The sequence below is a fragment of the Semicossyphus pulcher genome, unplaced genomic scaffold (genome assembly GCF_022749685.1).
Source record: "Semicossyphus pulcher isolate SPU_LCO1_2020_fin unplaced genomic scaffold, fSemPul1.0.p SCAF_1, whole genome shotgun sequence".
NCBI classification, from domain to species: domain Eukaryota; kingdom Metazoa; phylum Chordata; class Actinopteri; order Labriformes; family Labridae; genus Semicossyphus; species Semicossyphus pulcher.
In genome coordinates, this window is record NW_027211603.1 from 22778902 (window position 1) to 22850990 (window position 72089).

The following is a 72089-nucleotide window of genomic DNA, read 5'->3' on the forward strand; positions in this document are numbered from 1 at the left end:
TTTGAAGAAAAATGCTTTGCTTGCACGTCTGCAAAGTGGTGAGTAAAGAGTTTGCAAGTTTGTTTGTTAAATGATATCAATTAGCTTAAAATGTTTTTTTATACAGTTCCAGAAAAAATTAAGATTTGTGCAAAGAGAGGCCTAACGTCACCCAACAGCAATGTGAAAGACTGGTGGAGGTGGAGGGCATGCCAAGATGCATGAAAGCTGTGACTAAAAGTCACCAGATGTTGATCTGTGAACTCTACCTAAGTTAAACTTTAGTATTCTGTTGTTTAACAACGAACATGAACTTGTTTTCTTTGCATTATTCGAGGTCTGAAAACATCTTTTCTGCGTGTTTTTGTTACATTATAACCAGTCGTCATTTTCTGCAAATAAAAGACCTGAATGAGAAGATTTGATTTGGAAGTTTGATCGTGAGAAATGTTGTTTACAATAAAACAAAAGTTCATTTACACAAACACAAACCGATAAATAGAAGAACCAGAGAAGAACTTTTTTTTGTAGTGGCCACTTGCTGGACGAGCAGCGTAAAGAAAAGAAAAGAAAAAACAATAAAAAGAAGAATGAATGAAAAGAGATGTGCAGAGAAGATGAGGAGGAGGGACATTATTTTTCTCCTTCTCTGTCCCTTTCTCCTTGGTGGCACTTTCCAACAGTAAATAAATTAGACTAAGGGAGTGAGTGTGTTTGTGTGTGTGTGCGCAGGAGAGAGACAGAGCGAGGGAGATAGCACCAGATACCTTACAAGGCCCATCTTGTGTGTGTGTGTATGTTAGTACTTGAACAGAGGCCCTCGCTGCTCTCCTCTGTTCCTCCCTCCTGCTCCTCCTGTTTGTGAGTGTGTGAGGAGCAGACAGTATCTGAGGGAGCGTGCGGTGCTAGATTGATGTGTACCGCCGGTGTGGCCGTTTCTGCTGAGAACGGCCACACTCCTCTGCCTAATGATGCCACATCCATCCTGCAGCGCTACACGAGTAGGTGCGTGTGTGTGTGTGTGTGTGTGTCCACGCAGCGTCTATCCTGGGGGCTACAACGCAGCACCTTACACAGCCTCTGATCACTCTTTATTTGGCACTGAGCATGTGTGTGTCCATATGTGTGTGCGAGTGTGAGAGTGAAGGGTCCTATGTGCCCATTAATATTAAATATAGATACCCTTGTCAGTGAATTACATCCTCTGATCCCATATCCTCCTCTCAGGGAGGAGAGGTGAGCAGGGAGGAGACACTGGAGGTGAGAGAAGGGAGAGATGGAGTGAGGAGGGGAGAGGAGGAGGACAGGAGGTGAACTGGGCAGAGAGAGGACGGTATGAAGGAGGTGAAGAATGGTTTAGGCATGGGAGGAGAGGGGGAGAAGGAAGGTAGAGGAGAAGTAGGAAAGAGCTTGATGAGGAGATGAGGAGTTTACAAAGGGAGGAGAGGAGTTAGACAGCAGGGAAAGGAAGGATAGGAAAGGACAGGAAGGAAACCAAAGGAAAGGAAAAGACAGGACAGGAAAGGAAAGAGAGGTAGAGAGGATTATGGGAGTTAAAAGTGGCCCGAAAAAGTTAAAAAAGACCACGAAAGGGAAGGTAAAAGAAGAAGAGATAAGGGAGGAAAAGAAGTATTTTGATGAAGTTTGACGACAGAAGAACAGCACGAAGCTACAGATTAGAAGAGAAGGAAGAGGATGCAAAGGTAAAGATAAGTTAGGGGGGGGGACGGGAGAAAAGAGGGACTACAGAGGGGACTAAGGGGTTTAGGGATGGATGGATGGAGGGAAGAGGGGGCAGCTGATTGATTGTGCAGAGTGTTGGAGACTTGAGGAAAGAGGGATGAGGAGAGGGGGAAAGGGAAAAGAAAACAGAGGAGTGAATTCATCACTCTGAGAGAGGGGAAAACATTGGCATGCAAAGACAGAGAAAGGAGAGGTAGAAAGAGAGAGGTAAAGTGGAGGAACAGAGTGGAAAGTGGAATGAAAGAGAAATAAAGCAGACTGATAGCGATGAAGAAAGACATCAGCAGACAGAGAGATTAGTTGGATGAAGACGTAAGAGAAGGAAGACGTGATTGAGTGATGACGGATGGAGGAAAAACAACGGCGCGAACGGCGGCAGCTTTGACCTGTCATCTGTCTGTAATGAAGGAGAGGAGGGAGGAAGAGAGGAAAGGAGGAGTGACAGTTTGATTTTCCTAGCCGGGGCGTTCATTCCCATATTCCCTGGCAAGCTCTCACCTGATGGAAAGATGGCAGAAAATCAATAGTCCATGTGCGTAATGGAGTAATGACTCTGAGTGTATGTGTGTGTGTGTGTGGATAATGATAAGTGTGTGTGTATCTGCCCGATCCCTAAGCAATCACACACAGCTTAAGCCAGTCCCAAGGGGTGGGGGCCACTTTAACTAACAACTTCATTACTGCAGCCACACACACACACGCACACACACCAAACCATACCCCAACACAAACACTGTTGATCACAGACTAGAGACTTTTTACTTTCTACAAATATAAAGTTTTAAAAGTGACTTATTAACCTTTCTTTTTGAAAGGATCACGCATTTTACACTGAAAATCCACTCCCCTACAACAATTAGGGATTCACAGTTAATGTCGCACCTTTGTTGTTGTTGCTGCCATGGACTGCTTGATACTGATGGAGCCTACAGAGTGATATAGATATACAAAAACTTTATTGATACAAATAAAGGCATTCAAACAATCAGATTTTCTTAAAGGGCCACACACACAGTCCAGGTGTATCAGCAGGGAGTCCCTTTGTGTGTGTGTGTGTTTATCCTAACAGCTCTCAAAGTGTTTCCACTCTCTGCCAAGTTGTTCTGAGGCTGTGAAAACATTCCCAGTTCTGGGAATGCAAGGCCCAGACACACACACAGACACACACGCAGAGATGCACCTCAATCAACCAATTAGGTCATCAAGGGGATCTCTCATCACAAAAACAGGCTCTCTGCCATGTCCAAATGATGTGCTGCTGACGTACAAACACACACACACACATCACAGTGATCCTCGTCTGGCTCCGAACTCCAGAGAACCACAGAACACACACACACACACAGACTTTCACACACAGTTACATACACACACTGTCCCCCCTGGAAACACGAGCACAAACACACACATGGCCCCCTACTCATTATGGGTCCACTGATCAAAAAGAATGATGCTCCCTGTAACTATCTACCAGAGGAGGATGGAGAGAAGAGAGGAATTTGGACAAAAGGCGGCCCGTTGCGGCTCGGCGGCGGCACAGACCGGCAGCTCACGGCGGCAGCCCCCTCTGTTTACTAGCGGCTAATTAATTCGCCACATATGCTGAGAACATCTGTCGCTAGTGACCTGCCGGGAGAGCAGAGGACGCACTGCTGCGACGGCCCGCTCCCCCCCACTCTCATTAGCACACACACATACAGTTTCATACACACACACACACACACACACACAGACAGACATGGATGTATGTTTGCAATTGTGTGTTGGGACACAAATTGCTTCACATACATGTAACTATGTTGAGACACGATCACAAACTTTGATCTGTCGTCACTCAGGACTTTTACCTGCCAGGTATTAGAGATGCAAAGAAGTGAACAATCCAAGATACTCAGACGTACAGTGCGCTCATTTGCTACAGTTTAGGGGCAATTGAACATAATATTTATGTTGACTAAAAATGCGAAAATACTTCCATATATACTGTTTTACTTTAAGAGGAGTAACTTTATAATTACCGCATATTTGATAAGAGGTTTTGGGGGAGAGATCAGCAGCTCAGCAAGCTCAAAAACAGCTTTTTTCCTGATATTTATCTCAACTGCATAAAGTTCCTGAGAAGAATAAACAAACAAGACAAAACTTTTTAATCTAGAAAAAAATTAAAGTTGACTAAACAATGTAATATTAATATTCTGCATAGGTGTTCCTCAAGGTGTAGTCAGTTGAAGGGCAGCCAACTTTCAAAGTTGTCAAAAATCTATCGATGAGGGGCTGACGTTCGTGTAAAGACAGACTCAAGGACTTCCACGATGCTTCTAAATTTCACCAGCTTAATTCACAATGTCGAATAAAAAGTGTTCATAAATACAAATCACTCTGAAATAATTTAATCAAACACAAACAAGCTTAAGCATTTGATAAATGTAAGTGTATGTTTGAGTGTGTATTTGAAGAGTTGTAGCCGCACACACATTGATTACAGAGCACATACAATCATTAAGTATTTGTGTGTGTAATATCTGCTGTATTGCAGTGCACTTTAAGAACACACACACATAAAGCAGATACTAATCAACACCACAGTCGGTGAAATAAAAGACGGACAGCTCTAAACAGGAAATTATAATACAAACTATCATGTGTAAGGCTGTGGTATTCATACCTAATTAATAAAAGTGTCGTATTACTGCAGGTGTCATCACTGCATGTTTCTGTATTTCAGCACCTCTACGGTGTTGAATCAAAGTTCCAGCCTATTCCACACTTTTATCTGCCTCTCTCTGTCCTTCATGCCGCGCTGTGCTGAAGCCAAACTTGGCGAAATAAAAAAAAAGAAAAGAAAAAAAGTGAAGCCCTGCGAGTGTGCAAACCGCAGCACCAGCAGAAAAACTCCCACCAGCCAATCAGATTCATTAACCTCCACTATCCCACAATCCCCCCAGGGGGACATACAGAGACAAAGACAAACTCTCTCTCCCCCCTTGTGTCCTGCTTGTCCCCCTCTTCCCTCCGCCCATACACCATAACACCCACCCAGTCCTCCCCACCCTGCCTCACATGCGAGCAACAACCTGGTTTAAACACAGGAAACTAAAGTACAGGTTAAATTATTGCTACAAAATATAAAAGATTAAGAGTTTGAGAAGTTTCCACACTATTAAAGGACTGGAATCAAATAAATAAGAGTGGAGGTGCAGCGCTTGTGGCATTTAGATTGAAGCTACCAATGTCTGATCTTTATTATTGCTATATAAAAATAATGGAATTTCATGATTTACATTTAAAGTTGGTCTGCAGGTCATTTAGGTTAATCTAGTGAGAAGTATATTAAAGCATCAACATGTTCCCTGTGTTCTCCTCACCTTCAGCTCTACCGAAGGCCTCTAATGCAGCCAGCCACTCAATTAACCATCAAGTCAACTCTTGCCATAACTCAGTCAACCAACCCCTGAACAAGTCAACAAGTCAGCCGCTCGGCGAAGCAGCCGACCGAGCATCCAGTCAGTCACAGAGCCACGCAGCCGGTGAGCCCCCCCACCTGTCCCTGCTAATTTGGTGAGGAATCAATTAAGGGTGTGTTTGCTGAGTTCTCCTTGCCTTCAGCTCATCTGCTCCTCTCTAATGCAATTGTCCTGTGTGCTGCGTGCAGAGCGGCATAATAAAGTGATAAGGCTAATCAGGTTGGCTGCTCCTCTCCTCTCCCCATACGCACACTACACTTATTCTATTAGATGTGTAATGAGATTCTGCACTCCATCAACACGATGCCGCTATGTGTGTGTGTGTGCATGAGGGAAAGTGTGTGTGTTAAAGTATGAAAGTGTGTGTGTGTTTGAGCGAGAGAGCTTCTGTTCTTGCAGAGGAAATTTGCTCCATTTACATTCTATCATTAGCTTGAAACAAATGTGCCCTTGAGCTTAGCGCCCCTGTCTCTCTCGGCTGCAAACACTTTACTTTGGCAGGCGATCATAGTAACACGCGCGTGCACGAGCAGGCGCACGCACACACCAGCTCCTGAGTGAGACACTTCAGCGTATAATCGAATACAGAAATGCACAAACACACACTTAAACGAAACTAACAGCACAAAGTATGACTCAAATGACTGGTAATGCCGCGCGTGTCGGTGTGAGATCATTAGCTCGGGAATCATCTTACTTTTCATTATGTTAACACGCACGCACGCAAACACACACACACACTTCAATCCATCCACTCATCCCTTCATTTATCCATCTATCTAACAGCCACATCTTACCTATCACACACACACACACACACACACACTCACGCCTTCCAGACAAGTAGAGAGAGTGATGGTGGAGTAGATGTAGAGGACACGGGGCTCTATGATGTGTAGAACAGTTCTGGTCAATGGGCCAGATAATGAGTTGCCATAAACAGCAGCAGTCTTCCACTGTCCAGCTCAGCTCATTACCGTAGCTAGCATATGTAATCAGTGTGTTGCTGGGGCGTGTCTTAATGTACTCCACTCTGCTGTTTCTCAAAGACAGGCCCGGGCCCACAGGGTGGGTCACGGGAAGGTAAGAAAGGATCAGTGGATCATCCTCGGGAAACAGCGGTGATTGGTATTCAAAGCTGAGAACACAGGCCGAGAACAAGACTCCCATTTCCTTTGGATGCTATTTAGACTAAATAAGCTACTAAAGAGAGCATTATGTGGGGAAAATACTCCATTTTAGTCGCTCAATATGTGTTATTTCTGTAAGAATGGAAGCAAGTTGAAGTCAATATGGCTGCAATCTCGTGCAATATAAGAACAAGCTTATATATTCCTTCTTTTGTGATTGACTTCATTTACATAAATCAGAGGGAAGACAAAACAACAGAGGGTTTGCAGTATATGGGTATTTGGGAGGCCAGAAAGCTGTCACAGAGACATAATTAGAAAACACACACACACACACTCACACACACCCTCACACACACACACATACAAACACAATATCAAGCTGTGCACATCCTCATTAACTCCTCGAGTATGATAAAACACGATTCCCTCTCATCCCACCCAAGATTCCATAAAGAGGAGATAGTATTTCAAGCCGCCGACACTAAATCTCTAATTATAACTTTATTTGAAGAAAACAAGGGAGCACTTAATAAGCAAATGAGAGTGATAATAACTCGGAATATGGATTGGACCTAACAGACTAGATTATAGGGGTGAACCCCCGCTGAGAGGGAAAGAGAGAGTTGTAAATAATGTGACAGAATGAGTAAATTATGAGGCTAAATACTCAAAGCTGTAATTATGGCTTTCTTTGAAAAGACAGAGATGAGTGGGTGTGAGGATGAGCGGATAAAAGGAAGTTAACTGCCTTCTTCATGCGCCGTCATTCACACACAACAGACAGACACTCGTTCTGCATCTCCGTCTGCCTCTTGTTCTCTCTGGGTCCGAGTTTTGTTCCACCTTATTTTAAAAAGAGAAAGTTTGTTCTAATGTGAAGATGAAGAAGCAGAAGTTTCTCCTGGTTTGTTTAAGCTGTTAATTTTAGTCTGACGGGAGGACTACTCAGCCAGTGAAAACAGTGTTAAAACAGGTGCAGAAGGGTTTAGTTCGGCTCTTTAGGAGCTTTGTTGAGGCTACAGAAACCTGATGGTGTCATCAGGGTTGACTGTGGTTGTGAAGTTAGAAAAACACGAAAGAAAGAGGCTGAAAATATACAATATATATTATAGGATATGTAGGATCCAGTGTTTTTTCCAAACATAGTAGGGATTAAAAGTTAGGACTTCCTTTATTTATCCATCTTATGCAATATTAATAAATACACATTTATAGCTTAAAATAATACAGTATTGATGACAAACTATGTTAAAGTGTTAGAGAATCATTACTTCATCAATACTCTTGCAAACCTGCCTTGGTTAAGTTCATGTAGAGATCAGGGTTTAAAATGACTAAGTTAGTTGACAAAGTTAGGTGACATTCAATGACATGGTTACAATAATAAGCATTTGGTGAGGAAACATGGTTAAAAGACACTAACACTGACTGTTGATGCAAACAGGGGAGGGTCAGAGGCCTATTTTGTTGAAGTCTGATGTTTGGTTCTTTTATATTGTGACTGGACTTCCTCCTTAGCTCGTCATAATACCTGGGGCTTTTAGAAGACTTTGCCATTTCAATGCGCACATATATATTATAAGCTTTTGCTAACTGATTATGCCATTTTTCTTGAGTTACTAAGTTTGAGAGTGTATCTAGATTTCACAGCATAAGATAGGAGATGACACTTTAATAACTTTTGATGCTTGTTTTAATATTCAAAAGAACAGGCAATGGCTGTCCTAAAGGAAAAGGATGACACGCGGAGATTTCCAATTTTTCAACATGCAAAAGTATGAATAAGGTCCTGTGTCCACAAACGTTTTTTCTGAGCCGGCAGCGCCTATTTTCTTCACAAAACCAATGCAGTTCAGTGTTTTCAGCGCTCGGCGTCCTCAGCGCAAAAACGTCCTCGATGCCAGCAGTTTTTTATCGCTGTGCTCACAGCGCTCTCAGGTGAAAATAGTTAAACTTTTGGAACACCACCACGCTCGTCAATGTTACTTCTCCTTCAACGACCAATCAAAATCAAGAAGGGGCGGGACAATTGCAAAGGAGAAGTTTATCTAGCGTTTTTACGAGGGTACAATTTTCAGGTGTAGAGCTGCTTCTAATGTCAGGACACGATTCTTTTACATTGTTTTTACGTTTTCTTTGTTACATATCCATGAATAAAAGCAAATATTAAGCCTACAGAGCAATTTAAAACAGACTTAACAGTCACTACCGAGGGAAGCGGAAGTGCTGCCAGACAAGTTTTGTAAGCGCTGGTGAGAAGCGCTCTGAAATTGAGGTTGTGGGCGCTGCCAACCGAAAAAAAATAAACCTGTTCTCGGACACAGGCCCTAAGTACGAGCATCAAAATGATAGCACAACCTACAATTAGGAAAGTGGTGTGATGTGAAATGGCCCTATAGGTGTGCATTGTACACTGCAGGTCGAAACATTGCACTACTAAAAACTTGTGAGCTTGGAAGTTTTGGAAGGTTCAGTGTGGACGGCCTATTGTTCCCTCTTGTTGCTGTGATTTGTCCTGTATATGCACCCACTTTGGGTTGCATGTGTGCATCATACATCTATTTTTCAGGTTTTTTAACCATTGTTAAAAACGCACGGGGCGTTTAAAGGAAAAGTGTTCTTTGATTTGACAGCCTGACAAAAAGGCAAAAACCTACAACCCACAACATCATTAAATAATGTCATGAGTCCAAACCCACTGAGCTTCAGAAAGAATATCAATTCTGTCTAATCTTGTGGTACAAGTCATTGCTTTGTACAGTATTTATGAATCAGTGGTACTGTTATGACTTCTCAACCCCAATTTAACACGCGATCCCAGCTCTCTGTCTCTTTTTTTTGCTTCCTCTCTGTAACCCATTCTGTTCCTCTCCGTCTTCGTCTGTTTCCACACCGTTCCCAAATCTCTTTAGATTTGTCTGCAGCTACACGATCTGAAATTGACTTGTAAAGAGGAGACAAGTATTCACAGAGGGTTTAGCCATTCAAGGTTGATTTCATTTTATCGCTATCAGGCCTGTCTGTCTGTTTGCATGTTAAAGATATGAGCCGAGCGTGCACACGTGTGGGTGTGTGCGTGAGTGTGTGCTACTCGCCGCTTTGTGTCTCTGCCATTCAGCCAGCTGTACATATGTCACACAATCTCCCTTTCTATACATGGTTATATTTGACATATGCTTAACGGGGGCTGGGGGGATCGCTCGCAGCGCTGTGTGCTCATGTAGGTGTGTGTGTGTGTGTGTCCCTGAGCAGCAGTCTGTGCTCCTGTACCAAACCAATGAAGTTGTCTGAGAGTGACAGCTTCATTATCTTGTATGAAAGTGGGACAAATGGAGGCTTGTCTCTCTATCACTCTGCGTGTAAGTATGGAGAAACAAAAACCCTAACACACACACACACACACGCACACGCACAGGGGGACACGCATCTACTTCTGCAGCCTTATTCTTACTTTTATTTCTTCCCTAAATTCTCTCCTCCTATCGCTCTCTCTCATTCTTTCTCCTGATGAGCATGCGTGTGTGTGTGTGTATGTGTTGGCAGCTGGGACCAGTAAGTGATGACTGTGTCTAAATGTTGATCACTGGGAGATGCTCTGTTGTTCTGAAATGAGGTGGTAGGGGAGATGTGTGTGTGTGCGTGCTTAGGGGGGTCGCTGGCAGATGTCAAACAGTTGAAGCCTCACACAGACGTGCTGACAACTCTCTTAGTAACCGGGCACCTTAGGGGGGCGAGACAGGTGTGTGTGTGAGAGAGACGGGGAAACAGACGTGACCTACCCCCCCCCAACTCCATCCCATCTGCATCCTGACATCTGACAGGGGGCATCACACCAGGCCAATCCACCCATCCATGTGTGTGCGGTGCTTCATATCCAATAGGAAGGTAATAGTATGTAAATGACCTCACATATGTCATCTATGAGATGACTGGGATGGACACACACACTTTTCCCCCTCCCTCTATTAAACACACACACTCTATGCCCTCAGGGTTGGGGGGGTCTCGGCCCCTGTCTGATTTCTTTGGGTCAGTTTCTCACACTTCTGACAGGGTCACACACCTCTCCTCTCATTATTAACCTGCAGAGAAACGCCACAAAGCCAAGCCACTGAGAACGTATAAAGGTGTGTGTGAGTGATTTAGAGAGAGACGAGGTGTGTGTGTGTGTGTGTGTGTGTGTGTGTGTGTGTGTGTGTGTAAAGGAGATTGAGAGAGATGGAGAAGCTGAAGTGTGTGTAGGAGTGTATAGAGAGACAGGTAGAGGGACTCTCTGCGTTATGTGTGTGTGTGTGTGTGTGTCCTCGGGGCATTACCTATCACATTAGCGGAATGACAGACTGCCCGGCCTCCTCTCTCATTTCCTGTCAATCAAGCGCAGAGCATCACATTCAGCCAACAATACCTCACTTTAAAGAGAAAAAACAGCCAATTACAGTTCCAACATGGCGCCTCTTGTGCTTTAGGACAGTTTAATGTACATCTATGAACATTCAGAACCATTTAGTAGCCTTTACCCCCACGTCTCCCATCTGAAACCACATCCCTGCAGCCATTCCCTGTCCCATATAGGCAGCTTCCACTTTAACATGGCTATAATAGTATGCAAAATGGCCACAAGGGAGACGAAGATCATACATATTTTCAGAACAATAATGGATGCAGTGAATATGTAAGTTCTCACCTGTTATCGAGGCATTTTTCATTCAAGCTGCAAACTGACGCTGCAGCAGAGAAAGAACAGATGCAAGGGGATCAAAGGCACATAAAAACATATTGCAGAAAGATAGAAAAGAGAAGTGTGTGTGTGCGTGTGTGTATACAGGCGTGCCCAGAACCTTCCTCTTTTTGCTCCCATGATTCACAGCGTGCTGTAAGATTTATAAAAAATTAAATCCCCTCTAAATTCCATCACAGTAACTGACAGGATTAGAGTGTGTGTGTGAGGTGACAGGTGATGAGAGAGTCCTGCACTGTGGTCACTGCTGATACACAATAGGATTATAACCAACACCTACCTGTGTGTGTGTGTGTGTGTGTGTGTGTGTAAGCAGAGCAGTGACCAACAGAAGAGGCTCCTGAATGATAAACAGACACTACATCCGTCTTTGTTCCTCCCTTCTTTGTCTTTATCTATCACTCCATCTCTCCCACCATCTGGACCCTCTGTCTAACCCCCCCCCACTCATATCCCCTTACACACACACGTATACACACACGTATACACACATGTTGAGTTTTTTGTGTGTGCATGTTATGTGTAATCGTGTCTTTACATTCTGATGGAAATCGGAGGCGTGTCCGGAGTTCGGAGTGCAGGAACCTGACACAGCAGACCGAAAGAAAACGTGTATTTCAAGCTTAAACGCACATTTGACTTTTTTCAGTATTTAAGACAAATCTTAAAGCTCCTGTGAGGAGTTTTTAGCTGGTTATGAAATGGACTGAAATTAATTCTGATGCCTCTATGTGAGCTACAAAATCAAAGCAGAGCATCAGCGACAAGATTGATGATTTCTATATAGTTATTTTTAATGCCTGAAACCACTGTCAGGGGGAAGGTGTCAGACGAAGTGATTAACTGCAGGCTGCCAAATCAGCCTTTTTTCTAAATTCATATTCTCACAGCAAGTGATACATTTGATTGTTAAAGAAAGCAGGATGAGATTTTTTGTTAAAAAACATTTTCAGGACAAGATCAGCAAAGAGATTCAAAGAGGTTCGACTTTGTCCACAGGGGGCGCCAAAATCAGCACAAACCAAATCCTCACAGGAGCTTTAAGGTAATCGAGCAAATAGATATAACCATAAAAACTGATACTTACTACCGATATTTTACTCAATAATATTTCTTCAGTATGTCAGTAAAAAAATAAAATTCAAATGTAATTTTCTATGTCAAATTAGGAAAACAGGAACCTTATTTCTAGGAGATGGGGCTGAGCATTGGCAGTGGCTGCTGAGTGGAAACAATTGAAGTAGCAGCAAGAGTGATTATCACAAGTCAGACAATGTGCAGCTGCACAACGGTGGTGGCATTGTCATAATAACGCATGTGTTTTTATTCAATAAGTTCAGTCTGAGTCTCCTTTTATAGTTATTAAAGACAATGCCTGCACATGTGTAGTAATGCATGTGTGTCTCTGTGTGTGTGTGTGTCTGCCCCCCCAGGCTCACTCCATCAACCTCCCCTCACCACCAGCTGTCTCCCCTCATTTACATACTCTCTCCTCCCACTAATGGAATTAGCCACAAGTTTCCTGAGGTGAGGCAACACACACACACACACACACCCACACACACACACACACACAGACGCAGATCTATAGACACAAGTGTGTGTACAGTATGTGCGTGTGTACAAGATATTTTGGTGCTGATGGGTTTGTGTATTGGGGATGGGCTGGGAAGGTCAATCGGAAGACATACAAAGATCGCAGCTTAGTCCAAAAAGGTGAGAAAAAATGATCAGAATATTCCTCCTCCTCGGAGCTATGACACCTTCAGTTTTGAGGGGTTTTAGATAATTAAAGGTAAAACAGAAGAAAGCCAGTGAGCAACCTCTAAGGAAGCCAATCAAGTTTCAGAAGTAGCCTGAGCTAACAGAAGAATCAAAACGTGCAAGTTACTGTACCTGTAATGTTTAATGCTTGCGCTTTCACTCCAACCGAAGTTTAACTAGACTAAATTTGCTCCTGTTGCAGCTAGTCAGGTCAAGAGGGTGGTGCTCCTGTACCTAAAAGCCATGATCAAACCCGAGTCTCCTTCACAGCATTTCCTCTAGACAAAAAACTAAAGCTGGGAGAGAAAAATGTTTGGGGATACTAGGTAAAGACAGATTGTCTATTCTTCAGCAAGAACTTGAGGAGATATTGAACCTCTTTTTTTTCTGTCAACAGCTGTAAGCTAGCTAACGTCAGCCTCAGGACTATAATATTGCTTGCAGTGGCCCCATCTCCTTCTGTCTCGTTGGCGTTTGTCGTCTGGCTTGTAAAATATTGACGTAAACATCTACATTTTGAATACTAAATTTCAAACATGTTTGATATTATCAGGACAGCTCACTGAGTCTGCCAGTCATTCAGAGGTTCAACGCAGACTCTGTAAAGCCCTCACATTACCAGATAATCTGGGCTGAACACCAACCAAGGGCCCAAACCAGATTTCTCCCTATTTTTGGGAGGAGCATATCGGATATAAGCCTGTAGTCTGAGCTCAGCATAGGTGAATCATGGGTAATAATCATTTTTCATTGCTGACCTTTTAACAAAAATGAACTATCATGATAGAGCTGAAGGTCAACTGTTAGAAACTTTACTTCCCACCCCTCTTCCCTTTTGTCCTTACCATGACCTTGAGAAAGTTTCATATGTCCCACTCAGCGACCTCCTCCAGTCTCTTTGCTGTCTCCTCTGCCCCTTCTCTGCCGATGGTGCTCTGTTTCCTTTTGTTTTGTCCTCCATCACTCTGTCAGCAGGTCCCGTCCATCAATACACAACTGTCAGTCACTGGGGTGACAATTGGCAGCTGTCGATAGAGTGTAGAAGAGCGCCAGTCTGTATATAGGCCTCAACTACCAAAATGCTATCAGCTGCCAATAAACACACAAACACATGAACGGGTGGACTCACACAGAAGCACAACAGACACAGACACAGACACACACACACACACACACTGTTCTCTTTGAATCCTCATCACACCTGATCATCGCTGACACAGGGAAATTTGGTTTGGTAGCAACGAGATGAGATCAGATGAGGAAACAAAGAACCACCTTCTGACTATTCAATCTTTGGCAGCACACACACAAACACACACACACACGCGCACACACAGACACACACACATTGATGAAGGTCTTTGACACAGACTGGAGTCACTGACACATGGCTCCCTCTACTGGAGACCTACAAGACCTTTGACAATGACATTCAGTCCCTGGTTACACTGTAGCACATTAACATTCATTAATTGATTCAATCATCCATCTATTCATTTAATCACTCCTCCCTCTCTCTGCCACCCTTTTCCCATCACTCCATCAAACTCTTCCGTCTTTCCTTCCTGATACCTTCTCTTATTCATTTATGTGCTGAACTTGTTGTTGATCCCTTTTTTGTTTCCTCCCTTTCAACCCGCTGGCCTCTAACTCCTTTTCTTTTTCCTTTGTTGTGTTTTAGCTTTCTTTTTCTCATGTCCTTAATGACCTTTGGAAATTCTTGTGATGCAGGATCAAAGCTTCTTCCTGGTGTAGGAGCTGAAAAATGTACGTGTCTGCTTGTGGCATGGCTGTTAAAACAACCTTAACAGAAAATCAGCTATTGTATGAAGACTGAATGACTTCTACATTTTTTATGGACTTGTGATTGGTCAGTCATGGATACACTTGATTGGAAGTTGTCATAGCATGTGATTGTTAAGTCACTTCAGCACCTGCTTGAACTACCACACGGCTCCTTTCACCATTTTAACGCGGCGGCCATCTTCCTTTGACACCAGTCTCAGGGTGGAAAGCTCAAACATATATATATATATATAACATATTTTATAACACATAGCCACCATCAGACAACAGTGGAAAACAGCATCAGCCACTTCCTAGCAAATATTACCGTTAGGAAGTGGCTGATTGCTAACATTGCCATATTGTTTTGTACAATATGATAGGAACGATGTCATTTGCTAACAGAATGCTAATGTTAGCTGCTGTTTGATGCTAGCTAAATGGTTATCAAATGTGTTGTTTTTACAAAGCTGAGCCTGTGTATGCATTTCCTGTCGTATCTTATAACCTTTTCAAACGAAATGTTGGCATCCAGCCACTTTCTCACTAAGAGATATATAAGCTAGGAAGTGGCTGTATGCTATTATTAGCTGTTTTCTGACAGTAGCTAAAAGGTTATCAAATATGTTTTTCCTAACTTGAAATATGGCTAGATGTCCCGCCACCTATTAACTGTTCATTGTCTTTTTAGGTGCTGATCAGTTTGAGGTGGTGAAATGATAAGAATTTGTCAGATACCAACATCTATAACCTGACTTATAACAGCAGCATTAATTTCTAACAGCATTTAGGCTTCCAACACTTAGCAGGAAGTCAGAGGAAGATGGCTGCTGTTATAATATGGTTAATTTGAAAATCTCATTATGAGGTTTGTTAAAACTGTATGATCCTCAGACTAATTGTGTTTCTTGTGCTTTTGTACTTTCTGTTTTCGTCTTAGACCAATCATAGAAAGAACTGGAAACAGCCAAACCAGATCGAGAAAAACAGCTCAGAGAAAAGGAAGAACCAAGCAGACAAATAGAATATACTGACAGGATTGTGTAGGGGAAATGCCAGCCTGTCTGCTTCTTTTTTTTTTTTACGCACATGGCGTCCATCCGGATGAGAAATGTGATTACAAATGAGAGTGTGAGTGAGAGAGCGGAGTGCCACAGCTGGCATGGCATCTGGCTTGGCATATCGTTGCCCGGCCTCGCCCGCTGCCTGTGCGCTCTAATGTGGCTGTCGACAAGCCCATTAAGAAACCATTACTAAATGCTCTGTCTCTGCTCCTCTTGCACGCCTTATAGCACAGGCCCGGGGGAACGCCAGCATCACGGAGGAGAAGGAGAGGAGAGTGACGAGACAGACAGAGAAGAAAGAAGAAACAGGTTGAGGATTGAATAAAGACAGAGGGAAAGTTTGGGTTAGAGAAAGGGTAGATTTAATGATTAATCTTTGGTGCCCGGTCTGTGACTGAAAGTGATGGAGAGCAGAGACTCTGAACTCTTTTTATACTTCACCATCAAAACAGAAAGGGCTGTGAGGAAGTTCTGCCTCAGGGCCTCGTAGGAGGAGGTGTCATATGAAGACAAAATTCAGACCTGTCTAAATAATTAACACTCTAATTTCAAATAAGCTGCAAAAGTCTTCCAAAGATGATACATTTGTTAAATATATTGTTATGGTACTTTTTAAAGCTGAAACAATATTAGATTGAGAGATAATCAGTTGTTTGCAGACATTTGATAGAACAAACAACATGAAAACAAATGGTAGATTAGTCAATAATGTAGTTATTTTACAATTGGGTGTATGTTAAGCTAAAGATAACAAGGTCCTGAGAAGAATATAAAAAGCCATAAATAAAAAAAAGTCAGAAATAGTGCAATTTAGTTCCCTGTACACAAAGAGCTGATTTTACAACATAAATTATGTTTTCTTTTACATGGATGGCCGGGTGCGTGTGCGTCGCTTGCCTGGGGAAGACATGGCACCAGGATGCATTATGGGAAGAAGGCAAGCAGGCGGAGGCAGTGTCTGTTAAGTCACTGTCTATCGCTGAATGAGGTAACACAATGTTGATTGAGCCTATGGCCCACTGATGAAAGCCTTTGCATTTGCAGTATTACGGATTGGGTGTCTGGTGCGACTTTCGTGGAAAAAAATCACAAGCGGCGCCCAGTTAGTGACGTTTTCCATCACCCAGCAGTGATTGGTCTGCCAGAGAGGGTAGGAGGAGCTAAGCGGCTGCTTTTCCGGTCTCTGCGAGTGTTGCGCGTAAACAGTAATCTACAAACAAATAAAGAAAAGATCGATGACTACAGATACAAGTTCAAAAATAAGTGAGAAGAAACAAATTCGAAGCTCAGATGAAGGCAAACAGTCCAAAAAGGAAAACGAACGTCAGCGAAGAAAATCAAGAGTTACAACCGTTACTACCGGAGCCAACCATGGACGTCACACATGTGACACTGCCTGGATATCTGTGCTCCCACAATAGTTTTGTCGCCATAGGTGCCGCCAAACGAGATTGAAACTGAGATCTTTGAGATTAGCACTTTAAGACGTCTAGTGGAGTCCATGCCTTGATGGATCAGGGCTGTTTTGGCGGCAAAGGGGGACCTACACAATATTAGGCAGGTGGTCATTATGTTATTGCTGATCGGTGTAACTACCAATGCTGCTTCAGTGAAGTCTTTGGCGTTTTATTTCTGGACTATTAAACTTGTACATGTGACATGGGTGTTTCTCTAACAAAACATTGGTTTGGGATACAGAACGAACGCATGGTTGCAACACACATGTGACACAACAACATCATATGTATTTCTATGATAATGTGGATGTTATTATACAGATTATAGTAGCCCAAGTAGCTACTATTTTAACAGTATGGAGCTGTTGGTGAATAGCATGGGAGAACTGTTTCATATATTTCCCATTGCTGGCACTATCACAGCTTAAAGGCACACACGCCGTTTCTGAGAATAACTCAGAGTATAACCAGTTTGGACCTGATCATGTTGCTCATTCCCACTCAGCGATTCTGATTTACACACATTCTGAACAATGGAATGAAACTGACAGACAGACAGCAGAATACTGTGAAATGTGTTTTCTTTGAGAAAAAGGCAACATGAGGTGAACCCAATGGGAGAAAATGGTCACATGAACACATCAGGCACTGAAATACATACATTATTTGTGCAACAAAGTGTCTTTCTTTCTTTATTGGTACTTCTGTTCATTTCCTGATGTCAGGAGGAGATGTGACCCACAACGCTGCCTTCCTTGGAGCATAGACCAGGAGACCTACTGTAGATGTTGTTGGAGGTGAACTCTGTCATGAAGGGCTGTAAAGGAGGAGAGGATAGGGGAGGCAGAGAGGGCACATGGAGGAGGGACGGAGGGAGAATTTAAACTTAAAGAAACGGAGGGACATTCAACCATTTATGTCTTAATTAGGTTACGATATAACCTTTTAAAGATTAATTTAAAAAAAATTGTGTGTGCAAAATAACCATATTTCCAAATAGGGGCTTAAATTACCATGAATATGGCAGAAGAAAGCGGACATTGCCATGACAGTGTTCTGGCTTTCATAAATAGAGATGATGATGTATATCCATCCATTATGATTCACAGATACACTCACCAAGACTGTGTGCAACTTCCTGCTTGTGCTTGTGTGTGTGTGTGTGTGTGTGTGTATGAATGAAGCGGTGAATTGCTCTTTTCATGAGTGACTGTGACAGGTTTCTCATCAGGCCCTGAAGCTTCCTCACAGTTAGAGAACATGTACATCACAGCCCTCCCAAACAACACGCACACGCACACGCACACACACACACACACACACACACACACACACACACACACACACACTAAACCAATTGATGGTGGAAAAGTGAGAGTTTTCTATGAAACTACAGACTACCAGAGACATCGCTGGAACCACACGTGTATGTGTGTGTTTGTGTGTCTGCACCGGCTGCTGGAACTAAGCGGGGCTCTTAATCACGGTTGTAACAGGCAACATTACCGGCAGCGGCAGCAGGCTAATGATGAATGCCCGAGTCTCCGTGCAAACCCTGACCTCCTTTTCTGCTGCGATGCACAAAAACATTCACAAACACATGTGTTTGTGTACACACACACACACACACACACACACACACACACAGCGGCCTAAGTTTGCATCAACACATACATCTTGACAAAAAACACTGCTGAGGCAAAGGAACATGGATAAGATGCTCGCACACGTGTGCACACACACACACACACACACACACACACACACACACACACACACACTTTCCTGTTCCATAGGTAGATCTGAGCCCACTTTTATAACCAACCTGGATGCTCTGGGAATGCACTACGCATGTCACTGTTGGTGTGTGTGCGTTCATGGATGTGAGTGTGTGTGTGTGTGCAGGTGAGAAATGAAACATCCTGTTCAAGCAACACAAGCAGTGTGATGTCCAAAAAGACCCCATAACGTACATATCTTAAGCTTGGAGCCGGAGAAAGACGGACCAGGAAAAATTGCGAGGTAAATCAGAGAAAGAGAGAGAGTGACAGAGAGCAGGGGAGAGAAAGAGGAGTGGAGATATTAGAGTATTAAATGAAATGTAAATGAGAGAGAAAGAGGCGGAGAAGTAGAAATAAAAGAGAGAAAGAGCGATCAGTACATGAGAGAGACAGATGGTAAAAAACGAGAGTAGACGAGAGAGATTTTGCAACAGAGGGAGTGAGTAGTTATGAACGAGTGTAAAGTTTTGATGAAGGACAAACTAATGTCAGGGACTGGGGCTGTGCGGGCTTCCTGCTCCGCGGCTACCACATGTGATCCCGCCTGTCACTCACACTCCATCGCCATGACAATCATCGTAATGCCGACGCCTGGGGGCGGGGACAAGCCTGTCCTTGTAACAAACAGAACCCCTCCGCGCTGTGACGCCAGCAACTGAGAAGATCTCTCACACACACACACACACAAACATCACACGGTGAAGGCTCACAGATAGAAACTCTTGCATGAAAAAGTTGAAGCAAATTCCAGTTTAAATTCAGCTAAATTTTTTTGGCAACATTGATGCGATGTGATGTGTTACTGTCACAGAGTCCTGAACATGCTGCGTGTTTTGTCAGACATGTTAATTACATAAGCACATGGATGACAATGCAGGTGCAATCTAGATGTGTGTGTGTGTTTAGAAATGTATATACGGTGCATACGAGGTTGTGATCGGTGTGTTCACATATCATATGTGTGATTGAGAGAGGAGTGAGAGAGAGACAGTGTTTGTGTGTCTGTGTGCTTGTGTGTGTGTGTGTGTTAGCCATGGGGTAGGGAGCAGGGACTTGTCAAGCTGAGGAAGAGATGGCAAACTGGATGGTGATGCCAGCCCTGTGTGACAGCTCCTTCACACACATATGCACACACTCACACGCACACACGTACACACATGCTGTAACCCCCCCAAACCTGCCCTAGCCCGCACTGCAGAGCTGTGAAAGCTGGGACGCAGAAAGAAAACGAGACTGGTGGAACCTCCTTTTAACTGGAGGCTGATTGGTGTGTGTGTGTGTGTGTGTGTGTGTGTGTGTGTTTGTGGGAGGGAGGTGGCGTGCTTGGGGGGGCGGGTTCAAAGTGTCACATCAATTTGTAGCTGTGCTGTTTCTGAAAGAGGCTAACCCCACTGCCACTTAAGCTTAGCACAACAGTGAACGGCATACTCGCGGACAGGACACATACATACACCACACACACACACACACACACACACACACAAACACAAACACACACACACATGCACACACACACACACTTGCAGACATACACAGAAATGCAGGCACGCACTGTTATACAATTTCTACAGTTGTCAAATTCCAAATCCTTCACAAAGTGTCTGTGTAGTTTGTCATTTTGAACTGCTGCTGCAAAATATTCTTGTTACAGTTGAAACTAATGTGATCATGCAGCACCAGGTGTCATAACACAATATAACAACACATACTATTAGTGGTTATTTTACATAGAGGAGGATCAGTGCAGCAGAGCTCTAAAAAACCCAACACCATGCTAACAATCGCAGGCCTTGAAAGCCTTATTCCAGCATCTACATCTCCACACAGCACACTCACATCGTTGAGTTGAATGTCATTTTATAAAAGTCTATCGCAGCTTTTTGCTAAAATTGTATTTTTGTTGCGGGATGCCCCACTGTGCCTCTGAGCCCACAGCGCAAGCAGCCGACTGGGGTGGAGTTGCCGGTTAAAAACCCCCAGGGGTGACCTGGCCAGGGCCCCAGACCACTTTAACCACTCGTCTCCATTAACAGGCTCCCAGATATCATTATGCTCCCAGGGGAGCAGGCGTGCTCTAACCAACCATTTACCCTCTCTCCTCTATTTCTCTCTCGTCGCTCCCCCTCTCTGCCATCATGTTACTCAATGAAAAAAGACAGCGAGGAGAAAAAATATGAGATTGATTTATTTGCTTCAGTGTTCTTTGGGATGGAGTCCTCTCCCTCTCTTTCTACCCCGTTTTTTCTCTCTCCCTTTCTCTGCAAACTGAAACCAATTAGCGAGCAGAGCACTTGTAGCGGGGAATGTAGGGCAAGCGAGGAGTAATAAAAAAGTATTGACTTTTCTGTGACTGTACGCGGCGTGAAAGGGGTGCCGCGGCCTTGTCCGACATGAAAGGAGCTCCATTAATTTCACTTATTTCACCCAGGCCCCTGTCAGGAGGCCCTAATGCGTCCCAGGCGCACTTCTCACATGCAGGCACTCAGACAGCGCCACGCAGCTCCAGCGTGGTTACCAAATGAGTTTACATTATATATCAGAGCGAGAGAGGGAGAGGGGAGCGCAAGAGAAAGGAGTAATTTCTAATTCCCTGGTTGAGACACAAAGCGAGGCCTTTCATACGTAGCTAATTTTGCCTCAACCTCACCTCCTCATCCTTCTCCCCGTCACTTTCTCTTTTTCGTTCTGCATCATGTAAAGGCCACAGCTCCCGGGCAATGACTTACTGTTCCAAAACAGGACCACAGCACTTCAGAGTCAGATAGTAAGACACTTTTCTACTCAGTTAACCATCAACAAGACCAAAAGATCTGTTGCAAAAACATTGCTTCTGGCCTCTTACTGTGATTCCTGCACTTTAATAGATCATCATAGAATAAAATGAAAAGCATAGAATAGAACAGAATAAAATGTCAGCTGTCTAGATGCACATCAGACTTTGATGATTTGTGTGGAAAAAAGCCTCACACAGCTCGTCTTATCACATTAGCAGCATGCTACTTCCTCCTTTAGCAACAGTTTAAAGTAATAATCTCAAAGATTTTCATTTAAATAAATGTGTGTTAAGTCTCTATCTACCACCAAATGAGGTAACACAATGGTGATATAGCCTATGGCCCACTGATGAAAGCCTTTACATTTGCAGTTTTACAGACTGGCTGTCTGGTGCGAGATTCGCGGCAAAAAATCACAAGCGGCGCCCAGTTAGTGACGTATTTTCCATCACCCAGCAGTGGTTGGTCTGCCAGAGAGGGTAGGCGGAGCTAATCAGCTTCTTTTCCAGTCTCTGCAAGTGTTGCGAGTAAACAGTAATCTACTATGGCTGAACATACAAAGAAGAGATGGATGACAACAGACACAACTTCAACAATAAGTGAAAATCTAAAGAACGAGAAATAAATTCGACGCTCAGATGAAGGCAAACGGGACCATCAGTGAGGAAAATCAGAAGTTACAACCGTAACAATCAGAGCCAACCGTGGACATCACAAATGCAACACTGTCTGGATATCTGGGAAGTGTGCTCCAGCAATTTATCGCCATAGGTGCCGCCAAAGAGAACGAAACTGAGATCTTCGAGATTACCACTTTAACTTTGACATCTTTAAAGGAAAAACGCATCAAAAACTCATCCAGCTGTTTATATAGGCTCTGCTTTCTAGCCACATTACGTGCATATTTTTTCGTGAAAACACGGTCTTCAGTGCATCTCCCTGTGGCGTTATTTTAATTGTCTGCAGGGTTGATCAGAAACGTGTTTAAGTAAAGCCAGTTAGCAAAAATAAAAGCTCTAAGAACTTTTCTCATCCGACTCTTTAGGTTAATTTACCTGGAATTTTAAAAAAGTTGTGTGCGCGTGTATACGTGTGTGTGTGTGTGTGTGTGTGTGTGTGTTAGAGCCTGTTGTATTTACATGCATGCATACAAGTGTATTGCAGAGATAGATGTACCCAACGAGTGTCTGTTTGTGTGTGCGTGAGTGCATGTGTGTGTGTGTGTGTAAAAGAGCGAAGAGTGAGAGGCTATCTGCAGACAGAAACTAATCAGTGTGTGTGAGATAAGAAAGCAGCCTTTATGGTGTATGGTAATCAGCCCCCCCTCGGCCTGCCACCGCCATGCATAATCACCACGACTTATTCACATGATTGATGAAATATGCGTCTCTGAAATCCGAGCTGCTTTTGTTATCATCCTGTTTTCCCCCTCTCCCCCCCCCCTCCTTCCTTTTCTCTCAATCTTTTTTTGTCTTGTTCAATCTATCCGTCCCTCTAAATATCTCTCCCCCGCTCTGCAGTGGCCAAAGATGTTTGGAACCATGTACAAACAAGAAATTACACACACAGCATGGGGTCCCTCTTGAAACTCTACATGCATACACACATACACGATTTACACGTACTTTTCTCTCATAAGGTAGTAATATGATGCATGAAAAAAGAGACATCGTCTGAATAGGAATATGAAGATGGGAAGAAGGAAAAAGAAAAGATAAGGGTAAGAGGAGACATATTAATTGTTCTGTCCTGCAGAGAGAAGTGTTGGCTGGATTAGAGGGATGAGAAGAGAGAGAGATGGAGGGATAGATGGAATTAGATGGATAGATGCTTCGGAGGGCTCTTGTCATTGACACTCAACAGCATTAATCAGGGAACAGATGCAGAATTCACAACTAATGCAAAATGGAGAAACAAAGAAAGAAACTAAGGCAAACACAAAGCAGCAGCAGGTGAGGATACGACTACTGAGGGAATGGGGGGCTACAGTTGACATGAGTCTGTACAGACATAAAAGTACTGACAGTTAAAGCCTTCAGATGTCTCCTCCTGTACTCTTACTGGCAGAGACACTGCACTGCTTTTGCCACACCATAACTGACTTGGGTCTGAATACAGGCCTGTGGTTTACCAAACCCCATTTTCTACAGCTTGCATTTTATCTGCCATCCTCCAATATTGCAGTCATTTTTTGACAAATGATGGAATATATAGCCTCAGCAATTATGGCCTTGCAAGTGCAACAGCAAAAAGATTTGGCTGCAAATCCAGAATCTAAATTGGTCAATCAATTTCCATTACTTATTCTTGTCTATCATACGTTTAATTGCTTTTTCAATCTAGGATTTGTCAACGTTTTTTCTCAGCGTAAACTTTTCTGCATATTCAGCCATGCATTTGAAGGTCAGGTTTAGTTTTAGGTCCCAGAGGGTCTGTCCAAGTCAACAGAGAAGTAGAACTCATGCAGAATGTTCGGCAAGAGGACTGGGCCGAGGAAAGTTTATCAAACCTGATTTAACTTTTCAACTTTCTGTCCAATCAAACAAATGCATGCTCACAAACCCGGTGGATTACTTTGTAATGTGAATCCCACATTTTTACAATTTGCCAAGAAATCAAAACAACAAAAGATTGTGCTTTGATTGTGCTGTGATTACTATCTGAAGTGGTACAATCCTACCTAATAATATTAAAGTTAGTCCTCTGGCTCTGTCTCGAGTAGCAAAAAAAACAGTAGTAGCTACATTAGCCTACAATTAGCTAGCTAGCTAGCTATGCCTTGCAGAACTTCCCGCAAATGCATCTTCACATGGTGCTGGAATTTGCTAAAAGGCTCCGTCACCTTATTTAAATGTCCCAAAAAATGAGGACATGAAGAGGAGGCGGATTCATTTAGTGAAGTGCCACCTTAATGGAGAACTAAGGATCACCATCAAAACCCGTCTCTGCAGTGAACTTTTACACAGGCTAGTTTTGCAAACTTTTATCAGAGACAACTGGGATTAATGGATTCTCCACTAGGCTAAAGTGCTCCCTAATAATATTAAAGTCTTCATTGGAGTATTTTAACATCTAATAAACACAGATATACTTGTACAGGCCTTTGTGGAACTTATTTCATCATCTTATCGATAGCTAAAACAACAGGCCACCACCAACACAGCCCCTAGCGTTTCTTTAACACTAGGCTGCTTTTTGTCTGAACTTCCACTTAGAAGGGCAAAATGGCTTTGGCCCAGGACTTGTAGAGCTTATGCTAACATACAATATCATAAAAGACTAGAAGAGACAAAGCTTGGGAAGGGGACTAGGACTTGGACTGATTTGGGCTGAGAGTACGCACTGGGGGAAGGCGGGGGCTGAGACTCAGGGTAAGATTAAGACTGGGGCTGTGGCTGGTGAATTAAGGCCCCCAGCCTCAGGGTGCTATTACATATCTATAATGAGAAACGGAGACGAGGGGGGCTTGTCTTTGCACCTCGGCACACCTTAGATTAAATATGCACAATTCCCATGCAAAACGGGCCAGGCACAGCCGGGACCAGCGTCGCTGTCTAATCCCCCGTGCTGGAGTTGTTTCAGCCAGGGTTAACAGGCTCATCAGTCAACACAGGCTGCTTAGCACAGGACATCAAGGCCATTTGCAGGTTTAAGTGTTTGTGATTGCTTCCCCTTTCCAGATCCCACCAACCCCAACCCCCCACACATGCTCCCTGTGCTGGCTAGTGAGCATATGAGCATGCAATAAGACACACAGGCATGCATATATATCAACCATCTAATATCATATAGGTAAAGGAGTAGACACATCAACAGACAGACAGTCGGACGGATTTACTGACCAACAAGGACGGATGGACTGACAGGCCAACAGACAGACAGGCTGGATCTTTTAAGAACACTTATAAATGGAGTTAAGAAAACAATGAACAAGGATTCCTCACAGACAAAAAACAACACATACAACGTAAGAGAAAACACACAAGACTAGAAAAACATCTTCTACCTCCAATTAGAAAATGTATTCTTTTGCTTTTTTGATGGCAAAACCCACACGTAAGTCTATGTATGCTGTCTGCTGTATTTTCTGTGTCCGTCTACACCGCAGCTTCATCACAATCTATTTGCATTTCACAGCCAGAGTTGACTTCTATCACCAACACACTGCTGTATGAGAGGGCTGTCATGTTCCTCGAGTATGTCCGTGTGTGTGCGTGTATTGAGAACTCAGCTATTTGATAGCATACACACACACACACACATAGACATGTACACACAACTACAATACATAACGCATTGTGTGCGAGGAAAAGCGGTGGGGGGCAGAAAAAAGTTGCAGCTAGGTACTGCAGATGAAGACGAAGACGAAGACAGAAAAAGAGGACGAGCGTGCGAATAAACAAGACAGAGGGAGAAAGAGAGTGATGGCAGGAGGTAGAGATAGAGATGGGCAGTGATTATACCACACTACATACTGTATGGTTCAGTGGAGCATATCTGCACAGGGACAGGCGGTCCATTAAAAGCACAGACATCCTTATCCTGCTTGTCTGCCTGCTTTCTCTTACATCCATGTATACACAGAGAGGAAACTATCTAAATAAGCCTGAAAGGGATCTGATGTTGACTCAGAATTACCATTAAGGCAATGCTTTTTATACAGTAAGTCTTTTTTATCTTCTGGCTAGATAGTTGTCGTCTGCCTGTTTTTACTCTGGCTGAAACTGGTGATAATTGATAGTGGGTTTTAGTTAAATATAGCTTATTGATCTCACTTAAAATGGGCATTTTGTGTTTCCTGAAATAAAGCCAACCAAAGGTAAACGGCATGTTTGGATGGCAAAGAAATCATGTATTCAGACAGAATAGAGTGGTACATTAACTTGTTTCCTGTTTTAAATATATGCATAGCATAATACCCCCTCTTTAAGACTTTTTGTCTTAAAATTCATGTTTGATCCTTTTATTTGTTTTCTTTGTTCAGGCTTGGGAACTATACGTTTGCTTCAGACTGTGAAAAGGCCTTGATTTTGCCTTAAGGGTGAATTCAGTCCTTAAGAAACCAATCTAAACTAGTTTGAATAATTAATTGCCAACATGATTTTTATTTATTAGTTTTAAACAGGAGCGTGACACAAATTCACACAATTAAGTGAAAAAATTGGCCTGAAGTGACCCGAGTTAATCTGGTCAAGTCGGGTCCAACAGCTTTGAACATAAATATAAAGGTCTGGTGTCATTCATTCTCTTGAGTCCCACCAAAATATGATTGCTAATCATTTAATTGAGACTGTCCATTTAATACCATGCTGTGTGCATTCAGCCCTCATCGTTACTCTGCATGCAGGTCCCGCGGTGCAAAATGCCACCGTAATGGAAGCAAAGTGTTGGGTTAATTGTTAAAGCTGTGGTCTTGAGGAGGAAGGAGTGCGGCAGGGAGAATGTTTTACGGCTGTGCAAATGAAGAGGCTGCAGAGTTTTACACACGCTGTAAAACGGTTATGGAGAATTAGCGTTCTTTCTTTCTCACCGCTGTAATAACCAAGACAGTAATGCAGCCAAGCTGAGAGACGGATGGAGACAAGGGAAATACACATAAAAGGTGACTTCATGCATTTGCTACCTCACCTCATACCATCGTCTCTACGTGTGGCTTATTTCAGTTTAGGTATTAATTGCTAATGAATACAGTTCCCATTAAAAAGATCCATCATACATCACTTGTATACATCATGGTGATACATTATGGCTGAGGCAATTAAGAGTGAGCCAGCATGTGTGTGTGCGTAGATACACTTTTCAAGTCCATGTTGCCTGAAGCTTCGCACCGACAACACAATAATAATAACAAAGCCACACCATAGTGGATGGGAGGAGACAATAGTGTGCGTCTCTGCGGGGGTAGGAAGACGTGTGTGTTGTCGGGAGACGTGTAAACGAGGGAGAAACCAGGCAACATTAAAGTGTACACGGTTTGTGAATTTGATTGTATGGATGCCTATGTGCATGTGTTCAGAAAAGCATGGATGCCTGTGCAAACATGTGTTCTGTTGTGTATCAGTGTGTGTTGGACCTGATCAGACGCTAGCTTTTGAAAGTTGTGACGGGTGTCAGTCTAATGCGAGGGGAAGGAAAAGCTCGGAGCGCAGAGAGACACAGACGTGACCACTCACTGTAGTGAACTTGATTAGCACGTAGCCTCCTAATTAGCTAGCCTCTATGGTTACAGGCAGCACCGCTGGTGACATGGCCTATAACACAACCACAAAATTAGCATGGACAGAGAGGGCTTTCCCATAACTGCATTTGAAATTAGTGGTTGCTGGTGCATTTGGCCGGTGCACAAGATAATGAACCAGTGAGTATTTATGTAACAACAAACAATACTGTGCTGGTTGTGTTGAACTTCTCAACTTTACAATGTCTAATCTTTAGAGGGAAACCTGGGGAGTCAAAGCAAGGCCACATAGAAGCTCAGGAAAGGGCGACCATTCTTTAGTTCCTGGAGAGAATGGGACAGGCATTTATATGACGATGTGTGTGTGTCCTCACAGGCTGGGTCACATTTACATTGATAGATTTCCTTACTGTGACACAGATGGCTTAGGTAAACAAAGGTCCAGGAGTCATGGGCTATTTCTGGATCTTGTTTTGGACTGGGGGATGCTGTGTGCGTTCTGCCAGGAGCTGTGATGGTCAAGCCAGAGAGTCGGCGTCTGGAACTCAGAAAACTGGGCTATGTTAATGATGAGGCTTCAGGCTGTGTAGGGGGCTGAAGCAAGGCTTAGGGTGATGATTACAAACAAGGCTAGGTAATGTGGCAGAGGCTGGGTGAGAGGGCTGGGGCTGGGGTTAGAAAATAATTAGGAGCATGGCTGGATAACATAGCTAGATAATGTGGCTGGGGGGAGGCAGGCTGGGCACGGTATGAAGATGATGAGTACCAGGGTTGAGCTGTCCACTCCATTGGCCCTCTGAGCTGTGACAAGAAGCTCTGCTGGCTGCTGCTGTAGCTGGGGGTGATGCCAACGATAGGACTAATGCACTAATTACCACAGAGCAGGAGAAGAGAGAGAGTAAATAGAGGTAGAGAGAGAAACAGAGAAATAGAGCATCAGGCGGAGATACGAGAGGGGGGCAATCTTAGGTCTGATGAGCTCTGAGTGACAGCAGAATGACACGTCTAGGCTGAGAGCAAGCGCCGCCTTCATCATCATCTTCTTCAACAACATCCTACGCAGCAGCAGCAGCAGCAGCACTGTTAACTCAGAGAAAGGGGAGGTCAAGTCCGGCCATCATTTATGAACATGTGTCTGGGTGGTATGGATGTGTGGGTTTGGCGTCTCAATGCATGTATATGTTGTGTTTATATTTGCAAGTGTGTATGTGTTCAATATTGTTTAGACAAGTGGCAAATAGAAAGTTGTCATTTTGCAGCAAGAATCAGACAGAAAGTTGGTTGATAGGAAATAGCTATCTTTATGCAAACACACACACACGCACACACACACAGTGACTGATAGAGGAATCTTTCGATGAGCAAAAAGCAATGTTTGTATCCCAAATAGGGATAGGCATTTCAAGCAAAAATACTATTCGATATTCACTGGGAGCTATTCCACTATTATTCCAAGAAGGCCACCGCCCCCATCCCGTTCACACATCACATCTTCCCAATATAATACACAGAGCATAATGCGCTGTCTGGCGGTAGTACCGCATTACAACCAGGTGCCGGTAAAAACAATGGGAAAAAAATCTTTTTTAAGATGTGATAATAGTAGCATGAACTTTTCGATTTTTAATAAATGAATGACTATTCGAATATTCAAAATTCATGACCCATCCCTAATCCCAAACACTACCAACAAGCACATGTACACTAGAAACAGGGAAGCACAATGTGATGTCATAAAACAGTATATCGAAAACTGTATACAGGTATTTCATAGACGTTTTTCCTTTCCCATCCAGGAAAGTTTGTGTGTCAACTAATACTGGGTACCTATCTGATACTAGTACAAAATTTAAACAGTTAAAGCTGTATACTAGTAACCTGCATGTATGGGACATGAATACTACGATTTTTTTGTTGCTTGGCTTTGAGAATAAATGATAGATAACTTTCTTTTATCTAGTTTGACAGTCAGAAGTTAGAAAAAAAATGTATATGTGGGCATAAATAACAATTCTGCTGTTTTGGAGCACAATTGAGAACAATTTATTTCCAGTGGAAAACTTTAGTTTTATTCGGGGCTAATAAATGATGGCACAGATTGGTGTACCCGCCGATACCCAATCCCACAGAAGGTATCAGAGGCATTTCATAATACTAATATCGGAACAACTGTAAAAATTTAGCATCGATACTGTTTATAGCGAATACATCATATGCATCAAACTAAACTGATCTTACTCCCCCAGCCCGCTGTCAGCTGCAGGAGACCCCATTCACCCGCCCACACACTCCCCATACTTATTTATCTCCACTTCCTGGGGCCGTGTTAGTTCATTCCCTTGTCGCTTCTCTCTCCTTCTTCCCTTCCTACTCGCTCTCTCTCTTGTTTCACTCCTCGTTTCCGGGCAATTGGGTCTGGGTGCTGGTGGTGGGGGGGTAAGAGGTTGGGGTGGAGCTGCTGGGAACTTTGCGTGTGTGTGTGTGTGTGTGTGAGTGTGTGCTGGGAAGTGAGCTAATAAAGGACGGTGATCCATGAAAGGCCTTGAGCAAAGACACAGTCAATTACCTAATGCCTGGACCAGACCGCAGGGCCCACGCACACACATTCTCCCTCTAACAGACTCTCTCACTCACACACACACACACACAAATGCATGCACCTCATTTACGTATACATGGAGAGGGGGCAGTGGAGGGCATAACTGGGAATTGTGTGTAAGTGTGTGGGTGGGTGTGCATATGCGTGTGATGGAGAGCGGCGATTTATTAAATTGCTGTCACTTTTGACAAATTTGTGCAACTCAAGTTGAAAGGGTTAGCCTGGACTGCTTCTGTGTTTTTCCTATTTTCTTCTAGAAAAGAAGAATACCTTTCAGACAGAAACCCAGGAAACACCAGGAACACTGCCAGTAGTTTGCATGGGACCAACCTTAAGACCTGGGTTTACACGGGTCTGACATTGATCGACTTTGGTGTAAAAGGATGAATATGGGTTTTATGTACTGAACATATTACTGTATGATCAACATAAAATTATTATAGGATAACTTTAAACCTATGGCACGTACTAGACTTTCCCTTTCAGCTTTACATTTTGATATTGTAATTCTCATCAAGTTGAATATAGAGCAAAATAACCTCTTTTGTATTTAAATAAAGTGAAACACAACAAATCAAATATAACCAAAGTTATCTCCAGACACTTTACATAAAAAGTTGGTCTAGACCGTACTCTACTACTATATTATTTAGTCAGAGACCAAACATGAGCAGTACTCATGAATTCTTTGGAAATAGTGGACTTTTGACACAATAAATCTTAAATTTCTTAAGCTGATTTCCCCAATAATTTCTTCTTTTTATTGTACTGTATTTAATTATTATTATTTGTATAATATAATTATTTTGTTTGACTGTTTTTGTTCTTTTGTCTTTAAAAATACAACAAAAAAGCAACAAAAACTGGCCACATACAGTATGAAAGCAGTCAGAAATAAAGGCCAGGCAGAAATGGAGGCATTCATCAGTTAAGCATCTCTGCACAGCGTGATGGCTAGGTGGGTGGGTGGTCTCCATAAATGACTTAATTGGGGTGTATCATACAGTATACCCAATAACTAAATGTCTAATTTTACTACTAACAATAATAATAATAGTAACAAGACTAGGTCAAAACCTAGTATGTGGCTGATTGCATCAGGTCAATGTGCTTTTGTGGGACATGTGTTACAAGGACTGTCCTTATAAGGCTGATGACGATGTGTTTGAAAGCAGGTGCGCGCTGCAGACGTAGGTGAGGACAGTGGAGGAGCGGAGCAGCCCCGCCTACTCCCCGAACAAAGTATCCAGAGCCATATAGAGAGAGAGTCGTGTCAGTGGAGGTCCAATATGCTGCATGATCCGCCATTGCAATGTCGCAACTCTCTCTCTACAGCTGTGAAAGTACCGTCACTCACTCACTCAGTCAGTCATTCAGTCAGTTACTCAGTCAGTCACATACAGACGAGTGTGTAGGGCTGACCCCGGCGGTCAGCCAAAAATAAGAATGAAACTGTTTGTGCGTTTAGTTTTCAACATACCTCCTCTTGAAGTCAGTTTGTAATTTAGGATATGAATTTCTTGGCGTAGGCTGGATGAGTAAAGGAACTGCTGCTGAGGGCCTGATGGTGAGGAAGACTCCCTGTCCCTCTGATCGGAGTATGACAAAAAACAAGATTTTATGTCATTAAGGTTGCATTTCAGCTCAGTTGAATCTGCGCACGCATAGCACACAGGCTGTTAAATATGAATCTCTAAAGCAAAAAATGAACAAACATTAATACACTGTCAAGTTCCTTTGAAAAATCTCTATTTAGTCGTTTGATTGCATTGACAGACAAAGGACAGAAGAAGGTTGGAGTGGTGAGAAAAACTGGGTGGTCTTTTAAACTGTAGTCAGGGAAATTATTGAGCGAGACAGATCAAACAGAGGGTTAATAACACACTTCACACACACTCACACAACTGAGTAGATTAGCCTGTGAGTGGTAATGAGGTTATTGTCAAGTGTTTTAGCAGAGACACACGCACATGCACAATTCCTAATTAAAACTAACACAAGCCTTGAATTAAAGCAGAGAGTGACTGTTTATTATGAACCTGTTCTAAAGCGGTCTTAAAATGATCTCCTCGCATACACCTATTAGTTTCCATTATAAGGATGTGTCCATTTGCTACTTAATGTTGCATGAATTTGTTGAATGTATACAATATGCATGTGTTCACATTTCTACATGTTCACAATCATGTCTGTCATGGTGCACATGAAAAGAGTCTCACATTGTTCTACTGTGGAGTGTTATGGACTCTCGTTGTCGTAGCCGATTCTGGGCCTCCTCCAGGTGTGTGTAAGAGCTCTGCAGACGCAATGTCAGGTCAGGACAATGCACGCGCTGCTCCCACACTTCCCCCGGCTCTCTCAGCAGACCCTAGAATAACCACAACCAGCAGCACACACAGAGACACACACACAAGAATCAGATAATGATCACTGTATCTTTCTGTTTCAGACCCCCGCCTCTTTCTGTCTCTGATCCCTCTCCCACAGGTAGTGATGGCTTACTGCTAAAACCAGAGGCCAATCCTCTTCATCTCTCCTCCTGTGACACAGAGACCCAGTGAGAAAGAGAGAGAGGGAAATTATATCAGGAGAGAGAAGGAGGAAGTGGAGTAAAACCAAGCATGCCAGGGTTAAAGTGAGGGACAGAGAGAGAGGAGACGAGAGCAGCAACAATAAGTGAAGAAGCTGAGGAAACGACAGTAAAAAGATACACACACTCTACTCTTCATTAGCTTCAGAGGCACTTGTGGTTTAGTCACATATTCCCCTACTACCAATGACTTTATACTTCATTCTTATTTTTCCCACACATTTATTTATCTCCTTTCATTCGAGGCAATAACATCAGAGCAATGATTCCTTAGAAAAGGCAGAGAGAAGAATGTGACTGGGGCTGAGGCTGTTTGTGAAACCAAACGATGAGGACATAAGATTATATAATGAAACAAGGACAAAATTTTAAGTCGAAAGTAAATCTTTTTTAAAGACGTAAAGATTTTTTTCATTAAAACGATGAAGGAATATGTCACTCACTACAAGAATAGACCTTCCATTTTTGAATTTTTTAAAGACAAGATTAAATCTACAAACAACGGAGAGGTAAGCTATATCAGATCAATGATTAATCTTCACTAATCTCTATTTACAGATTCTACATAAAAATGTAGGCAGGGACATTGATTTTAGGGATGGCAAGTGTTCTGGTTTCTGTTTGTAATACGCTTGTAGTCCGAGTAATACTGACCAGCAGTATCAGCAGGCTGCAGCGTATGCAGGAAAAACAGTCTGTGCGGAGAGCAAAAGCAGGCGGAACGTAATCCGCCGTAATGACATCAAGCTCCCATCAGCGCCATCTGACAACGATTTAGCTTTTTAATCTCTATAAACAGACATCTGCATGCTAACAGCTAACAATCTGTTCTAGATCTAAAATTCAACTTGAGATAAATTCCCTTGACGCTGTGTCACGAAAGCCGTTCAGTGTTTAGATTTCCCAACTTCCTCAAATGCATCAGAAATGATCGATCCGACCTCTGTTCAACAAACGAGCATTTAAAAAGTTTTCTTCTCCTCCTGAGGACAGACCTGACAAAGCTTCATTTGTACTTTTTACTAATCTGCATCATCATGTTGAAATTTCAGCAAAGGTAAGACCCGTTCATTAAAGTAAATCACAAGAAAAACGGGTTCTTTGTCTGTAAACAATGGAGCACATAGAAAAAAAAGTCTTGACTGGAAGTCGTTTATCGCTAACCGCCAGCTACCCGCCCGGCATGTTCACCGTTGTCTCCAGAGGCTATATCGTCGTCAGACTATAGCCGATGGAATCCAAGATTGAGTCTTCCCAGATGTTGCCTCTAGCAGCTTAAATTGTTTGTTGGTTTCGTGTCTTCCTGAGTTTTGTTTATGTAAAAAAGATAAAAGGGACGGCATCATTATGTTCAATGGCCTCAAAAAAGGGTTTGAAAAAGAGTTGCATGATATATCTAATCTTTTTCTCTATAACTTTATTCATGCCTTCCACACAGGTTTTGAGACCAAATCTTACAAGTCGGTTAAACTTTGAACAGCTGTCTGTCAATTCCAGTCCTTGGAAATCGTCTTGACATTTTGGCTCCTACCCTGGAGTCATCGGGATCTGATGTCTTCTGACATATCAAAGTTGCAAAGACAAAGAAAAGTCGCTTTTAGCAACACGTTTTTTTTTTTGCCGTTCACTGTCTGACCTCAGTTTCCCCATTACACCCCCTTGAGACTTGTTCCTCGTCACACAGTTGCGCTAAGGGAACTGGAAACATTTGGAAGCTATCCAATGCAGTGGTGACTGTCTTTAAAAGGAAATACAAAATATCCCAATAAAAAAAGAATCATAAACTGTATTTCATTTACAAGTCAGCTTTGGTCATCTCTAAAAGCACAAGCTTTTAGCTGGATCATTAAACTGAGATGTTGCTTTACATAATCTTGAAAATATGTGTTAGTGGTGAGCACCACTGTACGTTGGTAGATTTAGTGTGAAATGTTAACAATCCTTCATGCAAAGACATTTTCAGTTCCAAATACTCAACATATATTAAAACCTGTATCTTAAAGAGGTAGACTGATCAACTTCTTAATCTGCACAACTAGTAACTTGTTGAAGTGTACATTCTTCTTCATGACAATAGTGTGTAAACTTTGTGCGGTGCAGATTAACTTTAATGTTGTTGCTTTGTTTGAGGTGACCTTCAGTTGTTGTTTGGTGTTAAAAAGGAGGGAGGATGAGAAGGGGAGAGATAGAGGGAGGGACGGGGACCCTGTCCTTGCTCCTATCGCCACGGGATCGGTGGCCTGGCCTGACCACTTCCACAGCCAGCACCTCAACCTTATCCATCACCACTAGATAGTTATCTCACCAGGGAGGGAGGGGGTGTGGGGTGTAGGGGTGAGAGGAAAAGAAAGAAAGGGGGACTTCCTGCGCTAATCACACACACAAACACACACAGAGACAGTCAAAACAGAGATACACAAGCAGGCAGAGACAGGGATAGACAGGCGTGTGTTAAATATGGATAAATAATGTATTCTTCTCCTCGTCAGCACCGAGACACTTTCCTGACACCATTAATGAACTCATCCGAACTATAGCCAGCTGGAGATAGGTGTGTGTGTGTGTGTGTCTGTGTATGTGTGTGAAGTGCAGCTAATAAAATGAGACAGATCCACGCCTCATTTCTGCTCACTTATGTTTTACATTACTAGAAACTAATAATAGGAAAAGCACTTTGCCATAAAGAGCTACAGAGCGTAAATAACACAAATGGTGAGATGGCTCCTCGTGAAATCATCAACATACACAAACACGCATGCAGACACACAGCCACATACCTATATGAACATGTGCACAAAACATAGTCACAAATTGAAAGCTAGCTCGACTATGATACTTTGAAGATATATAAAATTATCAAAATATAAATTGTTATCAAAAGCAACTGAAGGACTCGTTAATCAGCCCGGGTTCAACTTTTCCGGGTTTCTTCGATTGGTCACGTAAAAGACCAAATAAATACATTCTCCAATGAATTAAATTTACCAATAAATCCTTCTGTGCCTGTCAAAGCAAACAAGTAGTGAGGATGTCATTGTGTCACAACAAAGGGGGTTAATCTATGGAACAGCTGTAGTGAAGAAATGAAAACATGTAAAACATTAGGCAAGTTTAAACAAATCTTCAAAAATAACATTCAACAGATATAAATTAGAAGAACAAAGGGCTAAACTGGACTTATACCACTTGAATGGTGTATCTCTTGACTGTTTTGTTGTTGTATTTTTGTTGATTAGCTAGTTACCTGTATTCTTTGGTGTTATTTTTCATGCTTCAGCCTCGACTGAATTGGTTTAGCTTAAAATAAAATAAGGGGTACAACTTCATCCTACACCCTTTTCGAACAGAGATTAGTTATAAATGGAGTCTTTATAGAAAGTATGCTGTCATTGCTATTTGCTTTGTTTGCATATATGTTTTATGTGGATATTTTTTAAACATGTTCGAAAAAAAACAGATCATAGTGGTTGGTCGAACCACATCTAAATGATCAGGAAGACAAATGAGATGTTTGCATAGGACCCACTTTTAATATACACACTCTGTGGTAAAACCATTTGACAGTAAAGTGCAGCCACACAGTCACCATATAGTGTAGTACTTAAAGAGACATAGAAAACACATATTAATGTACACACATGTGCAAAATAAGTCACATACTTCATGTGTGTGAGTGTGTGTGTGTGTGTGTGTGAGAGAGACATTAAACGGCTCTGCACAGAAGCCCCCAAGAGAGCTGTCTGCCATGTTTTAATGATGTCATTCTTCTTTAAAAGGCGTTTTAAAGGATCTGTGCTTTCATCAAGAACCAACTCCATTGGGACAAGTAAGGGATGATGGGGGGATCTAATAATTGGTATGACACTTTGTAATAACTTATACTCTCTTTCACCTCTTGCATGTGCTCTCATGCTTTCTTTTATCTCATTCTTCCCCTTTATATTCTCTGTCTTTTGTATATCGCTTTTATACTGTCTCTGCTTGTTTATGTCTGTCATGGCACTAGCTTTTACCATCTCACCTGCTGTTTCTTGCCGGCAATGGGGGGCAGTATAGACCTGGAGGAGCAGCAGCGTCTACTGGTTTTGATCCATGGGGATCCGAGAGTCTCAGGGAAACTGGGGGCGGTTGGGCCAGGCATGCCCAAGACACAAGTCCTGCCCCTGGGGGCTAGTCTGGTGGGGGGCTGGTACTTGACCTGCCTCAGCAGTTGTTCCATCTCATGGGGGGCCGGCCTGAAAGGAGGGTTGAAGACCCCTGGGCACTACAGGGAGAGAGAGTATCAGTATGAGCAATGTAATATGATTAGGTGCACATATATTTGTCTTTCTGTATGGCTATGAGAGTATTACTCTTGATTTTTTTTTAAAACAGTGAAGAAAAGAAAGAAAGGGTTGGCATGTGCAAGTTTTGCCTTTTATTGCTCTTTTTATTAACCTTAAACTTTGTGAAATTCACCAATCTACATCCATGCTGATAACAGTTGTTGATAAGTAATGTCTCAAATGCGCCCCTGTGCGTGCACTTCAAACACATAGATGGGAAAAAGGGACACTACAGGGACACTTAGCTGTATCTGTCTCAAATGTGACACAAAAAATAATCTAGAATCTATTGTTCACTCCAACAACACATACAAAATACAGTATTGACACACATACAAAACTTAGCCTCTCCTGTTGTAAAGTGGGGTACAGATTGGCCACAGACGGCCTCAGCAATAATTATTCAAATCACAGTGATCCTTTTTCCTGTGTGTTAATTACCAGACCAAAGCTTTGAGTTGGAGGACTCTGTATCTACTCTATATGCTAATAACACCCTGTGCTATTTAGGCCACTCTAAAAGACTGGGACAACTGAGAGAGAGGAGAGGGAAAGGACATAAGAGGGAAATTGCTCCAACTATATCAACCCAAACCTCACTCTTTTAAAATAACATTTTAACAGACTGGTTAATTAGTAAGTGTGTCATTATTAGACTATGGGTGCTTATGATGTAAATGTCAAGTGTTTCAGAACAAGTAGAGGGGAATTAATTAAACTTCACTGACCCTGATTTCTGGAACCACGGGTTGCAGAAGCAAATGGATAACAGCAGATTTTTACCTGATGGGTCTCTAACATTTGGGTCAAAATGGGTGGACCACCACTTAAAACTTCAATGACTCCAGTAAGAAGTCGCACACAAACATCAAAATATAATACAAATGAGATTAAGCAAGAGTCACAACAGGTTTGGATTAATGCAGGTTTCTTTCCAATGATGGATTCTGCAGGTACTTGCAGTAAGTAGAAGGTCCTACCTTTTCAGGTTAGAAAGAGAAGGACCTTTGGCATCATTCCCCGGCTACAATTGAATAAAAGAGGGAAGTTCCCAGTTTCTGTCATCATGTAAGTGTGCCTGAGATTTGCTGCTAAACATTTGCAGCTGAAGCATTATTGTGCACATATATACCCAAGTATGACTTATGCTATGCAGCCAAGCTGCAAGCTATAGTGTTGAAAAATGAAACCAATGCAGAGGTGCAAAAAACTGCAGTTCCTCGAGTGGCCACTTGAGGCCGGCTCCAGAAAACAAGAAATAACATTACAGCAGATGGGAAAATGCCCATTTTCACAGCACAAATAAACATGTTTAGAGCCTGGTACAAAAAACGTTTTTGATCTAAATCGCTAATTTTGCCATTTAAGATAACTGTAGGGGGTTGAATATTTTTGTAACACACCTGTTTTAATTATATTAAGCCTTAAATCCACAGCGATTCGAGTACCTGTATCTATCTCTGTTACATCTTAAAATGCCGTACCGTGTATCGGTGTGTACGTGAGTCAATGCACTGATCCAATACCAGAGCCAATAAGGCCCCCCTAAAACTGGTTTCAGGTACATTATGTGATAAACAACAACACTGTGGTGCCAGCAGAATATGTAATGCTCGCAAGCAAAATGACAGCAATCTCTGTTTATACACTCGTATTATGTAATATTATTGTTATGGTATTAGATCATCATCATTCTTTAAAATGTATAGTGTATACACCTAATTCAAACTGTAAGGGACAGAAGGCTGAGAACACACACACAACAAACAACCACATACTCAAACATAATCCTCACCACACGTACGCACACACAAACAGGAACATGCAAGCCCAAAAGTACCAACCTAGCTACGGGAAGAGCAATGATGTTGACCCCAGGAACACACCATCTCTGTCTCTGTCATAGGGACTTGGGGCCTTTTGGTAAGCCGTGTGTGAGTGTATGTGAGTGTATGTGTGTGTGTGTGTGTGTGGGCTGGGGTCCGAGAAGTGAGGAAGGATGAACTGTGTGGGAGAGCCATCTATTCACTGCTGACAAGGTCAGAGCTTCGAAGGGAAAGAGTCCCTTGCCATATGCAGAGAAAGAGAGAGAGAAAGAGAGAGAGAGAGAAAGAAATGGACAGAGGGCGGAGAAGAGCACACAAACTTTTCTTATTGCTTCCTTTCCTTTACGCTTATTCATACATGATCAAATATGCTTAAATGTAAAATAATACAAAACAATGAAAGTGTTGGTAAACAGCCAAACCAATGCATTTAGAGTTTGCCTATACTGAACATCAGCTTACACAACCTTGATCATGGAAAAGTTTGGGAGTTTTGTGTATGTAAACGTCATAAGTGAACATAAGAACCCTGCAGGAAGGTAGGAAGTCTGACGATGACGATGCTGGTCACATAGGCAGGAAGAAGACAGAGCGAGAGAGAGAGAGAGAGAGAGAGAAGAAAGAGGGGTCTAGTGGTGCTGAATCAACAGTGACCAGTGCACTTTGTCTTCATTATGATCCCAGTGGGGAGTCACAGAGATACGTGGATGCCACACACCAACTCACACACACATACACTCATGAACACCTGTGCCAGGGGAAGCACTAAAATACTCCACTCAGCACATCAGTAGAGCCTTGAGGACACTTACTTACTCATGTGCACACACACACACCTCATCTCCGCCCAGCCCACCTGAGTTAACAAAAGGAGGAAAGAAAGAAGACTTTTTTTTACTCTCTGTGGGGAACCACCGCTCTGTGACTCTTATCTCTTTGCTAATGTGAGTCCTACATCTTTGGCTAAGCATGTGCATACCTTTGCGTATGTGCGTGGGTATGTGTGTGCTAACTCGCTAAGGACAAAGTTTCTAGTGAGTTGGATATGTTCATTTAATTTGCTGTAATTGTGTTATCTAAAAATTATATCCACGCTTACAGCTATATTTAAGATCACTATTCCTCTTCGGAAATATGAAGTGACCATGGGTTATTAACTAGATTGCTAAAGTAATATAATAACCATATCAATAAAAATATTTATATAATTACTAAGAAATTTTAATCATTACCAAAAAATTTTGTGTATAAGAAGCACTTTTAATATATTTTCCTTCACCTAAAAAGTCCTATATACCGGTGCAACCAATATACCAGTATAAAATGCAGAGAGGTATGTTATTGTGTTACGGTATTGTACCCAGACAATGGTGCTATAAGCCAGCTAACGCTTCGTCCCCGACATGCACCATCACAGACGTGCGACGTCATTACCGCCAGCGTTAACGTAGGCTGCTAGCTAGCACCAAGCGAAATGGCGAAAACAGATGGTAGGCTATAATTTGTGTGTGTTTTGAATGTGTTTCAAATGAAAAGAAATTGAAATAGTGTTGAAATGACTTGTATACACATTTGTATTAATAAATAGCTATAGAAAACAGCATCAAACTGCGTCTTATATTCCGGTGTGATGTATTTTCTGGATGTTACGGTAATTATTTTGACCGTTTCGCCCCGTACTGTTTTAGCCCCTTATTATAACAATAATAATAATGTCAAAGTCATATTTACACAACGTATTAAATGACAATTTAGTTTTTGGTCATACAGAGGTGGAATTGTTGTGGTGTTTGTTGTCAGTACGGGGGAGTACGTCCAAGGATTAACCCCGGCGCATACATGGGCTGTTGGACGCATGCATGTTGCAGCTGGTTATATGAGACACAACACATGACCCCAACGTAATTATCTCGTGGCCATCCTTATTTTTCTTTTTCATCCAATGTCACCAGAGGAGCTCTGTAGTGAAGTGTAGGTTGTTGTTGGAACTTTCCCCAGTGCTGCTTGTTGAATCTAAAGATTATATTTAAAAACTTTAACCTAGATTAACAAAAACAGTTGTATGTATATAGTTAAGTAGATTAAGTTAAAGCAGAAGCATATCATCACTTAACAGATCTTATCCACAGATGACAGAATCCTTCATATCATACAACAGACCACCTTCCTTTCACTGCTATCACTACTTATAACTGCTTTCCACTGGACCGTGATTGCTAAAACACTGCAAGCTGAAAACATCAAAATGCTGCTGCTACTGTTATTTGTTTTGACACTCGGTCCAACATTATGCAAGATCCTGTTATGTGATGCTGGTTTCTGTTATAGCTCGAGGTTTGTTTCTTCATGTGCTCAACATGACACTGCTCACTGATCCAACATAAAAGTTGCTCTGAAGCCTTCAAGTCAAATTGATTCTAACGTGGAATATTTCTGACTGAACCATTTTTATAGTCTTAACTATGGCGGGAATGAGAGGATAAGAGGGAATGACATGGTCAAATATTGGTCTAATAGTCATCATTTCCACGTGAAGCCTGTGAGACTGTGTGTGTGTTTGTGTGACTGTAGACTAACCTGCTTCGTGCTGAGGAGGTGGTGTGAGCGGTGAGCTTGGTAGACCTTCACTGTCTGCTCTTTCACCATCTCCAGGCAGGCTCTCTCTCTCCTCTGGAGTTCCTCAAGTTCATCCAGCTCCCTCCTACAGGGTAGACACATCATACAAATGTCTTTAGGACAGCATAAATTACAACCTGCAAACTTTGCAGGGATCATTGTAGAATAAAAATATAATACACATACGTAATACAATAAATTTAAAAAAGATTCATAATATGTAATTATGACAACTACAAAGTAAAAGTAGAAAATTATGTAAATAATAGAGAACTCAACTTATACACTCATATAAGTATGTTTGTTACACATTATCAGGAGATCAGCTGACATATTATGCTAACATTGTTTAATGAAACAACCTAAACACAATGTAAATTTCATGCTAATAAATGTTTCTACAGTTACAATGTATCTGTGTGAACACAGTCTTCTATTGTAAAGCTGCCAGAAGTGTCCTCTGCATGGGTAAAAAGCTGATGATAAGAGAGAGAGAAGACAGAGGAGCTGTGGGAGAAAAACAAGCGAGTGAGACGGCTTGGACGGGGAAAAAAGCCTAGTTAGAGCGCAAGAGGCTATAAGTGGGAGGATGATGGATATATTTCATCACCGCAGCCAGGACAGGTCCGTCTGTGACATCTGTTAAGCGGAGCCGGCTAAATGGGATGCATTAAAAGCCCATACACAGCAATTTCATTCTGCAATCACACAGCCTTATTGTTACAAGGGGGTAATAACTTAAAAAGGGAATTGGAAACAATTACTAAAGCATGCATGCCATGGTAATGTGAAAACACACACACGGCTAAGAGTAAAGCCGAACCTCATCCACAATCCTTCGTTTTTTTTATCCCTCCTTTTTCTTTCTCCACCCAACTTCTGTTTTCAATTACAAGCCTCCACAGAGGAATCAGAATATTCATAGTGTGTCTATAATGTGAGGTTAACACATTCTGCAGCTACTGACATTTAAAAAGAAATCACAACAGCGTTCCCGTTGCCTTTGCATTCTCATTCCCTCCTCAGCACCAGATTAAATTACAAAATAAATGAAATATGCAGAGCACTGTGTGTGTGTGTGTGTGTGTGTGTGTGAATGTGTGGTGAGAATGAGAGCAAGTCTAAATGTGCCTGTGTGTGTTTATGTAATATTAAGCGCAGTAATTTAAGTCTGTGTGTATGGATGTGTGTGTATGTAAATATAGAGGTTGCTTGGCCCCTATTATCCACCTGGCTAACAGGGATATTAGTTATTAATGTAACATAAAGTTTTGCTTCATTGTGGGACAGTATGGTTCACAAACCCATTGGTTTACACTACATGTGTGTATTTTTCGTTCATCCATGCATTAATACCACCTTTAAATCTGTTTGCCAATGTTTATCCGAGGGTCAGGACCTTTCATGTGTCTATGTGTGTGTGTGTGTGTGTGCTGGGAGATGGACAGTACTGTTTTGTGTGTATCAATGTTCATACTATGTGTTCACACATTTTTGCTTGTACGTGTGTCCATAAGCGCGTATCTGTGTGGAAGTGTGTGTGTGTGTGTGTGTCAGGCTGAATGGGTGACCTTTGCTTCCCTGCCCCCAGCCCCAGTGTTATTAATTGCTGTGTAGTGGACAAAAGCCAAACAGATTTGTAACGGCTGAAGGCACCTCGATCTGTGTCGACCCAACCAGCCGCCACAACATACAACCCTCATTAGCCCTGTTCGGCACGCAGCACGTGCCCTGTGTGTGTGTGTGTGTGCGTTTGACTGAGTGAAAGTGAAAGAAAGCAAGAGAGAAAGCAAGAAAAGCTAGAAACAGAATGGTCACACAAAGGCTTGTAATGCTGTTATATGTGTTGTTTAAGTGTCGATGCCTTGGCAGGAATCATCTTCTTGATATAGAAATACAGAATATCTATTCAGAATACATCAACCCTCAATTTTACACTGAGACTCTAGAAAACTAACTGATTGGCTGTATTGGTTTAACAAAGTTATTATTGCTTCTTCCTTGAGTGAGAAGGTCGGAGAGCAGAACCCGATGGACATGCATTAATGGAGAGATGTCAGAGGGAGAGGGCTGCACATGGACATGTGCCCTGAGCAGTCGGGGGATTCGGTGCCTTGCTCAAGTGCACCTTGACAGTGCACAGGATCTCTCTCCAGCTAGCAGCCCCAATTACATACTTGGTCCGTACCGTCTCAAGTCCATACCGGGACTTGAACTGACACCCTCCAATTCCCAAACCAAGTCCCTACAGACTGAGCTACCATCTACCCCATTGCTGCACCGTTTATAGGAGATTTCAGCACTCTGTGTGAGACAAATCAAATGTGTTATCTTAAAATATCACAGTATTTTTGTATAAAATCCAAACTTTATGTTTCTCTGGATAATGTTTCTTTGTTGAGTTGCAGTGAAGGATGGTACATTTTTTAAAGGAAAAAAACTGCAGGTTTTTTTCCTCTCACTAACATTAAAGGCGCATTAGGAAGTGATCTTTTCATAGTATGAACAGGAGAAATGATTAAAGCAGCAAAACCTGTTTCACTGTATAGCCTATATGTGCACCTGATTATTGTTAAACCTATGTTTAAATGTATCTGGTTACTGAAAATACATTTAGAGCTTATATATAATTCCACCTGAAGGTCATTCAATTTTAAGACAAGATAAGGGTATTACTACAAACGTGCTGTAATTGAATTATCATGTCAGTACATTTTACATTCATATGTTACTAATATAGGTTTATCATCATGGAATTGTCGTTCAGTATACAGATTACACCTAAAGTTATCTTTGCATATTGTACTATTATTGTATTAGCGTAGCATTATTTCATCATTGCACATATCCTATATAATAATTATGTGATGCTTATAATGTGCTTAGCCTGACATATAATGTGACGTGTATCACTGACTACAGGTGACTTTTGATGGCTGCTGAACTGTTGGGCAAGCTAATCAAGCAATCCTGAACTACTTCAAATAACTGAAACTCTGAGTGACATTTTCACCCTGGGCTGCTAACTTATTTAAATGTCTAATATAGAACAGCTAAATTTCTCACTTCTTCCTCAATTATTTACTTCCTGGTTCACAATGGGGCATCACAGGCTGATGGGATATCAGAAAGTGAGGCATTGTGGGACAGCAGGCCACACCTGCGGTCGTCAAGGCCAGCAGCAGCGCACCTAATTGGCCTGGTTCTAAATATTTAATGGGAGGCTTGACCTGATTGGCTGTTTTAATTGCTCCAATTAAATGATTCAATAGCTGGAAAGGAGCGGGGAGGCAGCCGGTCAATTTAGCCAGTGACCGATTCAATGTATTGAACCTTCAACACCCTTATAACACGGTGTTTCCATTTAAGTGACTGACTGATTGATTAACTCATTCGCTTAAGTAAAAGGTGGGAAGCAGACGATTCCAGTATTGAAACTATCTTGAATTAATATTAACAACTTTAGACATTTACATACTTTTCTGCTTGTTTTACTCAAAAAAAAAAGTTATTCCGGAAAGGCCAGAGAGAGCACAGTAACTAACTTCAACACACACACACACACACACAGAAAATACAAATCCAATCAGACTGAAGAAGTGAACCTGTCTCCCACCAAACTGGATCAGAAAGAAAGAGCAGCAAAAGAAAGACTGACGCACAGAAGCGGAGAGTGATCGCGGGGCAGGCTTGCAGGCATTCCCGCACTCTCTCCAGCACAGCAGCTCTCCTTTCATGAATGTCCTTGAGAGGGACACAGAAGAGGGAGGAATGAAGAAGGCTGGAGTAAAGAGAGACAGGGAAAAAAGTAGAGAGAGAGGAAGAGAGACAGCACAGCAGCAGAGGAAAAAAAAAAACACTTGTGCTGCTCAGCCTAGCAACACCAAGTCCATAAATTCTGCCTTGTTCTCTCTCGGATAAGTTAAAAAGATTCCACCATGTCGTTGCAACATCACAGGAAGAATTATTTATCTGATTATGGCGGTAATAATTACCCAGCTGTTTATTGCAGATAGAGGAATTATTCATGCAGTCAACAGGCCGTGTTGGTGGCGGCAGCGATGACACCAGCACATTTAGTAAATATGCAAAGCGGGCTTGCTCCGCTTTCCTAATTGCCCCCATCGTCCCACTGCATGCCCTTATTAAAGCCCAGGAACTTTAAGTGTCTCCCTGACAAAGTGATAAATTGTTGGGGTATCAAGGAAAACTGTGGCAGAGTGGGGACTGCGCCGGGGTCCTGACTTCATTAGGGTATGCAGAAGGAGAGGAAGGATGAATGAGGATGGACACAGAAGCACTGTGAACAGGGTGACAGGGAGAGAGAGGATAAGGAGGAAATACACAGGAAAGAGAGGAGAGAGGAAAGGAGAAGTGAGGGCAGAGGATAGAGGACTGTAGTGTAAGTAGCGTGTATTAGCTGGATGCTGTACCTAATGAAATGACACAGATGGTTTCGTGCAGAGGAGATCTGTCATGAGAGAGAGACTGAAAGAGGGAGTCAGAGAGGGAGAGAGAGGTTCGGCAGTCTATGTATTACTCCTATATCATTACCATGCACAGCCGATCAGCCTGCACTAAATGGGGACCATTAGTCCAACTTTGAATAATTTATGCAGCGGGTCGGACGGACAGACAGACAGACCTACAAGAGGGAGGGAGCAGGTGGATTAAAAAGCGGACCTTTGCAGGGTGAGTGATCAGGCAGCGAGCGATCCGAGGGCTCAGCGGCTAACACGGAAAGGATATTTTAAATAAATGCCGGCATGGCGTTAATTGATCGTGACCCCAGCAGCACTAAATAAACATGTGATTAACTGGAGAGAAAGTGACCTCAACACCCCAAACCGCTGTGGAGGAGGGGCTGTGTGTGTGTGTGTGTGTGTGTGCACACTGTGTATATGAGGAGGCAGGGGATGTCACACAGCTGATAATGAAACAACAAGACCACTAAAACAAGATTGCATGAAGTACTTGAGGTTACAATTTTTAACTTCCACATTTCTGATAGTCTTAAGCTGCTCTTTTCATTCTGTTGTTATTGTTATTAATATACCATTTACAATGTTAAATAGATTACAAAGATGTACGCTACTGTACATTTAATACATAATTGTTTTTCAAGGAAGGGTCAAAAAATTGTTAAAAACAAAAGCTAATATTACGAGCTGAAGCTTGCCAACAGTTTGGGGACAGTCTAATATATTTCACATTTAAAGTTAACCTTTTGACTAGTTACATATTACAGTTGTATTTTCCCCCAAACTCCTGTAAATGCTTATTCCCCTCACTGTTTACTGGAGGTGATGAAAAATAGCATTGTACACTACTATATTTTTGTATAGTCAAGACTGTTTCGTGATTTCAACAGGAGTGGTAATGTGGAAAAGTGTTAGAAAACTTGACAGACGTGTGTTTATGTGTGTATGTGCGCATCTTTCTTTGTTGGTGATCACACTAAAGAGGCAACACTTCCTAATGGACTTTAACAGCCGAGTCCCGTGTACCTCTAAAAGGGGCAAAGAGTGTGGAGGAAAGGTGGAACACTGGTGGGGAAGCGAGGGGGGAAGTCAGTGATCCAAGGAGCACTTTAACAAATTTACATTTAATTTTAGAAGAAGCCTAAAGATATTTTCCGGTAAAATATATTAGCAACATTAAAAATGTGACTATTAGCTAAACGTGATGGGGTTTTTTTTGTCAAAAATAAAAGATGGCGTATCTGTAGCAGTAAGCCCTGGAGCACAGGATGTTTTATTAATGCACAAGCTGCGGTTCAAATCAGAGGCTAATTTTTAATTTCTTCACATCGTTCACTTCTCTCTCTCTCTCTCTCTCTCTCTCTCTTAGCCTCGAGCACTTTAGGAGGACTTTTCTCTCTCTCTCTCTCTTTCTCCGCTTTCCTCTCTCTCTCTCTCTCTCTCTCTCTCTGTCTCTTTCATTCCTTCACTTCTCCCTCCTCTTCCCCTATCCCTGTTCTCCTCTGAACTATGAAGGTAGATAACGAATCTTACCAACATGTCTCTCTTTCTCTCGCTCTCTCTATCTCTCTCACGCACACATGCACACAAGCACACAAGCTTGACACACACAGATGTATTTCTAAGTTATAGTTCACCTTTTAACCAACTTACTTCAGACTATGAAATTAATCAAATCAAGTCATCTTGTCTTTATCCCATGTAAAAGAAAAGGAACATTCATTCAATTGTGATGATGTCATAGCTTATAAAGCACCCTTTTGCAGCACCTATATTTTTTTTACCTGACAATTTCATTGTTAGCAGCAACTCCTTCCAGATAGCGCTTGCGTGCGTAGAAATTATGAACATATTTCCTCACAAAGAATCCTCTCCATCTCCGCTGGATCTGTGAGGGAATAAAGCAAACACAGGTTATTTAAAAAGTGTGAGAAGGCACCTTTAAAGCTTTATTGAAAGAAAAAAAATGTCTAAAATAAAAACTATTTCAGTATCTAATAATGATAAGACGGTCTGCCCTTCACAGACAGTAAGGTGAAGCATTAGAGCACGTCATGGCGGGGTTACTGTTTATACAGGACTTACTTTTTTAGATTTCTTTTGCTGTAACAATGTACAACATTTAACAAAGGGATACATTAAATGAAAATAATAATAATAAAAAAGATATTGGTATTTACGCAACAAATAAGCATGAATGAATTCTTTTCAATCCAAGGGGGGGGATTCACAGCTGTCACAGCTCCGTACGTTTAACTGTATCAGTCCACATTGATTGTGGAGGCTGCAGATTATGTAGCACACACACACACCCACACACGCCATTGGACCATTTTAAAACACGGGGGCGGTTGTCCTTCAGACTAATTAGGAGATTAAAACGATGGCAGGTAAAAGAATAATCACACTACGAGAAGAAGGAAGAGGAGAGAAGAGGAGAAGTGGAGGATGGGGAAAAACAACAAAGAGCAAAATGAGAATTAGCATTGATCTGCCAGTCAATAGATAATTTTAAATAAAGTAATTGCCGCCTCCCGAGTTCTTGCTGACCTTTGTTGACTAGTGAAATCGATGCTGTTGAATCTAATACAAATCCGAGGTGCGGCATGTAAACACTGGTTTCTATTACGGCCCTAATACATTATCCTCTGTTAGCTACCACGCCGTGATAAAGACAACAGGAGGGGAGAGAAAAGAATCAAAATTGATTCAAAGGAAGTGTCACAAGGGGATTGTGAGATGATTGTTTCTCCCTTTATGTCTCCCTTCTTCTCTTTCTCTTTATTTACACATTAAATATTTCTTTGGGAAAAGACGGCCTCTGAGTACAGATGTCCTTCACTCATACGATTTGCACAGGGACTCTTTATTTCAGTAACATACACATGAAGTAATACACTGTAAGTAACACTAAGAAATCATCATAAACAGTATAGATACTGTACTTATTTTCTTTCAACAGGTGGCATCATAAAACAGGAAATGTAAACACCTAAATACTCATTTTTTTAACCTTATGAATAATTACCATACACTTATTTCTTTGGATAAAGTAATCTGCATTATTCCCATAATACGTGTTTAGGATAAGGGGGGTATTTCACTGTGCAGCGCTCACGAGTAAGGTCAGGTTTTATCTTCATAACGCCATGTATGACTTTTGCGGTGGGACAAAATTGGAGCACTCAGGGAAAACCGGGACAAACAGTACAAAATGCACAACTTGCATAGAAAAGCCTCCTTAGGCCCTTGTGTGGCTCAAACCCACTACCTCTGCAATAGCTAGCCCCTTTGTAGCCCCATTCACATACATTCTTCTATTAAAATTCCTATTGCTTCCTTTAGGAAACTGTGTGTTTTTATATGTGTAATAAAAGGCCTCTTTTCTATAACTTCAGAAGCCTGCTCTGCTCTATATGGGGACTTTCACCCCTAACCTTTCCCCTCCATGACCTAAAACAGCTGGGTCAAACACTACTCCTACATCTATGTCTCTCCTATTACGTGACATTTATTGAAACGACAGGGTGGCCAGCTTGATTTGTTTGGGTTTCTATTAAGTGTAAAACTTGAAGCCCTCAATTTCCAGGCTTTTCCACCAATATGAAAATACTGCAACCCTCTCTCTCGACCTGGACAGCGACACAGCCTCTTCAATAAACACTAGTGGATTTTTTTGTGGGCCTATAAAACCCTTTAATGGTTCGGGCAGAATGAAACGGTTAGCCAAAAGAGTAGGCTTTATGGAATTATAAAAATATAAGGTTTCTGTGCAATATCCTTGTGTAAAAGTGCCAAAGCATCAGTCAAAGCCACAGTGGTATGATTTATAGGTCGAACAGAAGCAGCTGCTGAGGGAGTGAAGGGAATATTTGAGGGGCTGGAGCAGCTAGGACAAATACAAAAATAAATTAGATGATGCTAAAAATTGGATATAAGCCAGTTTTTTTTAATTATTGGGATACCTTTTAAACGATACTTATATTCAGAGGGGCTTTTACAAAGCAATGTGCATCAATGAATAATATAAGGTTTAAGGTTATATTGAAAGGGGGCATGTTTTTGTAGTGCACATGGCACACTAAGGTGTCGAGACGTAATTTTGGTAAGTCACTTTAAGATAGTAAAATAGCAGGCAAAGTACATGCATTATACCTTGGTCTAACAGGCCTCAATGATTGTGTATTTATACTGTAATTGTAGAGGAGTGTTAACATGATGCCAAATGTTAAAAAGTATGTAAAAAAGAGTTGCTATGATGGACAGTTTCTGCAATGAACTGCTGTGATGAAGTGCTTACAGGCTGCTTTTCATGGGGCCTCCCATTCACAGCACACACAGAGAAACAGAGTGTCCCCCCACCACGACACTCCATTTGCTAAAACAAGACACTGTGGAGATATTTACCCTGACCGCCATCTCCTCGTAGAAATTCATCTTCATGATAAAATATGCCTCCTGTGAACACAAAGGAAAAGATGGCGTTACATCTTGTCTCCCGGCCCTCTGATCTGTCCACAGCAGGCGTCAAAGATAAAGAGCTCTTTATACATAATACATTGCACAGAGGCAGCGCAGATAGGGCCACTGTAGAGGGGAGGGAGAGAGAGAGGGAGATAGGGAAAGCAGGAGGGGCGGGAGGAAGAAGAGAAAAAGTCAGGGGGATGGAGGGAGAGAGAGGCAGAGAGAGGGAGCGAGGGTGGTTAGCGGGACTTTGTATCAAGGGGAGGACGGGACTCTCTTAATACACCAACGCAGACAAGGGCCAAGAAAATCTATGGTAGTCAAGCAGCGAGCTAATGGAGATGTATGACGGCCAAACGCTCTCCTCTGGATTTCATAATCAATGACAGCACTGCCAGCAGTGACAAACAAAAGGCCAGAGAATATTCAGCGGCGCACTCGACGAGCCGTCACACACCCAACGTGTCGGGCCGACCACTGGGGGCACATTTCAGGAGCAAACTGGAGAGTCGGCCATAAAAGGGATTCATATCTCAACACGTCTTTTTTAATAACGACAGGGAAGAGAGGGAGGAGAGGAAGGGGAAGGAAGACAAAGACTTGAAAGGAGGTTGTAAATTCAGCTTGATGTTTGGAGATGAGGCTTCGTGCACGTCACATCACACATGATAAGGTCTACAAGAGTGAGAGTGGAAAAGACAGTCAGAGAGAGAGAGAGAGAGAGAGAGAGAGAGAAAGGAGGGGAAGAAAAGAATCTCTCTGGGCTAATTCAAAATAGTGCACAGTGGCAATTTTGAGTGATTCAAATTAGCGCTCATCTGTTTCCAAATGAGACCAAACAGCCTCTTTTTAGCCCATATGTGTGTTGTGACACATCCTTCATCGTTTATTTCAACACCCCTCCACCCCACCCCCCTGCCACGCGCCCCCCTTTTCCATTTCTTGAACGCCTCCCAAACGGCGGCTGGCAGTTATGCTTTAGCAAACAGTCAATTTACAGGCATGATAAATAGCTTGTTGTGATACGTTTACAAAACTCAATCCAGGGGAAAATTATACGTGAGAGCGCTGGGTATTGGATCCGGTATCAACAATCTGTTCAATTAAGAAGCAGTTGGAGGCAATATGCTGAAAATGGGGCCTTGTTTTACTAAAGCACACACATGCACACACACCGTACACACAAACTCCTACACTCTATTCAGTCATACGCTCTTTCTATATACGTCCCAGGAGTTGTGATATAGATGGAAATCCTTATCATATTGCATCATATTTCTTAAGTGCTAATTTCCCAATGTGTAATGAGTGAATTATATCTCTTAAGGTCAGAAACAGGACTCAGGAATATAGCAATTGAATTCTAATGCATGCTATCATAACATAATCAATATATCTATAGCCGTTTCAGGCGCTGGCTTACCTTCACCATTTGTCTGAAACGTGCCCTTGCTGTGAAGCTCCGCCATATCTTCTGTATAATGACTGCCTTCTTGTGCAGATGGCTGTTAAAAAAAGAAATGTCATTTAAGGGAGAGGACTGCATGTGTATGCTTTAGTTGTTCAAAACACTGAAAAAAGTTATTCACATACACATTTGGGGAAATTAAATTGTGTATTTTTATAGTGAAACATTCTAGACATTTAAGTCAACTGCAAATAAAAAAAACAGAAGCACATCTCTCTTGGTAATGCAATTTAAATAATTAAATCACAAATTCCCCTCAAAGTCAATACAGCTTTAATAAACTGTGATCTCTCTTTTTTTTAAACAAATAATGGAAAGAGTGGTTTTGTTGTCTGCATACAAATCTTAGGTTGTAAAGGACTTCAATTAAAAGGTCAGGGAAACATTGCAAACACACACTCTCATAAAGACACACACAGAACATTTCTGCTCCTCCAGGCTTTTCGATCATGTCTGATGAGCCTTTCACCCCCTTTAGTAGGCGGCACACATTTGTATTCATCTTCCAACATACTCTAAATGCAAGTCCACTGCGATTCTCTGCCTCCAACGAGGCCATCAATTTCCAAAAGGCCATTCATATGCCCAGAAAATCAATGCTTATAGTGGGGAAAGCACAACCCCGGAGTTGCACTTAGGCAGCTAAAATTGTTGCTAATTATCCACTTAACGCATTGATCAATTAACTAAAGTAATCTGAATTAACCTACTGTCTGGAAGTTTGTCTGCTGACCCTGCAGAATGGTGCTGGGGTCACAGTACAGGAAAAAAGCATGGAGATAGAGACATTCATTTCTGTGTGTGTGAAAGGAGCACAGGGTGCAAGCGACATTTATTCCTCAAGGCCATTTGCAAAGCTCTAGAAGAGGGATAATTATGAGAGTGAGCTAGTATCAGGGTTTCCCTTGAAATTAACTCTTAAGAGACCTGCCCGACTCTAAAATTGGTACATAAAATATTTAGACTTGTATTCTTTTTTTTTTGCCTATGGCATTTAAAAGGAGTGCCAAAAACATTTATTTCTGGTTAACGTTGTTAATATGAACACACACTCACAACACATTTTACCTGAGGTAAGCCCGCACCTTGCAGGCTCTGAACCAGCTCTGAATCCGGATTGCGGCCCGGTTCTCCTTCAGCCTGTTCTCCTCGGCTTGGCTACGAAACAGAAACACATGGAAATAGCAGGGTCCTGTGTCTTCAACTACATCTCACTGGTATGTTGCATCTTGACGTCCATAAATATGTCATTACGTCACAAAGAATAATTATCTGTATAGTTAGAAAAACTCTATATTAAAAAGTGTGTCTATTATTAGTACAAATATGTAGCTCTAATGCAATCAAGCTAGTTAAGTCAACTGAGTAAAGCCTGATGCTACCGCTAGCTTAGCTGATATTTCGGGCAGTGAGCTAGCTTAATTGGTGTAACGTCAGTGGTTTGGTTTTGACTGCCAAACCACTTAGCAGCCTCAATGACCTTACGTTACTGAATATAGTCATATATGTGATGAAACAAACCTGTGTGTGTAGAATAGTTCCTTTTTGAACTGTTCAACTTCACTCTCTATTTTGAGAAGCTCCGCCATGTCTCCTCAGGCGAGGGTTTACCTGTTGTCCTGACAACACGTCTCCAAGGTGGTGGAGATGCGTTCAGGCTGCCTGGAAAGTAGGAGTTTTGACCAAATAAATAATGCTTCGGCTACTTCACTATATTCATCGTTTGAAAAAAATATCGCCTACTTGCTGATGTAAGGGTCCATTATGTCAAATTATCTTTGTGGGTTAAGACACCTGTTAGCTCATGTAACCAGTCACACTGGAGAGCTCTCTGGCTGTCTTTTTACATGTGTGTTACTTGTGTGTTTTATCCTAATTTTAAAACATGACCAAAAGATAGCATTTTGTTTTGATCAATCCAGGTAGCTTTATTATTTATTGATAATTAACTGATATTATAAAATTACCATCTTTATAGTAATTATAAACTTTAAAACTAAAGGAAGACTTTTGTCTCTGTACTAGTTCAGATGGACTGAAATGCACCACAGAAGCCTACCATCTTGTTTATTTGTTCTGCCTCTTCCTCTACCTTATCTACTTTACTGAAGCAGAAATCGAGTAAATAATATGGAAGGAAAAAAATCAGAGAGAAGACGTTTTAAAAATCCCTGCTCTCTGGATGCAGATTGTGGATCTGAGTATTGATCTGCCAGCTGCCTCACTTCTTCCTTCCATCCTTCCATCCATTTCCCTGCTTTCCTGACGTTATCACCCTTCATCATACAGTTATCAGTTTATTTCTCCCCACCCCTCCTTCCTTATTTTCCCTCCTTGTCACTCCTCCACTCTTCTTCAGCCATATTCACCTGTCAAAATGATCATCTCAGCAGGGCGTGTGTGTGTTTGTGTGTGCACTTCTGCATCTGTGCGAGGAAATATATCCATCTGGCCAATGGTCAGAAGAAAACACTGTCTGTATTATAAATTTCTCCTTAGAGACAGGGAAACGACAAACAGAAAAAGTGAATGAGTGCGTGTGCATCTATCTCCACGCTCTTTCATGTCCTGCTTCTTTCTGAGGCAGTGCTTTTTTAAGTGTCTTTTTCCGTCTCTGTCTTTCTCTCAAGCCAATTTGCTGCGTTCGGGCCATCGCAGTGGTGAAGAAGAGTAGACAGACGTCCTAGGTAGAGTTATGGCTGGAGGGCCGAACCCATGGTGGCTCAGCCCATCCATCCACGGCCGGCAGGAGGGCGGCCACCCTGGTAATTACCAGAGAAATGTTGTTGTGACAGGATGGTATGAGCCGTGTATGAGAGCGAGAGAGACGGAGGGATTTTTACAGAAGTGTTGTGTTGTTTTTGACAGGACTGTAAGGACGGCTGGAAGCCATTCGTCCTGCCACAACACTGATTAGGTGTCACCGGGAGTGAATCTGCGAGAGAAGTAGAAGAAAAGGCGAGTGAGAGCACTTCATAAAAGGACATGCTGTTTACACGCTGTCTAATGACCCACTTCTGGAGCATCGTGTCCCTCTCCTCTTGTATCACACTCTTCTATCAACCTCCTCCCCTTGCATCTCTTTGGATATCTCCCCCTTCTGTCTCTCTTTCCTTGTCGTTTCCCGTCCTCCGTCCCTTCTCAATCAAAACATTTTGGTTGCTCAGTGAGGCAATAATCCCTCATCCAGGATTACCCATGAATCCCCCCTCTCTCCCTCTCTTTCTCTCTCTCTGCTTCTCACTCCATCTCTCCATACGGGGCATGTCATTTAACATGCCTCCAGTCACCTCTCACAGTCAGGAAGCTCATCCAACCAGTCATTCTCCATGCCCATTGTTCCTAAATGAGGGCCATATGCGCTGCGGCCAGCACTGGTCATAAAGACACACACACACACACAACACACACACACACACACACACACACACACATTAGTAGTGATACCAGTGTCTATGGGTGAATGTGTGTGTGAGACTGTCACAATTCGCTCTGCACAGTGCGTGTGTATGAGTCATTATTGTGCGTGTCAGTGTATGAGTGATTATATGTGAGTGTCTGCCTATGTGGGCCTGTCTGTGTGTGTGTGTCTGTCTGTGCGTGTGTGCTCCTACAGGCACAGTAGGGTGCGGCGGATGGAATGTGTGTTTCTCTGCAGGACCAGTTCGGCCATTATTATTAAACATCTGTCCGCAGCACATTAATTCCCCCACTCTGACGCATCCCTCTCTGCCCAGGGATCACTTAATTGAAATCCATAATGACTCTTTCTTCTCGTCTCGCGCACACTGAGCAAAGTGAGGCTGGGAAATGGATTTTTGAATAAAAAAGGGGGTTTCTATCAGCTGTTATCAAATCACTCTTGCACCTATTATCATATCTTCTTACAGCCTGATAAAGTTTGAAGTTTGTAAAACACAATATCAGGATTTTTGTGACACAATTATAGTCACTGCATTTGCAGAGAAAACACACTAATGCAAAAAGTTACTGCGTTCAACTGTGTCAGTGACTGGATGGTCTATATGTACTTAAACAGTTTAAATAGAATAAGGAAATTTGATATTAAATATCAAAACAAAGCAAATATTTGTGATTAAATATGCAGTTTAAAAATGAATCAGATGTATGAGTGTTTTAATGTAATTGTTGACGTCATTATTTTGCCTGTATTGGTTAGGACAGCTTAAAAGAGACAGGAATTGTGGAGAGGAAATAGTGATGACATGCACCAAATGGTTACAGTCTGGGAGTCGAACCTGTGATTGTAGCCTCATACAGGGCGCCCGCTCCACCAACTGAGCTAAACCAGCGCCTTGTTTCAGTTATTTTCATGTCCATATGTATGTCATTTTTTTTGCTAACAGAGGGGAAATTTAAATTAATTTATTTGAAAGTCAAAATGTGTTTTTTCACTTTTTTTAAAGAACCATTCCAGATAGAGACAAAGAAGTGAATCGGAAATGTTCAGAATAAACTTTATTGGACAAATACAAGGTAAGGGTGAGTCTTTTTAAACCAAGTTTAGTGTTAAATACCGCCGTGACAACACTGCTTTTATTCAGTTTTAATGAATCTGGTTTACCAGATAATTCGGGTATTTTCTTTTTAGGCCTTATTTTCCCACTTTTTGTCATCCAGTTAAAATCCCAGTCAGGGCTAACTCCAGAAAATGTTAAGACCACTTCCATTTTGAGCTGATGTCATCTCTGTGACACTAAGATGTTATAGAAAATATAGAGGGGCCCTCAAACCCACAGCTCACGTAGGGCCTGTGAAGGCCTGAAGCTGGCCTCGGTCTTCTAAACCAAACCATGCAAATTGCTCCTTCATATTTTCTACCTGGGGCTGCTGTTACTTTTTACAGTGGCAATGCTTTTAAACCAATTTGAAGTCATCTCCTTTTCCCCCTCTCCACCCCCCTCCCCACCCACCTTTCCTCATTCCCCATCCTAATATCCTACTAATGGATAAAAACTATGATTGTGCCAGTAGAGGAGAAATATCATACCTTTATTAGCTCACCTATACCCACAGAGAGAGGGGGAGAGAGAGGGAGAGAGAGAGGGAGAGAGGGAGAGGGAGAGAAGTAATGAATTGAGCATTGTGTAAAATAGTTTAATGCAGGGGTGGTTCATCATTATTTGTGGCGGATTGCGTGCAGACAGGGGTGATCCATTAGTGTGGTCGTTTCCATCTGTGTATGCGTGTCTCTGAGTCTGTGTGTGTGTGTGTGTGTGTGTGTGTGTGTGTGTGTGTGTGGGTGTGTGTGTGTCCCACCCAGAAGGACATTTGCTGCTGCCGGCCCCACTGTCACAATGAGAGATTCATCACCACACACACAACCCTCACACATACACACACACACACATGCAGGCTACAGTACACATGTGGCATTATTGTTCCATCATTACTCCTCTCATTCTTCTTTTCAACAATTTGTCATTCTGCTGTCTGTGTTGACACACACACACACACGCACACACTGATTCATGTGTCATCGTGTTTACTGTGTAGAGACGGTCAAGGCCGGAATTACAGACATTAAATTTGGTTTTCAAGAATTTTAATTGAAGTGACTTTTACTGTATTTGGGCTGCGACTAAACTCTGAGTGACAAAATTATACAAACGTCCTGCTGATGCAACTTTCTGCACACTCTTCCCTTAATTGTGAAGTCAATAAAAGTGCACTTTAATCCTTAAATACAGAGTGCATTTCAGATGAAACAATAGGTTCTGTAAAGGCCTTGTGACTGTATTTTCTCATAATTGTCTCTTATTTTGTAGCAATCTTTTTTTATACATAAATCATTACATGTGTATAATCATTACACTCTTTATAGAAAGGGAGAAAAGAGAATAGAACAGCAATAAAACATAAGACGTAGAGACGTTTTTAGTTGCCTGATTGCCACATCTGATGGCCATTCTCTTACCCCCTACACATCCATATCCACAATCACACTCTCCTTTCAAAATAAAACCCTCAGTAGTTTAATGGAATGTAGATTTTTCTCCGGGGGACTCCATACTGGAGCGGGGAAATAAATCATCCAGCGCATACTCTGATCATGGCAGGGCGGAGGCATGCATCTGAGGATTCCCGGTCTTCTCTCTCTCTCTCTGTAGCACTTCACCACTTACACTTCACTTGTTCTTTTCATCTGCCCCTGCCCGTCCGCTATTACGCTCATGTCTTCCTCTCGGATTCGTGTCTGTCTTTTGTTTGCGATGTCTAGTTTGCATTAGTCACCAGCTTTATCATTGTCTGCCAAAGATGCTTCAACTTTTTTGACTCCCTTTGTCTCTCTCTTTCTTTTCCTCTGTTTCTTTGGCATCCACCTCTTACTGATCCTCTCTCTCCCCCTCATACATCTCATTCTTCACCTATCTTTTTTTAAATGGACATGCTTCACCAATCCATCACCTAAAGCACAAATGACACATAACATATCATGTTAGCTGTGATGGCTACAACCTGTGTGACTACAGGGTTTTAAACTCAAGTTTAACATCATTCAGATGTTAAACACACACATAAAAATTTGGGAACAGTTGGACCATCTAGCTCTCCAAAACCCTAAAATTAAAAATCTAAGTCAAGGAAATCAACCTGCTGGTCCCCCCTTTTTTTCCCAACAATTTCTGCTGCAAAACTTTGCACAAATCTCCAAGCATCAAGTGTTTCTTTGCTATGACTACAACATTATGAACAAAGTAAACCATTAGCATGCCGTGTGTATATCTGTTTTGCCACTACAACATCTCGTCTATGTCTCTTCGCTCCCAGCTAATTGGTTGGACCGTGATAGAGACAGGCTGGAGAGGTGGCCAGACCTGACAGTGAGTGTGTGAGCATGTGTGTGTGCGTCAGATGTCCTCTGGCATGCCTCAGAGAGCTAATCATAACCACACTGCAGAGATTAATGAAGTCAAGAGCAATCAGCCCTGACACACAAACAGGGACACACACACATGCACGCACACTCGCACACATCCACACATGCACACATGCACACATGCACACACACACAGGGATGTATGGTAGTTCTGGCTCAGATATGTTGGACCTTGTTTAGTTGAGGCAGTGACATGTGGAGTGACTTAATGATTCATTGAATCTCTTCTTGTGTGAACATCTGTACCTACATATGTTGCTACAGCTAAAGTTCCTTTTTGCACGCTCGCTTAACTTTAGCTCAGCATCTCTGGAGTTTTCCCCCTGTGGAATAAATGCATATTAAACTGTGTAGGGTAATGCAGAGGATTTACACTCTGGATAGAGGATACAATGCTGGATTGATGAAGGGCTGCAAACGTTCTGATGCAACGTAAAATCAGGAAAGGTGTCATTATGCATCACACTAGATCATGGTACATGATGGAGGTTTGGTCCCCTCCCAAAAATTAGAGATGATGGGGCATCAATGTAGTTCTGCGTCCAAAAACAGCGACTGTTCATTCAAGGAAGTGGTCACCACCAGCAACATAATGAAGCCTTAAAAACCAGAAGCTACGTCAGCATTGTTAACCACCTCTCATCATTTTTAAGTCTGGGCCTCAGGCAGGAGGTAATGGCGACGGACTTACCTGCCTTTGGGCTACAAGGTTCCCTGGACACTGAATCTCCCCCGCCCAATTACACACTTTTTAGGGGTTGATCGTGAGTCCCACCTCGGGGACTTCAGAACCACAGCCACCATCTGCACACCCTGCTTCTAGTTGTAAGTCACAGTGATGACATCATTTGCTTAGGCTGAAACACTAAAGTTACATTCACAGAGTGGACCATGAAGGCATCTTCTTCTCCACTGACCAACACAAAATATTCACTTTCCTTTGAGGAGAGCTCAGACGGAGCTGTACACGTCAGTTGGATTACTAAACATTTACCTGTTCCTGGGTGCAAGAATGGGAATGGGGATAAAGACTTGCTTTGGAGACAGATGAATAGACACCAGCACTAATTACAAACTATCAGTGGCAGCTGTAATGCCTAGCCAGACCTGCTAGACTGAAACCAATACTATCAAAGAGATAGAGAGAAAAACTACTAAAGTACATTACATTGGTCTGTTTCAGAGCAGGGGGCTTTCAGCTCCTCATAAAGACCTTGACCTTTGGCCACTATGAGCCTCTGTGTGTGATTCACAGGCCACAGAGGCCCCTGATCCCATTTATCTATGTGAAGTGTGTGTGGGTGTGGTTTTTCGCACATGTGGGACTGCACATTATATGTTTGAGCTTAAAGGTGCATCTGTTTGTTTGAGTGTGTATGTTCATGATAGAGCATGTTTTGTTTGCAGTACCACACAGGATAATGACCACCAACTTTTATTTCTGGACATTCAATTATAAAAATGCTTAGAATCCATGTTAATGGACAAAATATTATGAATGTGACGAGGCTTTATACGAAGGCTGTGCTGGGAAACTTCAGTATCCTGTTTAGTGCTTAACAGAGACTGAACTTGAAGCTTGCTTTTACTCAGTCTGTACTCTGGCTGACTTGCACCATGCTTTTGAATGTAAAGTACTCAGTGGTTGCCAATGACCACACTATAACACGCATCATCACACTTGCATTTGTGGTTCACTGTGTGTGTCCAAAGAACTTTGACTGCGTTTGGCCTTTGGCCATTATCCCCGCTGATAGATTTGCTATTCCACAACCATTTACTGCTGACTGATGGTCATGATAGCACTATAACTTTAACAGGTTTTCTTAACACATGTTGTACAAATGTAAAGGTTGTCTTGTGGATTATTCAAAACAAACTTTTGTTCAATTTGTTTTGCAGGTAAAAAACACATTTCCCCAGAACCTTCACTTTAATATCATGAGCTTTATTATACTCTTACTTTTAAATTGCATTTCCTATCTCTTCTTTAACTTAAGAAGAAGTGAACATAATGCCATCAGATTACTGTTACACAGTTATATAGTCCATTACACTCTCACTCTGCCCACTCACATACAAAGGCCTCATTCATCACAGAACCAATCTAACTTTCAAATCAACAGAAATCAGCCCCGGCCACAGGTGACTGGCCGGGCCAAATAGCCTTCTATTACATGTGTGTGAGTGTGTGTGTGCTTTCATGTCTAAGTGTGTTGGTCTTCTGTTGTGTATTAGAGGATTTAGATAGAGGGCAGGGGTGTCCAACACTGAAGGTCTGGTGACTGCATCTGGCAAAGTAGCTATAGTTCTTATTCCTGTACACAAAACTTTTTGCACACAAAAATAGACGTTTTAACAAGGAGGGTTAAAACTCTAAATAGTACAAAATGTGAGCAGCATTCAGCAGTGGAAGACCATGAAAAACAATGTGAGAAATGTTCCATTAAAATGGAGAAAAGGATGCAAACCAACCCAGGGCAAGAGCGAGAAATAAAGAAAGATGTTGACAGTGAGCATAAAATACATAAAAACAACAAAGTCTAAAGAACCTCAAGAGACCAAGACAAAGGCAGCTAAACCATGAGCGAGACCAAGCAGTTGGTACAAAGGCAAACAGTCCATCACTTACAGGCATTACCACACCAGCTGATAGCAGAGTGAATGTGTAAACCTGATGATGATGAGCTTGTCTCTTCACATGTCAGAGGCGGCAGCAAAGGTCACTGAGCACCGGGGAAGTATGAGGCTTTTAGGGAGGTGGAAAACACTAAATACTCCTAATCCCCCGTTTATTTGCCGCATGGATGCTTAAAAGCTACTCTCGGCCTCATAAAATTAAAACCAAATGTGCACCCAACTGTGGAGAAGAGGCATGGATATAGAGAGGAAGCAGGGAAGGAAGGGGAGAGAGAAAGACTCAGATGATGAGGCGAGAAAGATAGCGCGATAGAGAGAGGGAGGCGGAGAAAGTGTGGAGAAGAAAGGGGGAATTGAGAAGCGGTGATGTGCAGCTCCAAAACATTCTTTAGCAGAATGAGCTGTCACCTGTACCTCCTTTTCCTGGCGATCTATGGTTCACACCGGCTGCCTTTGATTAATACATCCTACCTAAATCATCCAAAGTTCCCCTCTCCTTCTTACCCATAAAATGCAATACACAACACAAATCAGCCCCTTAAACACTGAAGCCGGATAACAATCGGAAAATAATGCATCTTACCTGGGCCATCCCGATAAATTGTTCCCTATAACACCCTCCCTTAAACCAAAATCAATTCATCCGCCTCCGATTTTTATTAAAACCCTCAGCAATAAATCTTCCCCCAATGTTTGTTCATCTGTTTTTTGATACATTTATATCACTTTCAGTTCTGCTCCACTGTTTCCCCTGCCTCTGCAGCGTAAAATGGGAAAATCTATTTGGGGCCAATAGAATAGTTAGAGGGGTGTTATGGGTGCCTGTTCTTGTGGTGAAAATGGGTGTCAATTTGTGTGTGTTTGGTGTGTGTGCGTGTGTGTAAATGGAATCGATAAATGTGGCAGTGTGGTGAGTAGAAAGCACCCTTCCCCTTGCCTCTCTGATTAACCCACACCACTGAAAACCTGACAGCAGTATAACAATATTAAAGGTGTGCGTGTGTTTTAGAGATCTGTGTGTGTGTGCATGTGTGAAGGTGTTTGAAAGCGTGCGTGCATGTGTCAAAAGTCCATTTGAAACTGCCTTCTCTCTTTTCATAGAACCTGCAGAGTACATACACAGCCATGTTTCCAGGTATGAGTGTGGTCTCTATTTGTGTGAGTGCAGTGTGTCTGTGTGTGTGTTCGTTAGAGGGCTGTCTTAAAGTCATTTTGGAGTGTTTTGGCCGTTCTAACCCTACGACAATTAACCCTACATAACTGAATTTACTCAATGAGCTTTTACATGTTCAGTGTAGTAACATATTGTACTGTGTGTTGGTCTCGATGCATATTTCATATCTTTCAGCCTTTGCAAAGTTACTGCTGCAGACCATTCAAGCAAGTGGTGGGGAGTTTGTGGAGGATGTCACAGTGTTGAACGAGTGACGACTGGTTCTGACCAATCGGTGGTTTGCAGTGTTTTGATGTGACCTTTTAGAACTGGCTCAGATAGCTCAGCTAAAGAGGGAAACAAAAAATAGAACCAGGTACCAGGTACTATTTACAACTTATGCTACTGGAAGACCAATAAAGTGAGTCAAGGTGTGTCAAGTGGAGATATTACATGCAGTGGAAATGAGGCAAAAAAGATTAAGAGCACATGTTCTACAGGAAACTGACGGTATATTATTATATGTGACATTTACTAAAACTTCTATGAAGGAAGCTCATTTAGTCCAATTATTACCACCTAGGAGTGAGGCCCCCTCCAAAGCTATACAAGATAAATCTGAGGGATCATGAGATGATTAATGGCAGATGAAAGAAGTAATAACAAAATATTGTTGTTGATGTTTTTCGGGGGGTTTTTGTACTAGTTAGTTGTTTTTTTTTAACTTCTTTTACTTGACTAGTTTTTGTGAAATATTGAATAACATAACTATTCAGGCCATAAACACTTATTGAGATAAAACTATCTGATAGCTTTAGAGGAGAAATTTGCCTTAAGGCCAGTTTAGATTTGCAGCAACAGTGGATGCTACTGCCAAAAGAATCCCTTGACATCTGATCGTAAACGTTGTAAAACTGGGCCGTTTACATCAAAGCAACGCAACGCACACAGATACAGCTGACCGTCTCCATAGCAACGACGCACTGACATACCCCATCACTTCTGCGTTAATACTATAACGTTCGTTAATACATTAATGTTAGTATTGGGCCTAGATTACATGAATTAACTAGCTGGATTTCTGTAATTGTTATAAAAGGAAATGGATGAAAGTGACATGCTCGCAATGTTAGCTGCAACATTGATTAATAAACGTTGAAGACAGAGAGTTTGGAAAGAGAGGATCTGGAGCCGTCTTTGGCTACTGCAGCGGCAGAGACAGGGTGCCTACGCCAACTTATGCTGTTTCCTGATTGGCTGAAGTGAAATAGCGACATCATTCAATTCTAAAACTGCATTTGGAGATTTGACAAGTCAAATCTTTTGCAACTCCACGCAACGGCTTCAGACACTCTGCTACCAACCAGTTCACACGGCTGCAATTTTCTCTGCAACATTTCAAAACTGTTTTGTTGCATTGCAAATCATTGATCTGAACTGGGCCTTAGTTGAGACAGAGGTCAAAGGTCAAACGTGCCCTATTTTCCTCTGTAATGGGGAGGAGTTAAAGTATAAAGTGGGATAGGATTGAAATACTCAAGTAATTGTCCCTAATAATGTCCCACCACTATATGGTTCTGATTGGCTAAAGTTTTTGATGCTGCTTTAAGACTTTATGATCATGACTTCAGGAGATTTCATGTGTCACATTGTTTTGTAATTTTAAAGCAAACTGACAGCGATACTTTCCCCGTGCATATTTGATTCACTTCTTTTCAAATATAATTTCAATTGACATGTTATTACGTCTCTGTATATGACTTTATTCTTGCTGTAAAATAGTGAATATATGAAGTTTTTTCTCCTTGTCCGCTGTCTGACTCTTTTTGCATTTTGTCTGTCTTTATTTTTACCAAATTCTAATCACAGTCTATCTGTTTTTGGCAGGGTAATGATGGACGATGTGAGAATTCAGACAGCAGAACACAATAGGAATACAATACAATAAGCCTCATCGCCCTGCATTGTCTCATTTGTTGTGTGATCAATGAATGCTGTGCAGAGAGCTGGATCAGTCAGGGCTGAGGAACGGAGAGAGGTGCTGTGATTTATTCTAGGTGTTATAAAATAATTTGTTTGGATTGATTAACGTTAATTAATTATGCTAATTGAGCAGGATGAAAACAGATGTCGAAAGTGCCCTCATACTCATCCCTGTGTAAAACTGTCCTTTAATTACTGATGCTATTGGTTCATCTAAAAATAGTGTTTGCACACAGCACACACATGGACACAGACAGCATGCATGTCAACACTGACGGGACACAAACAGAATACTGAGGACACATGGGAAGTTTGGATTAGATTTGATCCTGATTGTAAAGTTTTTTTATTTTACTTCTATCATTATTTAAGTTTTATATGTCTCTTTATCCTCCCACAGTCCAAAGACATGCTCGTTAGGTTCATCGGTGACTCTAAATTGCCCATAGGTGTGGGTGTGAGCGAGGTTGTCTGTCTCTGTGTGTCAGCCCTGTGATTGGCTGGTGATCAGTCCAGGGTGTATTCCGCCTCTCGCCCAGTGACAGCTGGGTTAGGCTCCAGCCACCCCTTGACCCTGAACAGGATAAGAGGTATAGATAATGAATGGATGGATGCATCTTTGTTATAGTCTCTATATATAAGTACTTATTTATTACCATCTGCTATTGCAACATCTGATCATCATTATTGGCCTTTATAGGTCATCATTATAGGTCGTATTCTCTTTGATAACAACATACCTTTATTTTGAAATAAACAAACACACACTGAACTTTCAACTTCGTCCACATTTCAATTCACTATCCTTCTCCTCCAAATGGTCCTTTTATGAGACACTGTGACAAGTAGGAATACCTAACTATAGACTCCAACATATTCAATATAGAATCAATAGAAACACGTCAGCTGCATCAATATAAACTGGATTGAACTACTTTTCTTATTTTGACGTCTTTGTTCAGGTTTTTTTAAGTGCTTTTTTCCACCCAAAGTTTTTGTTTTGAGATCATCCTGTTTTAAGTTCAATTGCTTTCATGGTGTCATTTTCTGTGCCAATGCAAACAACTATAATTGACATTTTATCGTCCTCTAACTTCCACTGTGTGCATGCACCTGTGCACAACTTCTTGTGATAGTCAGAAAACTGCAGTCAGAAATATCATTACCTGATTCGTGTGGATTTGGAGGATTTAATTAACTCAAATTTAGATTTCCGACTGTTACAATTTGACTTGAAGATTTTGAGAGGAGTCAAATAAATGATTATCCAATGGGTCATTCGCACTGTCTGTAAACTTATGTGTTTGTATGTGTGTCTGGCTGAGCATGTTTGTGCTGTGATCAAGCAGATTGAGTCACTATCTTTCTCCACCAAACCCCTTGTGAATGTTTGTGTGTGTGTGTGTGTGTGTGTGTCTGTGTGTTTGTGTTTGTGCACATGTATGTGTGAGAGTGTGTGCAGGTATCTGGGATGGGGCAAGAGGCTGCGCTGAGCCGCATGGATTTGCTGCTAAAGTTTGAACAGTTTTAAATTAAAATGTATTGCCCATTCTCAATGTATTGATCTCAGACCCAGCTGTGTCAATACGCCGCCCCGGCTATTTTTCCAATAACTTATAAAGATCTGCCAGCCAGGCATAAATTCATTACATAGCTCTGAGTTTATATTCTCTCTCTCTTTTTTCTCCCTTTCTCCCCCATCTCTTCCTTTGCTGCTCTTTTCAACATCTCTCCCTTTTTCCTTTTACATTTTCACTTCTTTTTCAAACAGTCACAGCTTTGATTCCTCTGTTGGAGTGTAAATCCAGGAGGCTGTTTTTGGAGCTGTGTCAGGTGTGAATGTGGGATTATATTGTTGCAAAAAGCCCACCTGAAAAGAGTCTACCCAAGACTTGAAAAAGTAGTGATCATTGTTGTTTGAGCTCATTTAAAAGATGGTGTGTGTTTAAGCATTTAAAATTCTGTATATTTGTTCATTTTCTTTTGGTTATTTTTGCATCATGTAAAGAAATCATGAAGTTTGAATAGATATTTGCTGAAATAGGAGATGCAACAAGAGGCTTGATCACATGTAACTGTCCTCTTCCTTTTCTCTTTCCCAGTCTTCTGCTAAACTCCTCTGTGCATTCCCATTCCCTTTTTTCTCCTCCTCTTCTCTCATCTCTTCCCACCTTCTCATCTCTCCTCCCGCCTCCTCCTCCGACCACTCTTTCCATCTCTCTCCCTAATCTCCCTCCACCTCCCCTCATTGTCAATACCTATCTAATTCCACTTTAGCACCAGTAATTGGCTGATGGATAGAAGCTATGGATTGGCCTCTTCCTGATGACTGCATGACATTTTTCCCCCTCCCCTACAGCTGGTAATACTAATAGAATTCCAAATCCGCGGCACTGGGATCCTGTCATGAGTAGGTCAACCGCTGTGTCAAGGTCCTATTGGAAAGCCGGCATCCAACATCTTAATTTAGACTTAGCCTTTTTTTTCTCTCTCTCTCCCTCTCTGCCTCGCCGGAGGATCACTGTGTGTTCCTGTGTCTCTGTTTCTGTCGCCAGCTACGGACCTCTGTGATGCTCTCTGTCTGTTTGTCTTTGCTAATTACAGTCTCATTATATAATTGCTTATTTTGGGACAGTTAGAAAATCCATCGATTACTTCAGCTGGCTGATGAAGTTTATGTTTGTTGTTTGACAATTAAAAAGTTTTCATGAAGTTTGCTTGACAGTTGAAACATTGCATCTTGCAAGTCTGTCATGTATTTTAGTGAGTGGCTATGCAGGATATGATACGTATTCTGGCAAAATGAATTGAAAACCAATCAGTGATGCAACTCATCTTTTTGGTTGCATTGACTTCACTGCAACTTAATGTTGCTCTGTGGCTCAGATGTCTTTCGGTTACTCTTTCAGCTCAAAATATCACCTGTTTTATTGTCTCCAACATGCCACCATATTGTCTTTTAGTTTGACTGTCAGATGCTTTGTCCCAAATACATAAAATGTTTTCAGTGTTGGGGGTAACGTGTTAGAATACTCAGATTACACTCTGTGGTGTAAGGTGTATCATGATGCGTTAGTTCTGCAATTGAAGTGATCTGTCATTAAGTTACTTTTTCATAAAAACTGAGAAAAAAAATTACCACACTTCCCTTTTCCTTTTGTTGCCACAAAAAAAAATCCCCTCAGCACTGTTTCTGTTTCTCTCCTACGTCTTGGCAAGTAGCTGTACAAGCGGAAGGTAAACACAGCTGTGTCAGAGCGCATTCTTAGCTAGCTAATTCAACTAGCGAGATTGGCCAAGGCGACAGCATTTTCTTGGTGGAAATATTCCCTTTATCGTGAATTTTTGGGGAAAGGGACAGGAGCAACAGAACAGTGAAATATAAGTTGTGCCTGGAGGATAAGTGCTTGTTAGCTGTGAAGAGCTCTACTTCAAATCTTAATCTGCATCTGCAACTAAACACAGCTCCACATCACTGGTGGGACTAAGAGCCCGTGTTGTATTGTTGTCATTAAAACAGCTGTGCCTAATACTGTCTGCTGCTGCCCAGTTCACTGTCAGATTGTTAGCAGAACAAAGCGCTGTAAAGGTTATATTGCGTCTGTAATTCCTGTTATCATGCTGCAAGGTTACAGATTATGGGCCGTAAACGAGGCTATGCAATGACGGTAGAGTCAATACTTTCAATGCAATGCAAAAGTACACTACAGATTTACGTTTCTCAGTAATGTAACAAGTTACTTTTTAATGGCAGTTTTCTCATAATTTAACAAGCTACTTTTAAAAGTAATGTTACCCAACACTGCATGCTTTACAATTTTGTAGTAACAGGAAATGATACAATACATATTACTATATGTGCCGATCAAACAAACTTTGGAAAGCGGCCTGCTAAATTGTGTTTTTGGAATATTTTTTCAGCTATGAGCAGGTCCTCCATTCCCTTTGTGCATTGCATTTTGGGGGGAAGGTATGCATCCACAGCACAGTCATTAACTCATGTTATGCATTAGTTTACTTAAATAGAAACGTTATTAGCAACTAAACTTGGTCACTTGGCTTGGTAACATAACCCTGCTTAGCAAGAAAGCACATCAGTGTTAGTCATCATGTCATATGAGTAGTTAGTAACAGGCTGGAACCACATGTTTGTTGTGTTGCTGAATGAAGTGTTTCGCAGTCAATCACTGACTGCAATGAAGCACCGATAGTGGTGGAAAACTCTACAGGGTACCTTCAGAGTCATACAGTAATGCTCATGTACTATTTATAGTTTTAAACATACATGAAAATTCAAGAAAATACAGTCTTTTTGTTCGGTCTCGTTGTTCAGAAATACACAGGCCTACCTTTGTATTTATATACATTAAACAAGTATTGGTGCACAAGTATGTATATACTGAGGCATCCACTGCTCTGGCAGCAGCTCATTTATATCTGTCTATAGACTTTGGATTGAATTTCTGATCAATGAAGAGGACGTCGTGTTCTCCTCTCCATCTCTCTTGTCTCTCTGGTCTATGAACTTCAGCAGCTGCCAACAAACACACAAAGTTTATTGGATTAAATACCTCAGAGCATGAAGGACCTTTTTCTATCTATCTATCTATCTATCTATCTATCTATTACTTTGATTTAGAGTTACATGTAAGCACTGTATAAGCTTTTGTGTGTGCTTGTGTTAGTGCATGTGTGTGTGCATGTGTTATAGAGATGAATTGGGGGAAAGAGGTTGGCTAAATCGGGTTGTCATGCTAATTCAGTCAGCTGACTGCATAATGTAATGCATCAGGGAGACGGACTGAACTTGACCCTGTTAAACCTGACCTTGGCCTCCGTCTCTCTCTCCCACAGATGTGGGTGCAGGGGTCGGCAAATTAAGCCAATAAATCTGTTTTGTGTGTTCGGAGCTTCTCGGGTTACAGGGTGTGTTTGACGGCATGAAAAAGGTATGAAAGATCTCCACATCACCCCTGTCATACATAGAGATTTATACATATACATACTATTTAGATAAGACCTTCCTTATTAAATGTTAGAGTTCATGTTGTTTATTTCTTATTTTGTTGCTAAAGCCTTTCAACTGATGGTTTACACTTAAGATAAAACATGCAAAAGGACTGCCATTTAGTCATATGTATTTGCTGCAAGAATTTATTCTGTTAACTTCCTAAAAAAGAAAGGAGATGATGTTTGATTTGGTCGAGGGTTTCTTCTGGAGCCTAACTGCAGTTTTATAAAGTACCAGAAATTTCTGCTGTGATTTATTCATATTTAAGATCTTGTCATACTTGGAAGTTTGGTTGCAATCTGCATTTTATTTTATTTATTATATTATTTATTATGTATCACTTATAATCTCAGCTCCTGAGCTAGTCTTGTATGGTTATGTGTTATGTTTATATTATGTTGTTCAAGATGCATTTCCTGTTTTATTTTGTTATTTCCTCCCTTGTGATGTTCCACTTCCTGCCTTTGTGTGTTTTCCCGCTTGTTTTGATTATGTGCCCTGCTCTCTTGTTTTCACCTGACCCTTGATTGTCTCACCTGTGTCTGATTAGCCTCACCTCCCGAGTGTATTTAGTCTTTGTCTTCCCATGTCCCTGTGCTAGTTTGTCGTCGTCTTTCGTCGTGAAACCTTCTTCCCTGTGTTCCGGGAGTGGATTTTCTTCATGGCTGCCCTGTGTTCTTCACCTGTGTTGGGCCTGGATTTTAAGTTGGACCTTACGTTGGATTTTGAAACCAAGACTCTTTAACTAGGCCCTTTTTGTTTTTTGCCTTGTCTTTTTGTCTTTTCTTTTATTTAAAGGGGCCATATCTTTTGAATGGATATTCTCATATGTTAAATGGGTTTCACATTTTTGTGTGTTTATTGTTCACAGTGAAAAAGTGAAAACTGCATAATTCCGTGTTTTTCCAGAATGACATGTTTAAAAAAGTCGCCTCTGAAATGGGCCGTTCAGAACAGCTCCAATCGTCATTCACTGTCATTCACCTCAGGCTGCCGTCTCGCACTGGCATGTAGTCAAGTCGTTATCAAGGTTTCAACTCACCATTCTGATACCTCCTGGTGATACAGGCTCGTACATATAAGGCCAAATAACCGACCCTAGAGCAGATATTTTTTCTACAACTTTGGAGTGACAGTGCAGGTGCGATCCCACGTGGGGGAGGGGCTACGCGGTGACTCCAAATACTGTCAGCCAATCGTGGCTAAGGTCTGACCTTTGAATGGCAAAACGGCTTGTTCGTTTCAGGAGGAAGGAGAGGCTCCGAAAAAATAATTAAATTGAAATATGTGTACAATTTTTAAAATGAAACAAACTTTACCAACATGATTCAAAAGCACATTAGAATGACAGAAAATTGATTGAAATATGTCCCCTAATAAATCTACCATTTATTTATTTAACCTTTATTTTTTGGGGGGGTGTTACATTATTATGCTTGTATTGGTCCATCCACTTACAGTAATAAGACTGTACTTCATCAATTAAAGTTTTTATCAGGAGAAAAAGACTCGCACCTTTCTCTTCCTGTGACCTTCAGGTTCGTAAAGAAAAAAAAGCCTGTGATTAGACTAACCAATGACCCTGTTGAATATCTTATACTTTAGATAAAAACTCCTTCATGTATGAAAAATACAAATGAAATGATAAAATAATAAAACAAGCAACAAATGGTTTGAATCAGCCATTCACCTGAAGTCAAGAGTAACATTTGTTTATTTTAGCCGGCTGGTAGAAGGTGGGGTTACAAGCCTGTGTGGAATGTCCCTTTAAATTATTCAAAGCCCAATCAGGTGTCTTTTTCTCCTCTGATCTAAAGATGGGTATCAGAGGTCATTCATTCTTCCTCACAGGGTCACCTTTCCCACTTTTCCTTTTAGCACTGACACCCTCACGCACTTCCATTGCCTATCTCTTTCACTAATGTTATAGCCTATAGGACGCTGTCATGGTCACACGCAGGTACATATGTGCATGCACGCACACATAAAGAAACAAAGCTGCCGTGTGCGTATATACGCTCATGCATAGACACCGCACGCGTGACATGCACATATCTACCGACACACACACATTATGTCGGCCTCCCTGACTCCCCTGCAGTGACTTCATTGTGTGTCAGGACATTGTTCATTCTCCTCCTGTGTTTCCGTGTATCTGAATACCTCTTGACC

At 41.8% G+C, this 72089-nt stretch overlaps 1 protein-coding gene across 1 annotated transcript; it reads right to left on the bottom strand.

Annotated features, from left to right (window-relative positions):
* Positions 1–17841: 17841 nt before the first annotated feature.
* Positions 17842–53818, bottom strand: spata17 (spermatogenesis associated 17). Its single transcript, XM_069664411.1, has 10 exons — positions 53751–53818; positions 53298–53387; positions 52185–52266; positions 50705–50755; positions 48082–48185; positions 41778–41901; positions 37071–37313; positions 32679–32827; positions 31940–32048; positions 17842–17944 (listed from the first exon to the last, which is right to left on the bottom strand). Exons 1-9 carry the CDS (start codon positions 53816–53818, stop codon positions 31964–31966), a joined length of 996 nt encoding a protein of 331 aa, XP_069520512.1. The 3' UTR covers positions 17842–17944; positions 31940–31963.
* Between the last annotated feature and the right edge of the window lie 18271 nt (positions 53819–72089).

What these genes read in the sequence shown, in the direction of transcription:
- spata17 (XM_069664411.1), bottom strand. Translation starts at nt 53,818, where the DNA reads ATGGCGGAGCTTCTCAAAATAGAGAGTGAAGTTGAACAGTTCAAAAAG. An exon ending in GAACTATTCTACACACACAG is followed by an intron (nt 53,388 to 53,750) that starts GTTTGTTTCATC and finishes TCTGTTTCGTAG; the next exon opens with CCAAGCCGAGGAGAACAGGC. An exon ending in TTGCCGGCAAGAAACAGCAG is followed by an intron (nt 32,828 to 37,070) that starts GTGAGATGGTAA and finishes TGGTTATTCTAG; the next exon opens with GGTCTGCTGAGAGAGCCGGG.